The following is a 72,089-nucleotide window of genomic DNA, read 5'->3' on the forward strand; positions in this document are numbered from 1 at the left end:
ATAAAGGGAATGAGGAGTTAACTGCCAACAGAACAGGTGTGAAATCTAGTAATATGTGCTGAACGGTCAGTCCTCTGGGTTTGTTGTTTTGTTTTGGGACCACATCCAGAAATGCTCAGAGCTTACAGGCCAGGTTTTCAGATTAGGATTTTACTCCTATGGGTACGTGATTTTATCAAAGAAAAAGAGGATGAAAAATTATACTTGGATCCAGAGTGATAGTACAGTTGGCAGGGCGTATGTTCGGTCCCCGGCTTCACACTCAGTCCCGCAAGCAGTCCCAGGAGTGATTCCTGAGTGCCAAGCCAGAAATAACACCTGAGCATTACCGCTATGTCCCAAAAAGGAAAAAGAAAACAAAAGAAAAGAAAAATTAAATTTAGCCCAAACGAGATTTTAAAGTCCAAAATTTTGCTCAGAGCCTCCAACTCCTTCATTTTCCCCTAACAGCCATCTGTTGAAAGGGCTCAAGAAATTTCACGTGTATGAACTTTCCATTAAGGTATAAACAGGAGAGAGCACACCAGACTGAAGAAGATGTCAGCCACCTGGGAGCCCAGAGGGCCTTCCCTGGTATCCAGTGTCCACTAGTCCCCTGAGCACAGAGCAGGGCACAGACCTCAAGTACTACCAGATGTGGCCCCAAATCTCACCTCATCTGCTCCCCAAGTAGTGAGATACACCCAAGGAGAGGAGCTCAGAGGGCTGAGCACCTCATTTACCTTTGGGGAACCTGGCATGGCTCCCCCTGCATCTCAGACACACAGACACAAGAGGCGGAGAGTTTCTCAAAGAATGCTCATGTGTCAAGACAAATTCTGGAGTGGGAGGGTTGGAGTCATACCTAGTGATGCTCAGGGGACAATATCACCTAGAGATGTTGTGGCAGGGATAACTCTGATCACCGCAAGAAAGACAAACGCCCTCCTGGCTGTACTACTGCACCAGCCCCTAAGAGTGAGGCATTTAGAACCTATTGCAGCTGGTCCCTTGAAAACCCCTTTCTGCAATTACTCACTTCAACAGCAGGGCACACCCCTGGTCTTGGAGAGATGAACAGTGGGGATGCCTGGAATCTGGACAGGTGAGGCAGAAATTCTTTTTCCTGAGGAAATATAATCACATAGGGTTAGCAAAGCTAATATGTTGATAGGGTGCTTTTCTTTCAAGCAGCTAAGCCGGGGTCAATATGCAACAGGACATACGCTCACCCACTCCAGCACTGCTAAAAATGATACGTGAACTCAGAACCAAGAGTAACCCATGAGCACTGAGTGCTCTGTGGTCAATAAAAGTACAATAAATTAAGTAATGAAGACATTTCTGGGGCCGGAACGATGGTACAGCAGGTAGGGAGTTTGCCTTCCATGCGGCCAACCCGGATTCGATTCCCAAAATCCCATATGGTCCCCAAGCACTGCCAGGAGTGATTCTTGAATGCAAAGCCTGAGTAAACCCTGAGCATCACTGGGTGTGACCCTAAAAATCCAAGAAAAAGAATTTTATGTGTAAAGAGATTGGAGACACAGTATAGCAGGTGAGGTGCTTGTCTTGCACTCAGCCAAACCAAGTTTGAATCCTGGCATTATTAGAGGGGTTAGGGCACACTCTGGAAGTGATCAAGCTACTTCCTGCTAAGATTGCATATTTGGTTGCAAGACCCACTGTAGCACCACCCTGTTGCACTCCTCCAGACCGCAACCTGAGTTGGCTTAAAGCTCCACACCTTGGGGCCTGAGTGACAACATAGACAAATGAGCATTTCTTCTGAAGGTGGCCAACCTGGGTTTAATTCTGGGCATCACTCATGGTTCCTAGCACCACTAGGAGTGCTTGCTGGTTTTAGAGCCAGGAGTAACCACAATGCCTCGCTGGGTGTGACCCAAAATGCAAAATAAATAAATAAAAAGGAAAGAGAAGCTCCCCACCTCCCTGAACTCCCAGAACCCACTGAATGCACAAGAACCAGTGAAAATTAAAGGCTCTGCCAAATGCTTTTGACTCCCAAGCACATAAAGAATATACCGCACCCCTCCCCCATCCAGCCCGGCCACCCCCCAAGAACGACAGGACAGAGGGGAGGGTGTTTTTTCCTTCATGCTGCTGATCCAGATATGGGGTACCCTGAGCAACCCCAGGATTGACCCCTGAACACTTCCAGGTGCGGCTCAACACCCCCCACGAGGAAAAAGAATGCACCCCCAGGTCCCTTTGATGAGGGAATCCCATGCTTTAGCCCTACTCCACAATCAGCCTAAGGAATGACAGGGGGTCAGCAATGGGATGTCCTGGGGACACTTCTGGGATGACCCACCACCCCTGTGACTGACCAGGTGCTGGAGCCGCCCCGAAACCAAGATAACGCTGAAGTACCCTCACCCGCAAGCTCCGATCTGGGGGGAGACGGGGGCTCCCTCTAGCTCTGATGCTTTCTGCTTTGTGCGGGGCTGAGTGATGGGTCAGCAGGGGGGGCGCTGGCCTCGCATCTCGACACCCCAAAGGGTCCTCGGATCCCCAGGGAGGGGGTCCTGAGCGCCACCGGGTAAGGGTCTAAAACACATAAAAAATTTAAAAAAATTTTTTTCTCTTGTTCCTTCGGTTATTGTCCTTGTTTCTGGAACTTTCAGAACGACCTCCGCGCTTCCAATTCGTTTTTCTCCTCCACCGCGTGCTTCCTCTACCCACCCACTTTTCATTACTGGGGGGTCTGGGGCTTTGCTCAGGGGTTACTCCGGGCTCTGGGCTCACACCAGGCTGGTCCCGGGACACTGTGGCATGCCGGGATCGAACCCGGCCGGCCGCGTTCCCCCCTTATGCATCTTTCTAAGTAAGTTCTCCTCAGTAAAAACGAACATTTTTCCCTCAAAATCAATTTATAAAGAAGATAAAACTCTCGGCAGGAGCGCTCGGTGCGTCCCAGGTGAGGGGCCGCCACTCCGGGCCACCGCCACCAAGCGACCCCGCAGCCCCCAAGGCGGAGCCCGCGGAGGTTCAGGCGCTCAGAGCGACCACCCGGACGGGCAACGGTAAAACCGACCTCCCGGGACCCCCCTGCCTCCCTGGGTGCCCCCTCACCCGCTCCTCACCTTCCGCAACCAGGAGACCCGCCGCACTTCCGCCCTGAACGCCAAGGCCAGCGGATAAAGGTCGCGGATTTTGTGACGTCACCTGCACGTTCGCCCAGAGCCTTAAAGGGCCAGGCTTCAAGTATTCCTGACCAGGTACTTGCCTGGTCAAAAAGGTTTCTGGCATAGGATCAGGTGATCAGGACATCTGATGTGTGCCAGGTCTGGGATAGATGGAGAGTGACAGACTGGACAGATAGCACGTCCATCGGAAGGCTTTGTTTTGACGAAGGAACTAAAATTCATTTTCTTTGCAAACAGCCACCCAGACCTTCTCTCTGAGTCCCCAAGTTCATTTATATCGCACTGAAAGTCCAGGTCTTGAGTAGCTTCAACTGTTTATTTTCACAATGATAGGAGAAGGCCAGAAACTAAGTGAATCACGTGGCTCAGAAAGGGGTCGGGGTACCGCAGAAGGGGACTCAGGGATTGGTGATGACTGGGAAGATATTTGTGTAAGCAAAAATTCCTTTGTATGTATTTGTGTGTGTTCAGAGGAAAGGGTGCTTTCCAGTTGTTCCTTGAGAGCTGTGCGTAGCAACTCTTCAAACAGTGCTCAAGGTCTACATAGCTGTGAATTCTACATGGATCAGACAAATGAACGGAAAGTCCCTTAACTGCTGTGCAGCTAAATAGTCTTTTAATATTTTAGTACTAGATGATTTATTAAGCTATAATTCTTCCAAATTTGAACCAGTGGGAAAGAATAACTGTAGAGTAGTTGTAACGGAGAAAGCCTCTTTTTCAGACATGTTGATCTCTTGATCTATTGTTTGGCTATGATGATTTGGTGCTTGTTACAGTAAGAATATGAAATTTATTTAGTTTTCAAGTTTACAAAACCAAAGCAAACACACTGAAGTGAAGGGTAGTATAAGAAGTTAATTTAGCAATGGAAGGAACTTTTTGCAGGAGCCTGAGCGACAGTACAATGTGGAGGATGCTTCATTTGCATGTGGTTGATCTGGTTCAATGCCCTGCATCTCAGATGGACCTCAAGGCCCACCTAAAGTGATCCCTGAGTAAAGGGCCGTGGTAATCCCTGAGTATCATGAGTTGTGGCCCAATAACAAAAACAGAGAAAAGGAAAGGATGTAGAGAAACAGCGAAATGCAGAGATGTCAACCATCCTGGCCTGTCAGAGTAATGGCCACAGACCCAGCCCAGTCCCCAAGATGCCTTATGGGTCTCTCCTGGCACATGCTCCCACGCAGCTCTCACCAACAGTCCGCAGATGTTCATAGGTCTCCAGTATCACATCCCTATAGGGTTTCTCTCATATGCGGCCAGGCACATCCACTCCTGGGGTGAAGGTGACGGCCACATGGGTAAAGGTCACTGTATCCTGAGTCAGGACACGTATAGGAGCAGGAATCAGGGTCTATCCCCAGCCCATTCCCTTGGCAGTGAGGAGGAGACCACCAGGAATGTAGAAGGGTTCAGCTCAGGGTGTCTCCCCTCAGGATGAACGAGCCTCCACTCAAAATTCCTGCTGACAGGCCCCAGAAATCATTCTAAGGAAGCCGGATCTGATAAAATGTGAGAAATCGATAGTACAAAGTTCCTGTTAGGTGTCAGCCTTACACACAGATACCCCATGGCCAAACCCACTGATCCAGTGAGCCCTACAGAATAACAACTGTGCACAGACCCAAAGAGACCAATAAAGTGATCCTAGATGTGGCCCCAAACACTAAGCATTCCCCCATACACACAACTCTTGTCCTAGGAATGAAAAGGGAAACTCAATGTTCAGCGAGGTACTCAAAGCTCTGTGTAACATATGTGCCTGTAGAACTCAGAAATCCTGGTTCAGGGTTGCCAGAAATCTGTCTTGGAAAGTAGTGACTCAGTCCCAAAGGTCCTTTGCTCCATCTCCCTGGGACCATCCCTGGAATTGTGCACAGCATCGTGTGAATGTGACTGTGTGACAGAGCAGGCAAGGCTCTCCAGAGCAGAAAAGAAAAAAGAGGGGAAACACATGTCCTTGAACTGAGTCACTGTAGCTTCCAGGGTACTTATGGGGCCCACACACCCTGGGAGTCCTGATTCTATCAGTTGTGAACCCAGAGGACAGAGCCAAGATGAAGCCCTGTGCGCCTCCACTGTGGCACAAAAATAAATACGGAAGAAAACAAGGCAGCATGATGGAGGAACAGGAAGGACATCAGGCCAGGGACAATGGGTAGGGCTGGTGGCTGCAGCCATTTTATAGGTCCCCCAAGCAATACCAGGTGCCATGCTGGAGTGCAGAGCTAGGAGTAACCCTTGAGAATCACTAAGTATGGCTCATTCTCTTCAAAATCACCCAAAACAAAACAAAAAACAAGATCAGCAGTGGGCCCCTGGCACCCCATAGGGTCATTACCCACTGTACTACTGCTCCCGCCCCATAATAGTTATTTTGAAACAATTTTCCAGTTTCAATCAAATGAAATATCAAGTTTTTGATTCAGGAAAAAAATAAAATTTCTTTAGGTTTTGAGCAGTGATTTCACCACCCAGTGAAGCTAAAAGCCTCAACCCCAAGCATTAGGCTCTAGATTTCCTCTCTGTAGTACCCAGCCCTCCACTTTAAAAAATCACATGCTTGGTCCACCGAGTATCCTGTCGGCATAATATCTATTCCAAATTTTACCAGCTCACTCATACTCAATGACACCATTCCCATATCAAATTGCTGCAGTGTCAAATCCTGAATCTGCGGTTTGAGTTCTGAAATCAAATGCAATACGCAGTATAAGAATTCATTGAAAGAAATGTAGTTGAATGAGGCAGTGTGGGTGGAGGACATCTCCTTGGTTCTCACAATCCAAACAGGCACATAGCAAACAGAAGATCTGATTAGACGATGGGTGTGAGCAGCATGGCAATCCACACAAGATGTTCAGGTTTTGCTTTTTGACCAGACCCTGTGATGTTGGGGACACATAATGGATGCAGGTTATTGAACAAGGTCGGCGGAGTACATGGTAAGCACAGTCCCCACTATACTATTACTCAGGGCCAAACTAGCTTTGTTACGGGATCACTCATTCACTATTTACAGAAAAAGGCGAAAGATATTTTGCAGGCACCCGACCAATGTAGGCTGTGCAGCCAGGCTGCTAATGTACAGACTGAGGGGGGGGGGCGGGACACCAAGGGCTGTGAATTGTATGCACTAACACATCAGGATAAATAATAACAACGCCAAGAAACTAAAGTGCAGGATCATAATTGAGGGAGAGTCCAGATGAGTGAAGAGCAGTGTGAGCACAGCACAGAGGCCTGGATCCAGGAGTTCAAGGCTCCTGGGGTCAGCAGCGTTTTTCACTTGCACTCAGGGCACCCCCACACTGCCCAGAGCTCCACCAGGGAGGGTCCTCAGACACTCACCTGCACACATGCCTCTCCTCCCTGGTCTCAGACCTCCTCCTTCCAGCCAGGAGGTCACTGAAGCCTTCACCAAGGGAATGCCCTACCCCCACAGAGCTCGAATCACAAATTAGTGACAAAGCATCCGTTGCCATAATTCCTAACACTCAACAAAGGTGGGTCCCATCAACGGTCTTAAATGGACCTGGGGAGAGCGGCAAAGCTACCCAGCATCAAAACGGGACAGTCTAGAAAGCATAAAAGCACAGTCTTCATGAAAGTCTTGTAACTTAAGGAAACGGACCTCCAAGGGGTAGGAAAACCTGAACCAGCCTGAAAACTTACAGTAGTACCCTTGCTTGCCCTCAGGGCTGAGGTTGTAACTAATACAAATAACTGCAAGTGTTCATAAATAAACTTATTTGTTGAATATGTACAACTACAGGGAAAAAATAAAACCCACAGAGATGCCAGACAAAATGTCTTCTTGAGTTAATCCCAAAAGAATTACCCCCATTGCAACATTTTATGTCTGCAAATGACCCTCACAGCTAATTGCAGTCCTGTATCCCACCCCCCTCAGTTGTTCTGTAAGTATGCTTTCAACTCTTCATGAAATGGGCCATTTTGATCATCAATCTGTGGTTCCCATTTCTTTGTTTCTCCACTTTCAGGGAACAAGTGAAAAAAAGTGTGAAAGTTCTCCCCAAGCTGGTGCAGACACCCCCCTTATAGTGCAAAGACAGGGAAGTGTGGGGTGCTCACACGAGGCCTTGTCTCCTGCCGCAAAATGGCCTTCACAGTCAGCTTTCCAAGAAGAGACCCTACTATGTCTTTTACCCACAAGAACAATGACAGCTGGGCTCTGTGTCCAGGATACCAGCAACTGGAGGCCCTGACTTCACTCTCACTGAGTGCAGAGTCAGGAGTAAACCCAAGCATCCAAGCAAAGACAAGGATGGAAAGCCCCCCAAATTTATCACTTAACTTCCCGTTAGTCGTCGATTTGCTCGAGCGGGCGCGTAACATCTCCATTTGTCCCTGTCGCGTGCTAGTGTAGCCCAATGGCATCTGTTCGCTCCAGGAACATGAAGGGCCTCAAACCGATCGTTCATGATCTTGACGAAGAAGTCTGACCATCTGGAAGGTGGGCGGCCACGCGGTCTTTTGACATCCCGTGGAATCCAGTTGGTAACAGCTCTAGTCCAGTGGTCGTCTTTAAATCTCATTACATGACCAGCCCATCTGATTTTCGACACCTTGGCAAATGAGACAGCATCCCTGATTCTTGATCGTCGACGGATGTCAGAACTCCGGATTCTTTCTCTCATTTGAGTGAAACGTGATATTCCAAGCATAGCTCTTTCTATTCTTCTTTGGGAGACCTGAATAGCGTTCTCATCTTGTTTGCGTAGGGCCCAGGTCTCTGAGGCATATGTTAATGGAGGAAGAACAGTGGAATCAAAGAGATGTGCCCAGAGCCGGAGGTTCTTTGTCCTCTTAGCTATTTCTTCGACGTTCTTGAAGGCATTCCAAGCCGCTCTCTTCCTCCTGCGCAGCTCGGGTGCCAGGTCATTTGTCATGTTGACCTCTCGACCTAGGTACACATAGCTGTTGCATTCGGAGATGGTCGTTCAATTGAGAGCGAATGGGGCGTCAGGAACGAGGCTATTTCTCATAAACATTGTCTTCGTAAGATTCAGCTGTAGTCCTACCTTTCCACACTCACGGTCAAAGTCGGCCAGCATTTGTGCCGCTTGGCTGATGTTTGGTGTTATTAAAACAGTGTCATCAGCAAAGCGGAGGTGGTGTAGTTGCCGACCATCTATCTTCACTCCCATTCCTTCCCATTCCAGCCGTCGCATGATGCTCTCGAGGGTGGCACTGAAGAGTTTCGGTGAAATGGTATCACCCTGCCGCACCCCTCTCTTGACATCAACGATCACTTCTTTGTAGAATGCTGAGATCCTGGTAGTGAATCCGCAATACAGCTCACGGAGGATCCTGATGTATTGGGCTTGAATGCCCTGATTGGCTAGGGCTTCAATGACCACTTCCATCTCAACAGAATCAAAGGCCTTCTTTAAATCAATGAACATTAAACAGAGCGGCATCTTGAACTCCCGAGAAACCTCAATGAGCTTGGTTATTGTGTGGACATGGTTGATGGTGCTGAATCCTTTGCGGAACCCGGCTTGCTCGCATGGTTGTCCTTCATCTAGTGTTCTGCCAATCCTATTTAGGATGACTCGAGTGAACAACTTGTAGATGACAGACAATAGGCAGATCGGGCGATAGTTGCCAATGTCATGGATGTCTCCCTTCTTGAACAGTAGTACGGTCCTGCTGGTTTTCCATTGGGACGGAACCTTGCATTCAGACAGGTAGCGAGTGAAGAGCTGAGCCAGTGTATTGATGAGTACTGACGGCAGGTTCTTCAGGTGTTCAGGTCTGACCTTGTCTGGGACGGGTGCTGTTTGTTTCTTTACCGACGAAATGGCATGTTGGATTTCGGAAGGGAGAACGTTGGGAACGACATATCCATCCTGTGGAATTTGGTATGTCGGCAAGTGGACATGGTTATCGAAGAGATTTGAGTAGAAGCCATGGATAATCTTTTCCATTGCCGTTCTGGAGGATGTGATGGATCCATCAGGACGTCGCAGTGCAGTCATCTTGGTCTTGTAGTTGGCGAAGAACAGGCGGGCGTTACGAATACTTTTCCCGGCTTCTGCTGCATCTACCAGTACTTCTGCTCTTCTCTCTTTGAGATCTTCCTTGATCGCATCTCTGCACTGCTTTGCGAGCTCGGACATTAGCTTGCGGTTGCCTGAGGCATGCGCCTAACCACGCTCGCGAATTAGCTTAAGAGTTTTCGAAGATAGGCGGTTTTTTGTGGCTATCTCTCTCTTGGCGTTCCTCGCACATTCATGGAGGTGCTGAACCAGTCGATCGTATTCCTCGTCAATGTTGTCAACAATGGCATCTTCCCATGTTGCCGCAATAGTACCAAAGAGTTCCCAGTTGGTGGTCATTCTGGGAGTTCTCTTTTTGAACTTTGCAGCCCTTTCTCCCCGCTCTGTGAAGTAGAATTTTGCACAAAGGAGACGATGGTCCGATCCCGTTCGAAATTTTGGGACACTACTTCCACTACTTCCACTACCCAGCTGTCGCCACACTCCAGGACGCTTTCCGGACCCCCGCGCGACACATCATAAGACACTAAATACCCATCTTCCGGAAATGTCGTACCATATTTGATAGGGTTCAAATATGGTAACACCTACAAGGGTGATTAGAGGTCGCCCCAAAAGCCTCTATCCCTCTCGGAAAGACTGGCAAGCTACCGAGAGTATTCCGCCCGCACGGAAGATCCTGGCAAGCTATCCGCTGTGTATTCGATATGCCAAAACCAGTAACTACAACTGGTCTCATTCACCTGACCCTGAAGGCTTCACCGACATAACAGCACTGAGAAGGATGAGAAAGGAGAGGCCGACAAAATCTCAAGGCCGACGTAGGCTGCCACAACGAAGGAAGACAAAAATGATCGTCTGTACTTTCAATGCACGTACGCTAGCATCAGATGCATCCATCAAGGAACTGATGGTACAAGCGCGAATGATCAAGTATGACATCATTGGTCTGACCGAGACAAGAAGGCACGAATCTCACCATGCCGTTTTCGACACTGGAGAAGAATTGTTCCTCGGAACATGCGATAAAAGAGGTGTTGGAGGCGTCGGTGTCCTTGTCAACACAAACTTGGCCAAGAGCATTGATTCATTCGAATGCCTAACAACCCGAATCGGACGTTTACATTTGAATAGATGTGACTCACTGCCTGCAGTTTCTATCTTCGTTGTCTATGCACCAACATCTCATTATGATGAAAGAGAAATCGAGAAGTTCTACATGGAGCTAGAGAAGTTCTATAAAGAAGACCACACCTTCTACAAGATCATTGTGGGTGATTTTAATGCCAAGATAGGACCGAGAAGATCAGCTGAAGAACTTCACATCGGGACCCATGGCCTAGAATGGAACGAACAGGGTGAGAGACTGTCTGAGTTCATCATGTCGACCAAGACCATTCATGGTAACTCACAGTTCCAGAAGGCAGAATCTAAACGATGGACATGGGAGTCTCCCGGTGGACGATTCCACAACGAAATAGACCACATCATATTCAATCGACGGTTTTGCCTGACTGATGTCGCTTTGTCCCAAATTTATATTAAGCTAAAGACAAAGGGGAGGGCAGCAGAGGGTAGCTGGTATTACAGCAAGTGGGGCAATGGTTTTGCCAATGGTCAGACCAGGTTTGAACCCCGACAACCCCATACTGTCCATCACCAGCCAGGCATGATCCCTGAGTGCAGAGACCAGGAGCAAACCCTGAGTCCTGCTGGTTTGGCCCAAAACAAATTTTTAAAAACCTAAAAGAGTCCAATGAAGGCAGGGCGACAATGCACAGGATTCGGAAACATGCTTTGCATGCAGGAACTTCTGATTTGATGCTGGGCACCACCTGATCTCCCAAGATCACGTGAAGTGACCCCCACCACTGATGGGATGCTGGGATGAGGGTGTGAGACTCTAAGAAATAAATGATGTTAGGGGCTGTAATGACAGCATAGCGGGCAGGGCTTGCATCCAAAACACCGGAGTTCGAATCTTAGCATCCCATATCGTCCCTGAGCACTGCCACGAGTAAATATTGAGGGAAGAGCCAGGAGTAACCCCTGATCACCACTGAGTGTGGCCCAATAGCCAAAATATAAATGAATGGAATTTAAAAGTTTCAAATGAGAGAAAATAAAAATTCCAAGTGTGTCCTTGAAACAATACCAAGAGCAAAAGCAAAACAAATTGGTTTGTTTTGAGTCACACACAGCAAATGTATAGGGTTTATTCATGGCTCTGGGCTGAGGAAATAGACCCGGTCATGCCTGGGGACCATATTGGATGTCGAGGATCAAACCAGCAGTGATTCCTGAGTGCAGAACATGGAGTCACCATGTGCATCACCAGCTGGCCCCCAAGATGAAACAAAGAAAGCAAAAAAATTAAGTTGGACTCATAATAACCTCACAGTTGTGAGTATCTCACAACTGGGGAGATATTCCAACAAGTCGGGGATCACCTGTAACCTGCACACACTTTGCCATCCCACTCCATACGATGGTGACCACAGCTGACCACAGCTCCCTCAGGCATAAGACAGGAAGGCGGGAAAAATCAAGATTTGCCTGATTTTTGATTTACAATGATTCTCGGCAATATTATGATTGATCTCTGCCATAAAATCCTTCAAAACAGGGCCTCTGGGCCAAGGCAGAATCAGAGCAAAGACTGAGACAATGGTGAACCTTGGCAGTCCAAAGTGAGGGTGGTTATGTATGTATGTATTTAATTTACTAATGAGAAAAATCCCCAACCGCTAATAAAATTTTAGGATTAAAATTGGTGAGAATTTGTACAGTGCTTTGGGAAGTATTGCCATTTTGACAATATTAATTCTCCCGATCCATGAACAGGGGATACTTTTCCATTTCCTCACATCCTCTTTTATTTCCAGAAGCAGCGTTTTGTAGTTTTCTTTGTACAAGTCCTTTACTTCCTTAGTTAAGCTAATTCCTAGGTAGTTGATTTTCTGGCGTACAATTGTGAACGGCATTGTTTTCTTCATGTCATTTTCTTCTCTCTGACTATTTGAGTATAGGAAAGTCATGGACTTTCGGGTATTGATTTTATAGCCTGCAACTTTACTATACAAGTCTATCGTTTCTAGGAATTTCTTGGTAGAGGTGTTAGGGTTCTCTAAGTATAGTATCATATCATCTGCGAATAATGAGAGCTTGATTTCTTCCGTTCCTATTTGGATGCCCTTAATATCTTTTTCTTGCCTAATCATGACTGCAAGTAGTTCCAGTACTATATTGAACAGTAGCGGAGACAGTGGGCATCCTTGTCTCGTTCCTGATCTTAGGCGGAAGGCTCTAAGTTTTTCCCCATTGAGGATGATGCTTACTGTAGGCTTGTGGTAGATGGCTTTAACTATATTGAGGAAAGTCCCCTCTATCCCCAGTTTGTCGAGGGTTTTCATTACAAACCGGTGCTGGATCTTGTCAAATGCTCCCTCTGCATCTATTGATAAGATCATATGATTTTTATCTTTTCTTTTGTTGATATGATGGATTATGTTGATTGATTTCCAAATGTTAAACCATCCTCACATCCCCGGGATGAATCCCACTTGGTCATGGTGGTCATGATGAAAAAATGGTGGTCATGGTGAAAAAATAGAGTCACTAAATTTACATACTTCGAGGCCAGCCGCACACTCTAGGGGTAAAGGCAGCTCAGATAGAGAAGAGAGTACCAAATAAAGGGTGTTCCGAAGATCCGCCCAGGATGGGAGATGCATGCTGAAAGTAGACTATAGACCAAACATGATTGCCACCCAATGCCTCTTCTGAAACCACAGCACACAAAAGGAAAGAGAAAACAAAAGGGAACGCCCTGCCACAGAGGCTGGTGGGGGATGGGGGACTGAGGTGATTGGGGGGTGGGAGGGATACTGGGATTAGTGGTGGTAGATAGCTCTGCAACAGAGGCGGGTGGGGAATGGGGGGACTGAGGGGATTGGCTGGTGGGAGGGATACTGGGATTAGTGGTGGTGGATAATGGGCACTGATGGAGGAATGGGTACTGGATCATTGTATAACTGAAACCCAAGCACAAACATTTGTAAGTCTACAACTGTACCTCATGGTGTTTCACTAATAATTTTTTTTAAAAAATCACAAGCAAAAGCTTATGAAGATTACTAAGAGAAGAAAGATGTTTGAAAGGATGTAATGGGCCCCTTGATTCAAATGACTGACAAATGTTGGGAATATGGGTCAGTTCCCCATATCCCAGCAACCCCCAGGCTCCTCACATCCAAGCAGGACCTTCCATTTACCTGTGATTACTCACAAGGTTGGTCAAGTTCCTGGATCCCACCCGTCAGTTCAATAATATCAGAGAAAAAAAATAAGCATTGTATTTGGAATGAGCAAAGTTCCATCAATCTCGTAGTCACCAAAATGATAAAAAGGATTCAGATCTGTTTAAAGGCCAAAAAAGGCTCCAAAGTGACTGGAATGGTTTGCTGCCTATTATCCTCCATTCTTAGGGTCGGAATATACTCTAGGTTTTTATGTATACATACATGTACATAGATATCACGATCATGATCACGACCATCCTGTTCGTCGATTGCCTCGAGCAGGCCCCAGTAATGTCTCCTTCGTCCTAGCCCTGAGATTTTTCAAAAAGTGCAATATTAAAGGATTTTTCAGGGTTAGAAGAATGAGACCCATCATTGTTACCGGTATTTGGCATATTGGGTACACCATGGGGAGTTTGCCAGACTCTGCCGTGTGAGCAGGTTACATTCGGTAGGCTACCATTTTGTCCAGGGGGCCAGTTGGTGGGTGTGACCCCTACCTACTGGAATATGGAGGATCTGGGTGGAGGATACTCAGCCCTGATCCGATCAGGCTTGGAGATCTCAGCCCTGGGACCCGCATGCCTTTGTTCCTCTGCCAGTATCTTCATGCGTGTGGAGAGTGGTCTCAGCGTGGTGGTGACTGCTTCTGGAGGTCTTCAGCTGCCGGAGCCCTGGTCAGGCGGGGAGGGAAACTCAACTCGCTCCCCTCCAAGGGGCCCCAGCGGGGACAGCCAGGCACGGGGGCAGGACACTCTGCCGTACATATGTATAAATTTGATATATATGTATTTTATATGTTATATATTATGTATAATACAAATACTCCATATTATATATATGTCAAAAAAAAACTGTCCTCCCGTTGTTCATCTATTTTGCTCGAGCGGGCCTAAAAACGTCTCCATTTTGAGACTCCTTGTTACTGTGTTTAGCATATTGAATATGCCATGGGTGGCTTGCCAGGCTTTGCTGTGCAGGTGAGATACACTCGGTAGCTTGCCGGGCTCTCTGAGAGGGGCGGAGGAATCGAACTAGGGTACGCTATGTTGGCTGCTTGCAAGGCAAACGCACTACCCACTGTGCTATCGCTCCATATATGTGTTATATATATATATATGTGTGCGTATATATATATTATATATATATGTATGTATGTTTGTTGGTGGTACACACCTGGCAGTGAGCAGAGCTTACTCCTTGATTTTCACTTTGATGGTGCTCAGGGGACCATTTGGAATTATGAGGATTGAACCTAGATTGACCACATGCAAGGCAAGCGCCTACCCCACTGTACCATTCCTCTTGTCCATACTCTGGACTTGAAAGTGTGTTTCTGAAACTGCCTCCTGTGGTTTTCTTGTAGGCAAGAGTCCACTGGTCTGGCATTTTCAAGAGGTAGCATGTTGGCTGGACAGTGCTCTCTTATGGTCTTAACAGGCTTTTCCCCTTTCCAGTGTCTGTCCAGCTCTCTGGGCTGGTGCTAGACCTGTTCTTCTCTGCATCTCCAGGGCTGGCTTCAGAGTCACTGCTTTCACCCAATCTTGATTACTTCCTCACGAAACTCAATGTCAGGTGCCTTGTACCAACTTGCCTGTTTGACCTTGAATCAACCCACATGTTTTTTATTTTCCTGATGGACTGTTTGTGAGAGCATTGTTTCAATGTTTGACTAACTGGTACAGGATCAGGGCTCGTGTCCTTACCCCAGGCCCCCACTGTGTGAACCACCACTCTAGCAGCTGCCTCTCCACTACTTTATCCAGCCCAGCCCCCTTAAAGCACCAATTGACCTGGAAGGGGACCAAGGGCCTCTCTGCATCTGGACCATGGCCCTTTAAGGATCCTGTATGGTGCGGAAGTGATGTCACAGAACCGGTACTTTCAACATCCTTTCTATTCTAGTTGTGGTTGCCTGGCTCAGGCTGCCATTGGTCTCGTGGGTAGAGGAGGAATTGGCAGCTCGTTTGACAGGGGGACTGTGGAGGCTGATTTTGTGGCAGGACACTAGCAGCCTCCCAGTCTCCTGCACTGTGAGTGCAGAGGTGGGCCAGCATGGGGGGTGCTTTTGCCCTTGTTTTTCACTCGTTTCTAATATCCTGGAGGTTCCTGCGGTATGGCAAAGGATTTAGTGGGACCCAGAGGCTTTGGGCAGTGGAGTGGGGGCTGTGCTGGGGTTCAAGGTTTGCAAGTGTGAGCAATTGATCGTGGGAGGGTCCCCTTAGCCAGGATCGCCTCCAGCTCCGGGAAGGCTCAGAGGTGGGTGAGAGTGGGGCTGAGGGAACTGCACAGGTCGGAGCTTAGCCCTCTCAAACCTGCCAGCACTGGGCCGAGCTGGGCTGTTTCCAGAGCCTTTGGCCCTGGCATCACTAGTGTAGAACCTTCAGATTCACTTCCAAGGGCAGGGCCCCAACCCCCTTGCAGCAGGAAACCCAGTTCTCCTCTGTCCTTTGATTGGCTGTTGTGATGGGAAAAGGCCACCCAGTGGCTCATTCCCTGTGGGTGGGTGAGGTTTGGAAGTAAAACTTTTTTTCTTTGTTCGTTCTTTATTTTTCTTTTTTTCTTTCTTTTTTTTTTCTTTTTGGGTCACACCCAGCGGATGCACAGGGTTTCCTCCTGGCTTTACACTTAGGAATTACTCCTGGCGATGCTCAAGGTACCAGATGGGATGCTGAGAATTAAATCTGGGTCGGGCACTTGCAAGGCAAATGTTGTGCCGGCTCTGCTATTGCTCCAGCCCCTTCATTAATTTTTTTGGTTTGGCTTGTGTACCATATCTGGAGATGCTCAGGGTTTACTTTTGGCTCTGCAGTTGGGAATTCCTGTTGATGGTTCTCGGGGATCATATGGGATGCCTCGGATTGATCTCGGTTGGCAACGTGCAAGGCGAAGTCCCTTACCCGCTTTACTGTCTCTCGTCCCAACTTTTATGTCTTTTTTTCTAGGTCAAGAATTTCTGCTTCCTAAGGGCCAGTTGCAAAGCACTATGAGCACTGTTCTGTGTGACACTGTCCCAACATATAAACATAAACAAAAAACCCCAAAATCCTCATTGATCCTGACATTGATTCAACTCGGTTAGAAGATTTCAATGGCCCCTGCATTCTCAGCTTTGTGGGGACGCAGCCTTGCCTTCATACATTCATCCTGAGCTCCATACTGAGCTACAACCAAACCCAGACTCGGGTGTATTTTTATTTTCTTAAAACTGGTGCTTCCTTTTTCAGTATAGAAATTATTTCCACTTAATGTGATCTTCATTGAGTTAAGAAAAAAATGTACACACGTTTAATTACAACACTTTTGTCAATTTTGCATGTCCTTCTTACAAAACTATTTGGTCATTCCAGGAAAAGCCATATATGTGTCAATAATTGTATTTCCATGGTGGAAATGTTAGACATCAATCCTGCAGGGTTTGACATTTTTTTTTACATGAAGACTCTCAAGAAATCAAGAAAAATTCGGAATCCTCCTCTGCTCTTCTCCAGGGAAGCAACCAGCCTCAGTGGAATGTCTCTGATCCTGGGCACTGTGACAGTCTCGAGTGAGCAGTGGTGTCTGCATCACTGTGGGGATTTTGAGACAGGCAGGAAGTCTTCAGATGGGAAAAATCCCAGAGCTGTTAGCAGCATGAACACAATTTAAATCAGCCACTACACAAGTGTGATCATCTGAATATCCACACAGGAGAGAAACTGTAGACATGTAAAGAATGTGAGAAGACTTAGATGGATCCTCATACCTGATTATACATAGGAGAATTCATACAAGAGAGAAACGCTATTCATCCAAGGAATATGGGAAGACCTCAAGACTTGGTATGCATAGGAAAATTCATTTAGAGAAAACTTATTCATGTGAGGATAAAGAATGTATGATAACCTTTATTTCCTTCTCAGGAGTTTCTGTGCATAGGAAAATTCATGCAGGAGAGAAACCTTACTCGTGTAAGGACTGTGGGAAGACCTTTACTTTGTACTCAGAACTCACTAAGCACAGGAAAACGCACACTGCGGAGAATCCTTATATATGTAAGGACTGTTGGAAGGCATTCACTTACCTCTCACTCCTTATTACATATAAGAACATTCATACTGGAAAGAAACCTTATGTATATAAGGCAAGCAGGAAGGCCTACATTATGTCCTCAAGCCTTAGTGATCACAGAAAATTTCATATGGTAGACAGCTTACATATGGAAGGACTGTGGGAAGGCCTTCATTCAAAGTTGATGTCTTCCTAAACAGAAAATTTCATACCAGAGAGAAACCCCATACATGTTAAAAAGGCCTTTGCTCTACATTCAAGCCTTAGTATGCATAGGAAAATTCATAGTGGAGAGAAGTCTTACATATGTCAGGAATGTGCGATGGCCGTCACTCAACCCTCAACTCTTACGATCCATAGGAAAATACATACTGGAGGGAAAACTCATGTTTGTAAATGTAGAAAGGCCTTTGTGTGCCTCTCTAGCCTTTGTAGTCATTGTAAAATGCACATGGGGTGAGTTGACCCCGAAGTACTATCCCCAAGTTCAGAACAATCCCCCAGGGAAGACACATTTTATTTAGACCAGGATGTTTGGGGGGCTCCAAAAGTGCAGACAAGAAGCTGAGAATCCAGCATGACAAGCTTCCCGTGACATCAACCTATAAGGGAAAAGTACTCGGTGATTATCACCAGGGCAGGGTTATAGTTATGCCAGTGTCCTGGCATTTGAACTTCACATGTATGTTAACTTGTAAATAACAGTCTTGGTGATGGAAGCCAGGTGGAAAGTGACTATATAAGTACCAAAAATAAATAGGAAAAACCTCTTGAAGCTACAAAAGCTTTTAAAAATGAATGAGACAATCTTACCAGCCCTACAACCAGATATAACAATGTTCACATAAATTTGTTTTCTCCATCTATTGATATTAATATTGCAAATTTGTTATCTCCTAAATATTATTTATTGTTTTGGCCTTTTGGGTCACATCTGGCAATGCACAGAGGTTACTCCTGGCTATGGACTGAGGAATTATTCCTACTGGTGTTTGGGGGACCATATGGTATGCTGGGAATCGAACTCGGGTCGGCCGCATGCAAGGCAATTGCCCTGCCCATTGAACTATCGTTCCAGCCCTGTCTCATCAATTTTAATATACAATTGTATCAACAACTGGTGTTTTAATTTTCTTTAGTAAAGTAAATAAATAACCACCCCTCACTCTGGACTGTCAAGGTTCACCGCTGGACCATTCTTTGCTCTGATCCTGGCATGACCCAAAACACTGTTTTCTGGGGGGGGGGGGGGGGTTGGAAGAGACCAACTGCAGTGCTGCAGGGAATCGTCTTCAATCAAAAATCAGCCAAACCTTCATTCTTCAGGCCTTTCTGTGATATATTGTAGGGCGCTGTGCTCAGGCCCCACACCTGGCTCTCAGCTAAGAGATACATACCTGGGAGAATTCTCATATGTTGTGGAGCACTGAGGTTGGAATACAGGATATCTGGCATGCGCATTTTCCACTGTTGCATCTTTGCATATCTTGTATTCTGGGATTTTTATTTTTTGAAGACTCAAATCAGTATTGAGAATGTTATTTCCAAAAACTGTCATCTTAAGAAAATGTTCCTGGAAATCTTTCATAGGGAGGATGGAAGACAGTTTAAATTCATTTTATTGTGCATAGAAGAACTTGTGCAAGTTTTTTAAAGGGTTAAGGGGGTCCCTGGAGTGAAATATTTTACAAATGGTGGGGCTATGGGAGAGACCTCAAGCTTTCTCCATCTCAGCAGGTAATTTCATTCAGCTGTGCTTACTGATATACAGGGTGGTCACATTCCTGGGTAACACTCCTTTCTCATTTCAGTACTATTAGAGATAAGGAAACCAGAAACATTTAGTTTTGCTTTTTTGGGGGGGTTACACCTGGCGATGCACAGGGGTTACTCCTGGCTCTGCACTCAGGAATTACCGCTGGCGGTGCTCAGGCGACCATATGGGATGCTGGGAATCGAACCCGGGTTGCCCGCGTGCAAGACAAATGCACTACTTCCTGTGCTATCACTCCAGCCCCAGAAACATCTAATTTTGGAAGCACTAAAATCCCAATAATCTAGTGGCCACTCAAATGCTAAAAGCCACTTAGATAGCAAAGCTATAAAATGATCAGTAAGATTTGCTAACTCTGAACTCTGTGTATAACTCCATTCTCGAATTGGTCCTTATGCTAGGTTTTATGTTTTTAGATAATATTTTTACTTGGGGACCACACCTGGCACTCATTAGGGGTCACTCTTTGACTCTTAGTCAACATTTGGGATGCCAGGGATGGAGATTGAGTTGACCAAGTCCAGTGCAATAAACTGTTCCCACCTGATCCATACTTTGCGTTTGAAAATGTGTGTTTCTGAAGCCTCCTCGTGGAACATTCCTTGTAGGTAGGTGTCCACTGCTGGCGTGTTGTCAGAGGGTAGAGCGTTGAATCTATAGTGTTCTAGATACTCTTAGCAGCCTTTTTCTCCAGTTCCAGTTTCTCTCCAACTCTCTGGTGGCTGCTCTCAGGTTTATTCTATTCCTCTCCAAGACTGGCTTTGGAGTCACTGTTTTCACTCCTATCTGGATTATTACTTCCCTGAGAAACTCGCTGTCCCCACCTGTTACCTACCTGCCAGTTAGTGAAACAACCTGCTTCATTTTTCTTGATGGACACGTGCATGAGTGCATTGGTTCGATGTTTGACTGACCAGTGCAGGATCAGGGCACTTCTTACTCCCCAGAGACCCATGGTGTGACTGGCCTCCCCAGCAGTTGCATCCCCCTCCTTTTTGTGACCCTGCCCCTTGCAGCATAGGATCCCCTGGGTGTGCCAAAAGTAACTCTCTGCACCTGGAGCCTGGCCCTCTAAGGCTGCGGGTGGAAACGGAAGTGACGTCACAGACAGGGCCTTCCTGGTACCTGTGTTCTTGCTGACAGATGGTTCAGTCAGTCCCACTATTGTTACGTGGGTGAAGGGCGGCCTGGGACTTGCTGGAGGCAGTTCTTGGAGGCCAATTTTGGGGTAGGACGGGGTCAACTCTCCCTCTCTGCACTTTGAGCGACACGCTGGCGTGGGGGACACTTTCACCCTGGTTTCTCACTTGTTCCCCAACATCCAGGTTTTCCTGAGGTGTGGTGGAGGCTTTAGGGGGACGCGGAGATTTGGGGGTGCTGTGGAGGAGGCAATACTGAGGTGCAATGTTGCAGGTGTGAGTGCGTGGTCTTGGGGGGCCACTGAGGCCACGATGGCCTCTAGCTCTGTGATTGGGCAGTGGGGGGAGCTGTATGAGCTTGGGTTTGAGCACGGGGGTGCGGGACCTGCACAGGGCGGGGGGCTTGACTGTCCCTACCCTCCCGGCAGTCCCATATTGAAGTTTTGGCCCTAATCTCATAGCTGAAGTACCTCCAGACTTGAAGGGCAGAGCCTCAGGCCACCCTCACCTTTCTCCCCCGATGGCAAGGGTCACCTTGCTGTTCATCATTTTCATTGCCGCCGCGTTGGTCCGTGACATTCGGGGGCAGTGGACCTGCAGGTGGCTGGGGTTTACCAGTGAACATGTTCTCTTGGGGCTATTTTTGGTTTGGGGGTTCTTTCGGGGGGGTGTTGGGGGAGGGGGCATTTCCAGAGTGCTCAGGGCTACCTCTGGCTCTGGGCTCAGGTATGATTCCTGCTGGTTTTGCTGCGGGACATCGGTATGCGGAGAATTTACCGGGTCAAGGCAAGTACCATACAGACTTCATTGTCTGTCCAACCACAATATTAGTGTTTTTTTTTTCAGATCACGATTTTCATCTCCCTCATGTCAAGTTGCAAAGCATCCTCCACTCTTCATCTCTTCCTGAGCGGGTGACCCGAGACTATTGGGATAAATACAAGGGTAAAGATTTTTGTTCTTGTTTTTTAAATTTTTTCCTTTTTTTGTTTGAAGGAAGATACTTGTTTATTTGTGTGTGTGTGTGTTGGGGGGTGGGGAGCTTTGTACAGGACTCCTGGTATTTTTGGTAGAGATTTATATAGGAAGGCGCGGAGCAAAAGTACAGCAAATACTTGCCTTGCACACAGTCAACATGGGTTCTGTTCCCTGCATCCTAGTGATCCCCAAAGCTTCCAGAAGTGAAACCCTGAGTGCAGAGTTAGAAATACCCCCTGAGCAATGCTTGTTCTGGCTCAAAGTAAACATGCACACACACACTTGTACACACAGGAAACTTGTGATTGCAAGAAAAGAGAATAATAAGGATTCTGGGAAAGTATGGAAATACCATAAACAGAGTTTTCAGAACCCACTCTTTTCCTATTTAAATGTTCCTCGCTAGTTTGTCTTTGCACATGATTTTTGTTTGTTTGTTTGCTTTGCTTCGTAAGAGTTGTCCTGTTGTTGCTGTAGTTTTGGCCACTCCCTGTAGGGATCTGCCCTTACTTCTGACTCAGCTCATAGATCACTGCAGCCAGGGCCCAGCGTGGCCAAGTATCGCACTTGGGTCAGCTGAGTGTAAGACCACTCCGCCCCAAAATGGAATATTTACAGTATAAGTAGTCTCGAGAATTTCGACATGTCAGGCACAGTTCCTATTATGGTCCTTAGTAAAGAAATGCCTTGGTTATTTGGATTTATTTTCTATAAACCTGGGTGATTGCACCATTTTCAAATATATTCCTGCACAACAGGAGCGAGCAGAGGATGAGACTCACGCAGTTGTGCTGATGCAGATTAGAGTAAATCAGGACTCAGATGGGCCCAGGTCCAGCGGGACAGAGCACGGCTGTGCCTCAGGCTCATCTGGACCCAGAAGTGACCTTGTTCCCCTGAACAGAGTACACAGGCGCATGTCTTTGTCCACCCTGCAAGAGAGTGGCTGAAGGTTTGTCCACCCTACTTCCCAGAGGCTTTCCCAATGGCAGAGCCACATTCCAGGCTGTAGTTCCCAGGGGCAGCACTGCTGCCTGCCTGCAGGGGTGCTGGTACTCAGGAACTCCTGAGGTCCCTAGCTGGACCTCTAGGGAATTTTTTGTGCTCCATGGAGGAATCTGAGGATCATAGAAGGCTGCCATTTCCACTGCTTTCACCCCATCTTGATGACTTCCTCACACAACTCAATGTCAGGTGCCTTGTAGCAACCTGCCTTTTTGACCTTGAATCAACCCACATGTGTTTTTCCTGATGGACTGTGTGTGAGAGCATTGTTTCAATGGTTGACTAACCAGTACATGATCAGGGTTTTTGTCCTTACCCCCAGCGCCCCACTGGGTGACCCACCACTCCAGCAGCTGCCTCTCCACTACTATATCCAGTCCATCCCCCTTGAGGCACGGATTCACCTGGTGGGCACAGAGTGTCTCTGCATCTGGACCATGGCCCTTTAAGGCTGCTGGCGGAAGAAGAAATGATGTCACAGATGGGCCCTTCAGAAATTCTACTCTAGTGGTGGTTGCCTGGCTCTGGCCGCCATTGGTCTCGTGGGTAGAGGAGGAACTTGCGCCCGGCTTGACAGGGCAACTGCGAAGCTCATTTTGTGGCAGAACGCAAGTGGCCTCAGGTGAGCGCCCCACATCTTGGCACTGTGAGTGGTGGGGCTGCGCCAGCTTGGGGAGCACTTTCGCGCTTGTTTTCCACTGTTCAGGATTTCCAGGCTGTTCCTGAGGTGAGGTAACGTGAAAACTTTCAGGGGACCCAGAGGCTTTGGGTGATGGGTGCTGTGTCAGGCGCAGGGGTCGCAGGTGTGAACAAGTGATCCTGGTTTGTCCCCTTGGCCAGGATCTCTTCCAGCTCCTGAAAGGTTCAGAGTTCAGTGGGCCTGGGGCTGCAGGACCTACAGAGGGCGGGGCTTGGCCCTCCCGAACCTGCCAGCACCAGGCTGCACTTGACCCTGTCTGGAGCCTTTGGCCCTGGCATCGTTAGTGTGGCACCTTCTGATTCACTTAGAAGGGCAGCGCCCCAGCCGCACTGCAGCAGGAGACCCAGATGTCCTCTGTCTTTTGATTGACTACCCTGATGGGGCGGTGCCACCCAGTGATAGAGAGGGGTCACCCAGTGTCTCTGTCCTTGCAGGTGGGTGGGGTTTGCAAATGGAACTTTTTCATAAATATCATTTTGGTTTGGCTCTTGTACCACATGTGGAGGTTGTCAGGGTTTACTTTCGGCTATGCAGTCGGGAATTCCTGCTTGTGGTACTCAGGGAACATAAGTGATGCTGGGAATTGATCTCGGTTGGCTGCATGCAAGGCAAGTTCCCTACCCACTTTACTGTCTCTAGTCCCAGCTTTTGTATATTTTTTCCTAGGTCCAGAATTGGCTCCATCCTAAGGTCCAGTTGCAAAGCACCCCACACATGTGATCTCTCCCTGAACAGATGACCCCCAGCTGTTGTGAGTACTGGGGGTAAAGTTTTGTTTTTCTTTTTTAAGAGAAATAGTTGATTTCCAGGGAGGGTGGTGGTGTTGGGGAAGCTTTTCTCAGGGTCACTCCTGATGTGGTGGAAATAATTCATTTAGAAAGGGCCAGAGCAATAGTACAGCAAGTAGGGTACTTTCCTCGCAAGCAGCCAACCCAGGTCTTTCTATGTCTAGTAATCCATATATTCCCTGAGCCCCATAGGACTGAACCCTGATCCCAGAGCTGCAATAATCCCTGAGCACTGCCAGATGTGGTCTAAAAGTGAAATGTATGTGCATGCACACATACACATACACACACAGAGGATGTGAGAGCAATGAGAGAGAGGAGTAGTATTCACACAAAAAAAATGAATTTCTGCAGTACATAAAAATACAGAAAAAGGGGACGGGGATGCGCAGCTAGCTTGATCCCCTAGAACAGCCGGTTTTCCCCCTGGATCTGCGCGGAACGGGGAACTGAGGCACATCTCGCGGAAACAAAGCTGAACGGCTCTGGGAAATCTCTCCTCATTTGAACAGGTACTGCCCAGTTCCCAGCGCCTGGGACCCTTTCCGGAGCCGTGGCCGCTAATGTGGCCGCGATTTATTCTCCCACTACATACTCCATAGGAACCATAAGTTACCCTCTTAGAAGAAACCTTCTCTAGGTTAGCTCAACCACTAGAAACACATTAGCCAATAACTTGTTAAGCCTATCTCAACTCACTCTGCACATCAAGCAGAATAGTAACAGTGAACGAGAAGGACTAAACCACACTGGTCACAATGGTAAAGCAACGCAAAAGCCCGCCAAACTTTCTTATTGAAGAGGCTAGCCCAGAAGACACCAAAAGTACTGTAGTGTTAGACAACCTCTCTGACAAGGAATTCAGAAGGGAGCTACTTAGGCTGCTTAGGGCACTACAAGAAACAATGGAAAGCAATGCCAATAAAAAACAAGAGGATTTGAAGGCATAAATGAGGAAAATGCAAACGGAAATGTCAGACCTGAAAAACCTGGTAGGCGAATTGAAAAACTCAGTGGAAGGCCTCAGCAACAGAGTAACAGCTGCTGAGAACAGAATCAGTGACCCTGAAGATGAAGTTCAGAGACTCTCCAGAAAAGAGCAGAAAATGGAAAAGAGACTCACAATTCGGGAACAGATGGCAAGAGAAGATCGTGATGAAGCCAAGAGGGGTAACATAACTCCACATATTGGAGTTCCAGAGGGACAGGAAGAAAACCTTGATGAAGAAGAAACTGTCAAAGACATCATTGCTACAACGTTTCCAGAGCTGAAGAAAACTTGTGACCACATTCAGGAGGCTCCAAGGGTACCAGCTAGAACAAATCCTAATAACAATACCCCAAGATACATCCTGATCAAAATGACCAAAACCTTAGATAGAAACAAAATTCTGAAAGCAGCAAGATCAAAGAAAGAAATCTCCTACAAAGGAGCATCCTTAAAATTCACAGCTCATTTTTCTGATGAAACCCTCATGGCCTGATGGGAGGGGTGGGATATAGTGAAAAAAACTCAATGAAATAAATGCCTCTCCAAAAATACTTTACCCAGCGAGACTCTCATTCATGACAGAAGGAACAACACACAGTTTCACAGACAAACAACAGCTCAGGAACTTCATAGACTCAAAACCATGGTTACAAAAACAACTAAATGGGCTACTTTAAGGCAAGACGGGCCCCTCAAATACACCAAATTTCAAAAGAACAATGGGACAAAACCCCATAATAATAATCTCTCTCAATGTCAGTAGGCTAAACGCACCAATTAAAAGACACACAGTGGCAGGATGGATTAGAAAATTGAACCCAACATTCTGCTGCCTGCAAGAAACACATCTCAATAGTCAAAGCGAACACAGACTCAGAGTCAAAGGCTGGAAAACAATCCTACAGGCAAACAGCTCCCATAAAAAAAGTTGGGGTAGCCATTCTAATGTCAGACAACATTGATTTCAGAGTGAAGAAGTTCACAAAAGACAGTGAAGGCCATTTCTTACTAATCAAAGGTTCTGTACAACAGGAAGAACTTACAATACTAAATGTATATGCACCTAATGAGGGACCAGCAAAGTACTTAAAACAACTACTCATAGATTTGGAGAAAGACATCAATATAAACACAATACTATTGGGACATTTCAACACCGCTTTATCACCTCTTGATACATCAACCAGACTCAAGCTTAATAAGGACATACTTCATCTGAGGTAAACAATGGAAGAAAGGGACTTAGTAGATATATACAGGACACTTCATCCTCAAAAAGCTGAATACACATTCTTCTCAAGCGTACATGGAACATTTTCGAAGATAGACCACATGCTGAGCCACAAAACATACCTCCATAAAATTAAGAAGATAGAGATTTTATCAACAATCTTCTCAGACCATAATGCGCTGAAATTAGAAGTAAATCACACACAAAAACATAAAACTAAATCAAACTCCTGGAAATTAAACAGTGCACTATTGAACAACGAGTGGCTTAGAAAGGTAATCAAAGAGGAAATCAAAAGATTCCTAAAAACGAATGAAAATGAGGACACGAGTTACCAAAACTTATGGGACACAGCAAAAGCTGTCTTAAGAGGAACGTTTATAGCCCTACAAGCATTCCTCAGAAAGAAGGAGCGAGCCCACATAAATAACCTAACCTCACAGCTTAAGAGGTTGGAGAAGGACCAACAAAAGGAGCACAACCCGAACAGGAGGAAGGAAATAATAAAAATCAGAGCAGAGATTAACGAGATGGAAACACAAAAAACAATTTGAAAGATCAATGAAACAAAGAGATGGTTCTTCAAGAAAATTAACAAGATTGATAAGCCTCTAGCAAAACTCAAAAAGAAAGGGATAGAGAAAACCTTTTTACTAAACAAAATCAAAAATGAAAAGGGTGTCATTACAACAGAAACTACAGAAATTCAAACGATCCTCAGGGAGTACTTTGAGAAGCTTTATGCCATGAAACATCAAAACCTTGAGGAAATGGATAAATTTCTAGACTCCTACAGACTCCCAAGGCTGAACCAAGAAGACCTGGAGTACCTGAACAGACCTATCCCCATCAAGGAAATTGAGATGGTAATAAAAAGTCTCCCCAAGCACAAAAGTCCTGGCCCGGATGGATTCACTAGAGAATTCTTTCAAATACTTAAAGAGGACTTACTCCCAATCCTCTTTAAGCTTTTCCACGAAACTGAAATATCAAAAACACTTCCAAAGAGTTTCTACGAAGCAAATATTACCCTGATACCAAAAGCAGACAGCGATACCACAAAGAAAGAGAATTATAGGCCACTATCCCTGATGAAAACAGATGCAAAGATCCTCAACAAACTACTAGCAAATAGAATCCAACTACTCATCAAAAAGATCATACACCATGACCAAGTAGGATTCATCCCAGGGATGCAAGGACGGTTTAACGTTCAGAAATCAACCAACATAATCCACCTTATCAACAAAAGAAGAGAAAAATCATATGATCATATCAATAGATGCAGAGAAAGCATTTGACAAGATCCAGCACCCGTTTATGATGAAAACCCTAGCCAAAATGCGTATAGAGGGGAATTTCCTCAACATAGTTAAAGCCATCTACCACAAGCCTACAGCAAGCATCATCCTCAATAGGGAAAAACTGAGAGCCTTCCCTCTAAGATCAGGGATGAGACAAGGATGTCCACTCTCTTCACTGCTGTTCAATATAGTACTGGAAGTACTTGCAATAGCAATTAGGCAAGAAAAAGATATTAAAGGCATTCAAGTAGGAAAGGAAGAAATCAAGCTCTCACTATTCGCAGATGATATGATACTATACTTAGAGAACCCTATAACCTCCACCAAGAAACTCCTAGAAACAATAGACTTGTATAGTAATGTTGCTGGCTATAAAATCAATACCCAAAAGTCCATGGCTTTCATATGCAAACAGTGAGAGAGAAGAAAAAGATATGAAAAAAAAACAATCCCATTCATAATTGTTCCCCAGAAAATCAAGTACCTAGAAATCAGCTTAACTAAGGAAGTAAAGGACCTGTACAAAGAAAACTACAAAACGCTACTTCAGGAAATAAAAGAGGACACAAGGAAATGGAAAGATATCCCCTGCTCATGGGTCGAGAGAGTTAACATTGTCAAAATGGCAATACTTCCCAAAGCATTGTACAAATTCAATGCAATCCCTATAAGGATACCTATGCCATTCTTCAAAGAAATGGGGCAAACACTCCTGAAATTCATATGGAACAATAAGCCCCCACGAATAGCTAAAGTAATTCTTGGGAAAAAAGACAATGGGAGGAATCAACCTCCCTAACTTCAAACTCTACTACAAAGCAGTAATAATTAAAACAGCATGGTACTGGAACAAAGGCAGAGTTGCAGACCAATGGAACAGGGTTGAATACACTGACATCTCCCCTCAATCATATGATCATCTAATCTTTATTAAAGGTGCAAGAAATGTGAAGTGTAGTAAGGAAAGCCTCTTTAACAAATGGTGCTGGCAAAACTGAATGGCTACATGTAAAAAAATGGGCTCAGAACTCTGCCTAACACCATGTACAAAAGTAAGATCAAAATGGATTAAAGACCTCAACATCAGACCGGAAACCATAAGGTACATTGAAGACAAAGCTGGCAAAACCCTCCATGACGTTGAAGCTAATGATATCTTCAAAGATGTCACACCACTAGCCAAGCAAGTGAAAACAGAGATAGATAAATAGGACTATCTTAAACTAAGAAGCTTCTGCACCTCCAAAGAAACAGTGACCAAAATACAAAGACAGTCTACAGAATGGGAAAGGATATTCGCTGAATACACATCTGACAAGGGGTTGATATCAAGGATATATAAAGTTCTGGTCGAACTCCACAAGAACAAAATATCTAACCCCATAAAAAATGGGGCAATGAAATGAACAGAAACTATCTCAAAGAAGAAATCCGAATGGCAAAAAATCATATGATAAAATGCTCTACATCATTAATCATCAGGGAAATGCAGATCAAAACCACAATGAGATACCATCTCACACCTCAGAGACTGGCCCACATCCAAAAGAACAAAAGCAACTGGTGCTGGCGCCAATGTGGCGAGAAAGGGACATTCCTTCACTGTTGGTGGGAATGCCGACTGATTCAGCCCTTTTGGAAAACAGTATGGACCATTCTCAAGAAATTAGAAATTGAGCTCCCATTTGACCCAGCAATACCACTCCTGGGAATATATCCCAGAGAGGCAAAAATGTATAGTCGAAGTGACATCTGCATTTGTTTGTTCATTGCAGCTCTCTTTACAATAGCTAGAATCTGGAAAAAACCCGAGTGCCCAAGAACAGATGACTGGTTAAAGAAGCTTTGGGACATCTACACAATGGCGTACTATGTAGCTGTTAGAAAAGATGAAGTCATGAATTTTACATACAAGTGGTACCATGTGCAAAGTATCATGCTAAGCAAAATGAGTCAGAAAGAGAGGGATAGACATAAAAAGATTGCATTCATCTGGGGAACATAAAGTAACAAAATAGGAGATTAATACCCAAGAATAGCCAAGATCAGTACCAGGAGGATTACTCCATGTCTTAGAGGCCAGCCGGGCACTCTAGGAAAAAGGGCAGCTCAGATAGAAAAGGGAGCACCAAATAAAGGGTGTTTGGAGGATCCTCCCAGGAGGGGAGATACACGTTGAAAGTAGACTATGGACTGAACATGATTGACACTCAATGCCTCTTTTGCAGACCACAACACCCAAAAGGAGAGAGAGAACAAAAGGGAGTGCCCTGCCACAGAGGCAGGGTGGGATGTGGGGAATGGGGGGTGAGAGGGATACTGGGATTTGTCGGGGTGGAGAATGGGCACTGGTGGTGGGATGGGTACTCGATCATTGTATAACTGAAACCCAAGCACAACAACTTGTAAGTCTACAACTGTACCTCATGGTGTTTCACTAATAAAACAAAGACAAAAATTGATGAGAAAACAAACTGGCAATAACAATAGATATAGAAAATAAATTTATGTGAACATTATTATATTTGATTGCAGCATTTTTTTTCCCTTTATTTTATTTTATTTTTTTTAAAGTTGTAGATTTACAATTTTTTGTGCTTTGGTTTCAATTATACAATGATCAGATACCCATCCCTCCACCAGTGCCCATTTTCCACCACCATGGATAATATCCCTCCCACCCCCATCCCCCCATCCCCCCGTCTCTGTGGCAGGGCAATCCCCTGTGTTCTCTCTCTCCTTTTGGGTGCTTTTTTTTTTTTTTAACAACCCCCTTTGGAAGATCAACTTTATTTTTCTTCTCAGAAAATATAATCAGGGAGCTTGGGCTATCATACAGTGGGTAAGGCACTTGCCCTGCACAAGGCCCACCCAAGTTCTGTCCCTGATATCACCTTTGTTTTGCATTTTATTTTCCCCCTTTATTTTATTTTATTTTTTTTAAAGTTGTAGATTTACAATTTTTTGTGCTTTGGTTTCAATTATACAATGATCAGATACCCATCCCTCCACCAGTGCCCATTTTCCACCACCATGGATAATATCCCTCCCACCCCCATCCCCCCATCCCCCCGTCTCTGTGGCAGGGCAATCCCCTGTGTTCTCTCTCTCCTTTTGGGTGCTTTGGTCTGCAAAAGAGGCATTGAGTGGCAAACATGTTCAGTCCATAGTCTACTTTCGACATGCATCTCCCCTCCTGGGAGGATCCTCCAAACATCCTTTATTTGGTGCTCCCTTCTCTATCTGAATAGCCCTTTCCTCTAGGATACCCGGCTGGCCTCTAAGTTATGGAGTAATCCTCCTGGTGCTGATCTCAGCTATTCTTGGGTATTAATCTCATACTTTGTTACTTTATATCCCCCAGATGAATGCAATCTTTCTATGTCTATCCCTCTCTTTCTGACTCATTTCGCTTAGCATGATACTTTCCATATTGTACCACTTGTATGTAAATTTCATGACTTCATCTTTTCTAAGAGCTACATAGTACTCCATTGTGTAGATGTACCAAAGTTTCTTTAACCAGTCATCTGTTCTTGGGCATTCAGGTTTCTTCCAGTTTCTGGCTATTGTAAAGAGGGCTGCAATGAACAAACAAGTGCAGATGTCACTTCGACTATACATTTTTGCCTCTCTGGGATATATTCCCAGGAGTGGTATTGCTGGGTCAAATGGGAGCTCAATTTCTAATTTTTTGAGAATCGTCCATACTGTTTTCCAGAAGGGCTGAACCAGTGGACATTCCCACCAACAGTGAAGGAGTGTCCCTTTCTCGCCACATCCACGCCAGCATCGGTTGCTTTTGTTCTTTTTGATGTGGGCCAGTCTCTGAGGTGTGAGATGGTATCTCATTGTGGTTTTGATCTGCATCTCCCTGATGATTAATGATGTAGAGCATTTTCTCATGTGCTTTTTTGCCATTCGGATTTCTTCTTTGAGAAAGTTTCTGTTCATTTCATTGCCCCATTTTTGGATGGGGTTGGATGTTTTCTTCTTGTGGAGTTTAACCAGTATTTTGTATATCCTGGATATCAACCCCTTGTCAGATGTGTATTCGGTGAATATCCTTTCCCATTCTGTAGACTGTCTTTGTATTTTGGTCACTGTTTCTTTGGAGGTGCAGAAGCTTCTTAGTTTAAGATAGTCCCATTTATCTATCTCTGTTTTCACTTGCTCGGCCAGTGGCGTGGCATCTTTGAAGATACCATTAGCTTCAATGTCATGGAGGGTTTTGCCAACTTTATCTTCAATGTACCTTATGGTTTCTGGTCTGATGTTGAGGTCTTTAATCCATTTTGATCTTACTTTTGTACATGGTGTTAGGCAGAGTTCTGAGCCTATTTTTTTGCATGTAGCCGTCCAGTGATGCCAACACAATTTATTAAAGAGGCTTTCCTTACTCCACTTCACATTACTTGCACCTTTATCAAAGATTAGATGAGCATATGATTGAGGAGAGATGTCAGTGTATTCAACCCTGTTCCATTGGTCTGCAGTTCTGCCTTTGTTCCAGTACCATGCTGTTTTAATTATTACTGCTTTGTAGTACAGTTTGAAGTTCGGGAGGTTGATTCCTCCCATTTTCTTTTTCCCAAGAATTGCTTTAGCTATTCGTGGGGGCTTATTGTTCCATATAAATTTCAAGAGTGTTTGCTCCATTTCTTTGAAGAATGTCATGGGTATCCTTATAGGGATTGCATTGAATTTATACAATGCTTTCGGTAGTATTGCCATTTTGACAATGTTAAGTCTCCCGACCCATGAGCAGGGGATATCTTTCCATTTCCTCATGTCCTCTTTTATTTCCTGAAGTAGCGTTTTGTAGTTTTCTTTGTACAGGTCCTTTACTTCCTTAGTTAAGCTGATTCCTAGGTACTTGATTTTCTGGGGCACAATTGTGAATGGGATTGTTTTTTTCATGTTGCTTTCTTCTCTCTCACTGTTTGCGTATAGGAAAGCCATGGACTTTTGGGTATTGATTTTATAACCTGCAACTTTACTATACGAGTCTATTGTTTCTAAGAGTTTTTTGGTGGAAGTTATTGGGTTCTCTAAGTGGAGTATCATATCATCTGCGAATAGTGAGAGCTTGATTTCTTCCTTTCCTACCTGAATGCCCTTAATATCTTTTTCCTGCCGAATCGCTATTGCAAGTACTTCCAGTACTATATTGAACAGCAGTGGAGAGAGTGGGCATCCCTGTCTCGTCCCTGATCTTAGAGGGAAGGCTCTCAGTTTTTCCCCATTGAGGATGATGCTTGCTGTAGGCTTGTGGTAGATGGCTTTAATTATGTTGAGGAAGGTCCCCTCTATACCCATTTTGGCTAGGGTTTTCATCATAAAGGGGTGCTGGATCTTATCAAATGCTTTCTCTGCATCTATTGATATGATCATATGCTTTTTATCTTTTCTTTTGTTGATATGGTGGATTATGTTGATTGATTTCCGAATGTTGAACCATCCTTGCATCCCTGGGATGAATCCTACTTGGTCATGGTGTATGATCTTTTTGATGAGTAGTTGGATTCTATTTGCTAGTAGTTTGTTGAGGATCTTTGCATCTGTGTTCATCAGGGATATCGGCCTGTAATTCTCTTTCTTTGTGGTATCTCTGTCTGCTTTTGGTATCAGTGTGATATTTGCTTCGTAGAAACTGTTTGGAAGTGTTTTTGATATTTCAATTTCGTGGAAAAGCTTAAAGAGCATTGGGAGTAAGTCCTCTTTAAAGATTTGGAAGAATTCACTAGTGAATCCATCCGGGCCAGGACTTTTGTGCTTGGGGAGACTTTTTATTACCATTTCAATTTCCTTGATGGTGATAGGTCTGTTCAGGTATTCCAGGTCTTCTTGGTTCAGCCTTGGGAGTCTGTAGGAGTCTAGGAATTTATCCATTTCCTCGAGGTTTTGATGTTCCGTGGCATAAAGCTTCTCAAAGTACTCCCTGAGGATCCTCTGAATTTCTGTGGTTTCTGTTGTAATGACCCCCTTTTCATTTCTGATTCGGTTGATTAGGGTTTTCTCTCTCCCTTTCTTTGTGAGTTTTGCTAGAGGCTTATCGATCTTGTTAATTTTCTCAAAGAACCAGCTCTTGGTTTCATTGATCTTTCGGATTGTTTTTTGGGTTTCCATCTCGTTAATCTCTGCTCTGAGTTTTATTATTTCCTTTCTCCTGTTCGGGTTGTGCTCCTTTTTTTGGTCCTTCTCCAAGCTCTTAAGCTGTGAGGTTAGGTTACTTATGTGTGCTCGCTCCTCCTTCCTGAGGAATGCTTGTAGAGCTATAAACTTTCCTCTTAACACAGCCTTTGCTGTGTCCCATAAGTTTTGGTAACTCGTGTTCTCATTTTCATTCGTTTCTAGGAATCTTTTGATTTCCTCTTTGATTTCCTGTCTAATCCACTCGTTGTTCAATAGTGCACTGTTTAATTTCCAGGTGTTTGATTTAGTTTTCTGTTTTTGTGTGTGATTTACTTCTAATTTCAGCGCATTATGGTCTGAGAAGATTGTTGATACAATCTCTACCTTCTTAATTTTATGGAGGCATGTTTTGTGGCTCAGCATGTGGTCTATCTTGGAGAATGTTCCATGGACGCTTGAGAAGAATGTGTATTCAGCTTTTTGTGGATGAAGTGTCCTGTATATATCTACTAAGTCCCTTTCTTCCATTGTTTCCCTCAAATGAAGTATGTCCTTGCTAAGCTTGAGTCTGGTTGATCTATCAAGAGGTGACAAAGCAGTGTTGAAGTCTCCCACTAGTATTGTGTTGCTATTGATGTCTTTTTCCAAATCTATGAGTAGTTGTTTTAAGTACTTTGCTGGTCTCTCATTAGGTGCATATACATTTATTATTGTAAGTTCTTCCTGTTGTACAGATCCTCTGATCAATAAGTAATGGCCTTCACTGTCTCTTATGACCTTCCTCACTCTGAAATCAATGTGGTCTGATATAAGGATGGCTACCCCAGCTTTTTTATGGGAGCTGTTTGCCTGTAGGATTGTTTTCCAGCCTTTGACTCTGAGTCTGTGTTTGCTTTGACTATTGAGATGCGTTTCTTGCAGGCAGCAGAATGTTGGGTTCAATTTTCTAATCCATCCTGCCACTCTATGTCTTTTAATTGGTGCGTTTAGCCCATTGACATTGAGAGAGATTATTGTTATGGGATTTTGTCCCATTGTTCTGTTAAAATTGGGTGTATTTGAGGGGCCTTTCTTGCCTTAAAGTAGCCCATTTAGTTGTTCTTGTAACCATGGTTTTGAGTCTATGAAGTTCCTGAGCTGTTGTTTGTCTGTGAAACTGTGTGTTGTTCCTTCTATTATGAATGAGAGTCTTGCTGGGAAAAGTATTTTGGGGGAGGCATTTATTTCATTGAGTTTTTTTACTATGTCCCACCACTGTTTTCGGGCCATGAGGGTTTCATCAGAAAAATCAGCTGTGAATTTTAAGGATGCTCCTTTGTAAGAGATTTCTTTCTTCGATCTTGCTGCTTTCAGAATTTTGTCTCTGTCTAAGGTTTTGGTCATTTTGATCAGAATGTGTCTTGGGGTATTTTTATTCGGATTTCTTCTAGCTGGTACCCTTCGGGCCTCCTGAATGTGGTCACAAGTTTTCTTCAGCTCTGGAAATGTTGTAGCAATGATGTCTTTGACAGTTTCTTCTTCATCGAGGTTTTCTTCCTGTCCCTCTGGGACTCCAATAATTCTTATGTTACCCCTCTTGGCTTCATCACGATCTTCTCTTGCCATCTGTTCCCGAATTGTGAGTCTCTTTTCCATTTTCTGCTCTTTTCTGGAGAGTCTCTGAACTTCATCTTCGAGCTCACTGATTCTGTTCTCAGCCGCTGTTACTCTGCTGCTGAGGCCTTCCACTGAGCTTTTCAATTCGCCTACGAGATTTTTCAGGTCTGACATTTCTGATTGCATTTTCCTCATTTCTGCCTTCAGATCCTCTTGTCTTCTATTGGCATTGCTTTCCATTGTTTCTTTTAATTCCCTAAGCATCCTAAGTAGCTCCCTTCTGAATTCCTTGTCAGAGAGGTTGTCTAACACTACAGTACTGTTGGTGTCATCTGGGCTAGACTCTTCAATATGAATGTTTGGTGGGCTTTTGCGTTGCTTTACCATTGTGAGAGGTGTGGTTTAGTCCTTCACGTTCAGTGTTACTATTCTGCTTGATATGCAGTGTGAGTTAAGATAGGCTTATGAGTTATTGGCAACTGTATTTCTAGTGGCTGAGCTAAAATAGAGAAGTTTCCATCTAAGAAGTTAGCTTATGGTTCCTATGGCATATGCAGTGGGAAAATATTTCGCGGCCGACGCGGCCGCGGCTCCGGAAAGAATCCCTGGCACTGGGCGAGGAGTTGGGAATGTCTCCTGTTTGGAATTGGAGCCGTTCAGCTTTGTTGCCCAGAGCTGGGCCTCTGTGCCCGTCCCACGCGGCTCAGGGGTTGAAAACCGGCTGTCTCGGGGCTGTTTCTAGCTGCGCGTGCCCAGAGAGGAACCCAGGCCCTTGGGGGCGGGCTGTACCTGTTGGAATTGGAGCCGTTCAGCTTTGTTGCCCAGAGCTGGGCCTCTGTGCCCGTCCCACGCAGCTCAGGGGTTGAAAACCGGCTGTCTCGGGGCTGTTTCTAGCTGCGCGTGCCCAGAGAGGAACCCAGGCCCTTGGAGGCGGGCTGTACCTGTTGGAATTGGAGCCGTTCAGCTTTGTTGCCCAGAGCTGGGCCTCTGTGCCCGTCCCACGCGGCTCAGGGGTTGAAAACCGGCTGTCTCGGGGCTGTTTCTAGCTGCGCGTGCCCAGAGAGGAACCCAGGCCCTTGGAGGCGGGCTGTACCCGTTGGAATTGGAGCCGTTCAGCTTTGTTGCCCAGAGCTGGGCCTCTGTGCCCGTCCCACGCGGCTCAGGGGTTGAAAACCGGCTGTCTCGGGGCTGTTTCTAGCTGCGCGTGCCCAGAGAGGAACCCAGGCCCTTGGGGGCGGGCTGTACCTGTTGGAATTGGAGCCGTTCAGCTTTGTTGCCCAGAGCTGGGCCTCTGTGCCCGTCCCACGCAGCTCAGGGGTTGAAAACCGGCTGTCTCGGGGCTGTTTCTAGCTGCGCGTGCCCAGAGAGGAACCCAGGCCCTTGGAGGCGGGCTGTACCTTGATTGCAGCATTTTTAAGACTCTAAGAATCTTTGAAGCTTTTTGTTGCTTCAAGAGGTGTTTACGTATTTTTAATTTTTATTTAGTCACGTTCTTCTTAACCTTCATCACCAAAACCCATTATATACAAGTTAACATACACGTGAGTCCAAATGCTGTGACACTGCTAAAGCTGGAGCTCAGGTGATAATCAGCAAGTACCTTTACTTATAGTAATGAAATCACCGGAAGCTTGTCACACGCTACCTGGATTACTTCCTTCTTGGCTGCACTCCTGCAGCCCCCTAACACTCCCAGTCCAAACAAAACTTATCTTCCCTAGGGGCATTCTTCTGAATGTGGGGATAGTTATTAGGGATTGACTCATCCAGTGTGCATTTTATGCTGTCTAAAAGGCTTGAGAGGTTTGCAAAGGCCTTCCCACATTAACGAACTTAAGATTTCTCTCCAGTATATGTTTTCATATGGCTAGTAAGCATTATGGGTTGAGTGAAGATCTTGCGTTTTTCTTAGATATTTAAGACTTCTCTCCACTATGACTTTTAAAATGCATAGTAAGGCTACAGTGTAGAGTGAAGACCTTCCCACATGTCATTTATGTGGCTTCTTTCCAATGTGATTTTTCTTCTGTGTTTAGTAAAACAACAAGTTTGAGTGAAAGACTTCTCACGTTCCTTCTATATATAGAGAGAGTCTGTCTCCAAGATCAATTTTCCTATGATTCTAAGGCTTGAGAGGTTAATGTAGGCCTTTCTGCATTGCTGATACATGTAAGTACTCTTTCCATTATGAATATTAATGGGCTGGAGCGATAGCACAGCGGTAGGGCGTTTGCCTTGCACGCAACCAACATGGCCGACCCAAGTTCGATTCATCCGCCCCTCTCGGAGAGCCCGGCAAGCTGCCGAGAGTATCTCGCCCACACGGCAGAGCCTGGCAAGCCACCTGTGATGTATTCGATATGCCAAACACAGTAACAACAAAATCTCCAATGGAGACGTTACTGGGCCCGCTGAGCAAATAGATGAACAACGGGAGGGCCTTTACTTTACTTTACTTTATGAATATTAATGTGTGTAATGAGGAGGAGTAAATGAACGCATTCCCACAGTCCTTACATATATAAGTGATGCCCCGAATTCATCTCAAAGATGGTAAAAGTGATTCGATCCTAACGTTCTCTGCTCCAAATCCCTGGGACAGGCACATGCCCAGAACTGCAAACAGAGCATTGTTGGAACATGAGACTGTGTGACTGAGCAGGCGAGGCTCTAAGAGCAGGAAGGACCAAATAGGAAAAACACATGTCCTGGGGCCTGAGACATTTGTAGCCATCAATACATAAGTAGCACATCCTGGTTCCCCTGATGCCTGTCAGGGGTGAATTCAGAGCACAGAGCCAAGAGGAATCCCTGAGTACCTCCATTGTAGCACGAAAATAAACATGAAAGAAAACAAAGCAGCAGGATGGAGTAACAGGACTCTGGGTCTGTGGACAGCGGTTAGGGCTGGCAATACCGCCATCCCTTATAGTTCCTCAAGAACTGGCAGATGGAAATCCTTCGTACAGATTCAGAAATAACCTGACAATAACTGGGTTTGACCCCTCCCCTTCAACATCTTTCAAAAAAAATCAAACAAATAAGTCTAATCAGCATTGGACCCCTGGCACCCTATATGGCCGGTTCCCCAGTCCTGAGAGGAATGATCCTTGAGCACCACTAATAAGGCCCATTCAAATCAACAAAAAAATAAAACAGTGGCCTCAAACAGAGAGCAGATCAATCAGGCTAGGAACCGGATCCTCCGTCTCCTTCCTGAAACAATCAGAGACTATCGGCCTTGGAAGCCTGTGCTACATGTCACTGCACTGCGTCATCTTCTCACTCTCCTGCCTGAAGATGGTGTGGCAGAGGCCATCTCACCATCTCCTGCCTGTTTTTCCTGTGGACCCACAGGAGGCTCCGTGTAAGGACCTGAGCTGTGGGCACCAGAGGAGCACAACCAGCCCTGGCCCCCACCTGACCAGAAGTCCCTGCATTGGAGCCAGAAAGGTAGTGACCAGCCGGATGTTTGGACACTGGCTCACAGAACCATCCACGGGGAGACACTGCCAGATGTTCCTGTCTCTCAGGGGACAGAGAAGTGTGTTGTGACCCAGCTTCTGTCAGGACAGGAGCGGTTGACACCTACAGGGGAGGAAAACGCTGCGCTGCCCAAGCCCGGGACTCTACCCTGGGAACCACACAGTAATGTCCCTAAGACCAGAGACTAACTCTGAGGCCAGGAGCTCCCACGCAGCTGCAACCCCTGCAGGCCCCAGTGACCACAGCACCATTATTCACTCTGCCGTGGGGCCAGCAACAGGGACAAACCTTCAGCTGCCCTCTTGCAAAGTGGAAGGGACACAGGTCTGGGCGCTCTCTTCCAGGGACAAAGGTCACCTTCCAGGGACAAAGGTTGCCTCAGGCAACCGCAAGCGAATGTTCAAGCTCGCAAAGCAGTGCAGAGATGCGATCAAGGAAGACCTCACAGAGAGAAGAGCAGAAGTACTGGTAGATACAGCAGAAGTCGGGAAAAGTTTGTAATGCCCGCCTGTCCTTCGCCAACTACAAGACCAAGATGACTGCCCTCCGACGTCCTGATGGATCCATCACATCCTCCAGAACGGCAATGGAGAAGATTATCCATGACTTCTACTCAAATCTCTTTGATTGACATGTCCACCTGCTGACATACCAAATTCCACAGGATGTCATTCCCAATGTTCTCCCTTCTGAAATCCGACACGCCATTTCGTCAGTAAAGAAACAAACAGCATCCGGCCCAGACAAGGTCAGACCTGAACACCTGAAGAACCTGCCATCAGTACTCATCAATACACTGGCTCGGCTCTTCACACGCTACCTGTCTGAATGCAAGGTTCCATCCCAGTGGAAAACCAGCAGGACTGTACTACTGTACAAGAAGGGAGACATCCATGACATTGGCAACTAATCACCTGATCTGCCTATTGTCTGTCATCTACAAGTTGTTCACTCAAGTCATCCTGAATAGGATTGGCAGAACACTAGATGAAGGACAACCATGCGAGCAAGCCGTATTCCGAAAAGGATTCAGCACCATCGACCATATCCACATGATAACCAAGCTTATTGAGGTTTCTCAGGAGTTCAAGATGTCATACTGTCTAACATTCATTAATTAAAAGAAGGCCTTTGATTCTGTTGAGACAGAAGTGGTCACTGAAGCTCTAGCCAATCAGGGCAGTCAAACTCAATACATCAAGATCCCTGTAAGTTGTATTACGGATTCACTACCAGGATCTCACCATTCCACAAATAAATAATCATTGATGTCAAGAAAGGGGTTCGGCGGGGTGATACCATTTCACCGAAACTCTTCAGTGCCACCCTCGAGAACATCATGCGACGACTGGAATGGGAAGGAATGGGAGTGAAGATAGATGGTCGACAACTACACCACCTCCGCTTTACTGATGATATTGTTCTAATAACAACCAACATTAGCCAAGTAGCACAAATGCTGGTCGACTGCGACCGTGAGTGTGGAAAGGTCAGACTACAGCTGAATCTTACGAAGACAATGTTTATGAGAAACAGCCTCGTTCCTGATGCCCCATTCACTCTCAACGGAACGACCATCTCCGAATGCAACAGCTATGTGTACCTAGGTTGAGAAGTCAACATGACAAATGACCTGGCACCCAAGCTGAGCAGGAGGAAGAGAGTAGCTTGGAACACCTTCAAGAGCCTCGAAGAAATAGCTGAGAGGACAAAGAACCTCCGGCTCCAGGCACATCTCTTTGATTCCACTGTTCTTCCTGCATTAACATACGCCTCAGAGACCTGGGCTCTACGCAAACAGGATGAGAATGCTATTCGGGTCTCCCAAAGAGGAATTGAAAGAGCTATGCTTGGAATGTCATGTTTCACTCAAATGAGAGAAAGAATCCGGAATTCTGACATCCGTCGACAATCAAGAATCAGGGACGCTGTCTCATTTGCCAAGGCATCAAAAATCAGATGGGCTGGTCACGTAATGAGATTTAGAGACGACTGCTGGACTAGAGCTGTTACTGACTGGATTCCACGGGATGTCAAAAGACCGAGTGGCCGCCCAACTACCAGATGATCAGACTTCTTCATCAAGATCATGAACGATCGATTTGAGGCTCTTTGTGTTCCTAGAGTGAACAGACGCCATTGGGCTACACTAGCACGCGACAGGGACAAATGGAGACCTTACTGGCGCCCACTCGAGAAAATGACGATTAACGGGAAGTCAAGTGATCAAGTGAGCTCTGAGAACCATGTAAACAGTGTGTTGTATCACAAATCTATCCAAATAATCAGGGTGTTTACTACGAACCATGATGTTACGTGTATCTAACAACTGGAATTTCTGGAGTGAGTCTACTTTGAAACCATGAATACTTTATCTTGGGGCCTGAAGTGGTAATATAGTGGGTAAGACATTCACCTTACACTTGGCTGACCTAGATTCAGTATATTAGAACATATATACTCTTCCAGGAGCTGGAGGAGATCCTGGCCAAGGGGACTCCCCATGATCACTTGTTCAAACCTGTGACCCCTGCGCCTGGCACATCCCCCGCTGAACCGCCAAAATCCTCTTGGTCCCCTGAAAGCTTTCGCCATACCTCACCTCAGCAACCGTCTGGAAATCCTGAACAGTGGAAAACAACCGCGAAAGTCCCCGCCCCCAGCTGGCGCAGCGCCACCAAAGTGCCAAGATGCGGGGCGCTCACCTGAGGCCACTTGCGTTCTGCCACAAAATCAGCCTCGCAGCTGCCCTCTCAAGCCGGGCGCAAGTTCCTCCTTTACCCATGAGACCAATGGCATTCAGAGCCAGTCAACCACCACTAGAATGGAAAGAATTTCTGAAGGGCCTGTCTATGCCATCATTTCTGCTTCTGCCAGGAGCCTTAAAGGGCCATGGTCCAGATGCAGATACCCTCTGTGTCCACCAGGTGAATCCGTGCTGCAAGGGGGATGGACTGGATAAAGGAGTGGAGAGGCAGCTGCTAGAGTGTTTGCTCATACAGTGGGGGCCTGGGGATAAGCAGAAGACCCCTGATCCTGTACTGGTAGACAAACCTTCAGCACTCTCTTGCAGGGTGGACAAAGACATGCGCCTGTGCACTCTGTTCAGGGGAACAAGGTCACTTCTGGGTCCAGATGAGCCTGAGGCAGAGCCGTGCTCTGTCCCGCTGGATCTGGGCCCATCTGAGTCCTGATTTACTCTAATCCCACATCAGCACATCTGCGTGAGTCTCATCCTCTGCTCGCTCCTGTTGTGCAGGAATATATTTGAAAATGGTGCAATCTCCCACGTTTATAGAAAATAAATCCAAATAACCAAGGCATTTATTTACTAAGGACTATAATATGAACTGTGCCTGACATTTGGAACTTCTCAAGACTACTTATACTGTAAATATTCCATTTTGGGGGCGGAGTGGTCTTACACTCAGCTGACCCAAGTACGATACTTGGCCACGCTGGGCCCTGGCTGTAGTGATCCCTGAGCTGAGTCAGAAGTAAGGGCAGATCCCTACAGGGAGTGGTCAAAACTACAGCAACAACAGGACAATTCTAAGGAAGCAAAGCAAACAAACAAAAAATCATGTGCAACGACAAACTAGCGAGGAACATTTAAATAGTAAAAGAGTGGGTTCTGAAAACTCTGTTTTCTGGCATTTCCATAGTTTCCCAGAATCCTTATTATTCTCTTTTCTTGCTATCACACATTTCCTGTGTGTACAAGTGTGTACGTGTGTGTGTGTGTATGTTTTCCTTGAGCAAGAACAAGCATTACTGAGGGGGTATTCCTAACTCTGCAGTCAGGGTTTCACTTCTGGAAGTTTTGGGGATCACTAGGATGCAGGGGACAGAACCCAAGTTGACTGTGTGCAAGGCAAGTATTTGCTGTACTTATGCTCCACCCCTTCCTACATAAATTTCTTCCAAAAATACCAGGAGTCCTGTACAAAGTCCCCCCCACACACACACACATATAAACAAGTATCTTCCTTCAAAAAAAAAGAAAAAATTAAAAAACAACAAAAATCTTTACCTTCAGTATTTATCCCAATAGCTAAACGTCACCCGCTCAGGAAGAGATGAAGAGTGGAGGATGCTTTGCAACTTGACATGAGGGAGATGAAACTCGTGATCTAAAAAAAAACCCACCAATATGATGGTTGGACAGACAGCGAAGGCTTTAGGGCACTTGCCTTGACCCGGTAAATTCTCCGCATACCTATGTCCCGCAGCAACACCAGCAGGAATCATACCAGAGCTCAGAGCCAGGGAAAGCCCTGAGCATCTCCAGGGATGCCCTCCCCCCCCAAAGAACACCCAAACCAAAAATAGCCCCAAGAGAACATGTTCACTGGCAAACCCCAGCCACCTGCAGGTTCACTGCCCCCGAATGACCCGGACCAACAAGGCAGTCAATGAAAATGATGAACAGCAAGGGGACCCTTGCCATGGGGGGGGGGGGGGGAATGGGGGGGCTGTGGTTCTTCCCTTTAAATCTGGAGGTTCTACAGCTACGAGATTAGGGCCAAAACTTCAACATGGGACTGCCGGGAGGGTCGGACAACCAAGCCCCCGGCCCTGTGCGGGTCCCGCACCCCCATGCTTGGCCCCAAGCTCAGCCCCTCCCCCTGCCCACCCACCGCTGCCCCATCATGGAGCTAGAGGCCATCGTGGCTTCAGCGGTGCCCCCCCAGGGACCACGCACTCGGACCCGCAACATTGGAACCCAGTACGGCCCCCACCGCGCCCCTAAAAGCTCTGCGTCCCCCTAAAGCCTCCACCATGCCTCAGGAAGCCTGGATGTTAGGGAACAAGTGAGAAAACAGCGTGAAGGCATCCCCCACGCTAGCACGTCGCTCACAGTGCAGAGACGGAGAGTCGCCCGTGTCCTGCCCCAAAATTGGCCTTCAAGAACCGCTTCCAGCCAGTTCCAGGCTGTCCTTCACCCACGTAACAATAGTGGGACTGACTGAACGATCTGTCAGCAAGAACACAGGTACCCAGAAGGCCCTGTCTGTGACATCACTTCAGTTCCCACCCGCAGCCTTAAAGGGCCAGGCTACTGGTGCGGAGAGATCCTTTCAGGACACCCAGGGGATACTGTGCTGCAAGGGGCAGGGCTCACAAAAAGGATGGGGAGGCAACTGCTGGGGAGGCCAGTCACACCATGGGACCCTGGGGAGTAAGAAGTGACCTGAGCCTGCACTGATCAGTCAAACATCGACCAATGCACTCACGCACGTGTCCATCAAGAAAAATGAAGCAGGTTGTTTCACTAACTGGCAGGTAGATAGCAAGAGGGGACAGTGAGTTTCTCAGGGAAGTAATAATCCAGATGGGAGTGAAAACAGTGACTCTGAAGCCATCCATGGAGAGGAACAGAACAACACTGAGAGCAGGCACCAGAGATTTGGAGAGAAACTGGAACAGGAGAAAAAGGTGGCTAAGAGTGTCTAGAACACTATAGGTTCAATGCTCTAACCTCTGACACATGGAAGTAGTTGACACCTACCTACAAGAAATGTTCCATGGGGAGGCTTCAGAAACACATTTTCAAACACAAAGTATGGATCAGGTGGAAACAGTACATTGCACTGGACTAGGTCAACTTGATCTCCATACCTGGCATCCCAAATGTTGACTAAGAGTAACCACTAATGAGTGCCAGGTGTGGCCCCCAAATAAAACATATTACCTAAAAATAAAACCTAGCATAAGAACCAATCCCAGAATGGAGGTATACACAGAGTTCAGAGTTAGCAAATCTTACTGATCATTTTATAGCCTTGCTATCTAAGTGGCTTTTAGTATTCGAGTGGCCACTAAATTGTTGGGATTTTAGTGCTTCCAAAAGTAAATGTTTCTGGGGCTGGAGTGATAGTACAGTGGGTAGTGCATTTGTCTTGCACGCGGCCAACCCGGGTTCGATTCCCAGCATCCCATATGGTCGCCTGAGTACCACCAGCGGTAATTCCTGAGTGCAGAGCCAGGAGTAACCCCTGTGCAACGCCAGGCGTGACCCTCCCCCCCAAAAAAGAAAAGTACATGTTTCTGGTTTCCTTATCTCTAATAGTACTAAAATGAGAAAGGAGTGTGATCCAGGAATGTGACCACCCAGTACTGTCAGTAAGCACAGCTTTATAGAATTGCCTGCTGAGATAGGGGAAAGCTTGAGTTCCCTCCCATGACTCCACCATTTGTAAAATATTTCACTCCAGGGACCCCTTTTACCCTTTCAAAAAACTGGCACAAGTTCTTCTATGCACAATAAAATGTATTTAAACTGTCTCCCATCCACCCTAATAAAGAAGATTTCCAGGAACATTTTCTTAAGATGATAGTTTTTGGAAATACACATCCTCAATACTGAGTTGAGTCTTCAAAAAATAAAAATCCCAGAATACGAGATATGCAAAGATGCAACATTGGAAAAGGTGCTTATCAGATACGCTGACCTGTATTCCAACCTCAGTGCTCCACAACATATGAGAATTCCCCCAGGTATGTAGCTCTGAGCTTAATGCCAGGTGCAGGGCCTGAGCACAGCGCCCTACAATAAAACACCAAAAGGCCTGAAGAGTGAAGCTTTGGCTGATTTTTTATTGAAGACGATTCCGTGTAGCACTGTGGTTGGTCTCTGCCAAAACCCCCCAGAAAACAGGGTTTTTGGTCCATGCCAGGATCAGAGCAAACAATGGTCCAGCAGTGAACCTTGACGTCCAGAGTGAGGGGTGGTTATTTATTTAACTTACTAAAGAAAAAGAAAACACCAATTGTTGATACAATTGTATATTAAAATCGATGAGACAGGGCTGGAACGATAGTTCAGTGGGTAGGGTAATTGATTTTCATGCGACCTATGAAGGTTCGAATCCCAGCATCCCATATGGTCGCCCAAGCACCTCTAGGAATAATTCCTCGGTACATAGCCAGAAGTACCCGCTGTGCATCACCGGATGTCACCCAAAAGGCAAAAAAAATGAATAAAGTAAAATTTGAGATAACAAGTTTGCAATATTAATATCAATAGGTGGAGAAAACAAATTCATGTGAACAGTTATATCTGGTTGTAGGGTTGGTAAGATTGTCTCATTAATTTTAAAAAGCTTTTGTTGCTTCAAGAGGTTTTTCCTTTTATATTTGGTACTTATTTAGTCACATTTCTCCTGGCTTCCATAACCAAGACTGTTATTTACAAGTTAACACACTGTGAAGTTTAAATGCCGGGACACTGGCATAACTATAGCCCTGGTGATAATCACCGAGTACCTTTCCCTTATAGGATGATGTCACGGGAAGCTTGTCATGCTGGATTCTTAGCTTGTGGGCTGCACTTTTGTAGCCCCCTCCTAACCTTCCTGGTCTAAATAAAACTGGTCTTCCCTAGGGGGATTGTTCTGAACATGGGAACAGTTCTTCGGGGTCAACTCACCCCAGGCGCATTTTACAATGACTACAAAGGCTAGAGAGGTACACAGAGGCCTTCCTACATTTACAAACATGAGCTTTCCCTCCAATTTGTATTTTCCTATGGATCATAAGAGTTGAGGGTTGGGTGAAGGCCTTCGCACGTTCCTGACATATGTAAGACTTCTCTCCACTATGAATTTTCCTATGCATACTAAGGCTTGAATGTAGAACAAAGGCCTTTTTAACATGTATGGAGTTTCTCTCTGGTATGAAATTTTCTGTTTAGTAAGACATCAATTTTGAATGAAGGCCTTCCCACAGTCCTTCCATATGTAAGCTGTCTGCCATATGAATTTTTCTGTGATCACTAAGGCTTGAGGACATAATGTAGACCTTCCTGTTGCCTTACATACATAATGTTTCTTTACAGTATGAATGTTCTTATATGTAATAAGGAGTGAGAAGTAAGTGAATGCCTTCCAACAGTCCTTATATATATAAGGATTCTCTTCAGTGTGCGTTTTCCTGTGCTTAGTAAGTTCTGAGTACAAAGTAAAGGTCTTCCCACAGTCCTTATATGAGTAAGGTTTATCTACTGCATGAATTTTCCTATGCACAGAAACCCCTGAGAAGGAAGTAAAGGTCTTCAAACATTCCTTATCCTTACATGAATAAGGTTTCTCTAACTGAATTTTCCTACGCATACCAAGTCTTGAGGTCTTCCCATATTCCTTGGATGAATAGCGTTTCTCTCCTGTATGTATTCTCCTATGTATAATCATGTATGAGGATCGATCTAAGCCTTCACACATTCTTTACATGTCTACAGTTTCTCTCCTGTGTGGATATTCAGATGATCAGACTTGTGTGGCGGCTGACTCAAATTGTGTCCGTGCTGCTAACAGCCCTGGTACTTTTCCCATCTGAAGACTTCCTGCCTGTCTCAGAATCCCCACAGTGATGCAGGCACCACTGCTCACTCGAGACTGTCACAGTGCCCAGGATCAGAGACATTCCACTGAGGCTGGTTGCTTCCCTGGAGAACAGCAGAGGAGCTTTACAATTATTTCTTGATTTCTTGAGGCTCTCCATGTCAAAAAAAAAAGTCAAACCCTGCAGGTTTGTTGTCTAACATTTCCACCATGGAAATACAATTATTGACACATATATGGCTTTTCCTAGAATGACCAAATAGTTTTGCAAGAAGTTCATGCAAAATTGACAGAAGTGTTGTTATTAACATGTGTCCATTTTTTTCTCAACTCAACAAAGAACACATTACGTGCAAATTATTTCTATACAGAAAAAGGAAGCACCACTTTCAAAAAAATAAAAATACACCCGAGACTGGGTTCAGTTGTAGCTTAGTATGGAGCTCAGGATACATGTACAAAGGCAAGGCTGAGTCCTCACAAAGCTGAGAATGCAGGGGCCATTGAAATCATCTAGCCTAATTGAATCAATGTCAGGATCAATGAGGATTTTGGGTTTTTTTGTTTATGTTTATATGTTGGGACAGTGTCACACGAAACAGTGCTCATAGTGCTTTGCAACTGGCACTTAGAAAGCAGAAATTCTTGACCTAGAGAAAAAGGCATAAAAGTTGGGACGAGAGACAGTAAAGCGGGTAAGGGAATTTGCCTTGCATGTTGCCAACCCAGATCAATCCCTGGCATCCCATATGATCCCTGAGTACCATCAACAGGAATTCCCAACTGCAGAGCCAAAAGTAAATCCTGAGCATCTCCAGATATGGTACACAAGCCAAACCAAAAAAAAAAAATGAAGGGGCTGGAGGAAAAGCAGAGGCGGCACAGCATTTCCTTGCATGTGGCCGACCCAGATTTAATTCCCAGCATCCCATCTGCTCCCCTGAGCATCACCAGGAGTAATTCCTGAGTGCAGAGACAGGAGTAACACCTGTGCATCGCTGAGTGTGACCCAAAACGAAAAAAATAATAAATAAATTGGGCTGGAGCGATAGCACAGCGGTTGGGCATTTGCCTTGCATGCAGCCAACAAGGCCAACCCGAGTTCGATTCCTCCGCCTCTCTCGGAGAGCCTGGCAAGCTACCTGTGATATATTCGATATGCCAAACACAGTAACAACAAAGTCTCCAATGGAGACATTACTGGGCCCGCTCGATCAAATTGATGAACAACGGGGGAACAGCAAATAAATAAATAAAGATAGAAAGAAAGAAAAGAAAAGAAAAAGTTTCAACTTGCAAACCTCACCCATTCACAGGGAATGAGCCACTGGGTGGCCTTTTCCCACCCCAACAGCCAATCACAGCACAGAGGAGAACTGGGTTTCCTGCTGCAGGGGGTCTGGGGTCCTGCCCTTTGAAGTGAATCTGAAGGTTCTACACTAGTGAAGACAGGGCCAAAGTCTCTGGAAAGAGGCAAACTCAGCCCAGTGCTGGCAGGTTTGAGAGTGCTAAGCCCCGCCCTGTGCAGGTCCCTTAGCCCAGCACCCACCCAGCTCTGAGCCTTTCCCTAGCAGGAGGTGATCCTGGCTAAGGGGACCCTCCCACGATCACTTGCTCACACGTGCGAACCCTGCACTCCGGCACAGCCCCCCTCCACTGCCCAAAGCCTCTGGGTCCCCCTAAAGACTTTTCCATACCTCAGGAACCACCTGAATGTCAGGAACGAGTGAAAAACAAGGGAGAAAGCGCCCCAAAGCTGGCCCAGCTCTGCCACTCACAGTGCAGGCGACTGGGAGGCCGCTAGTATCCTTCCACAAAATGGCGTCGACATTCCCCGTCAAAGGAACCGCCAATTCCTCCTCTACCCACGAGACCAATGGCAGCCTGAGACAGGCAACCACAACTAGAAAAGAAAGGATGCTGAAAGTACCAGTTCTGTGACATCACTTCCGCATGCGCCAGGATCCTTAAAGGGCCATGGTCTAGATGCAGAGACCCTCTGTCCCCATCTAGGTGAATCGGTGCTTTAAGGGGGCTTGACTGGATAAAGTAGTGGAGAGGCAGCTGCTGGAGTGGTGGTTCACACAGTGGGGCGCTGGGGTAAGGACAAGAGCCCAGATCCTGTACCTGTTAGTCAAACATTGAAACAATGCTCTCACAAACAGTCCATCAGGGGAAAAATTAACATGTGGGTTGATTCAAAGTCAAACAGGCAGGTTGGTACAAGGCACCTGACACTGAGTTTCGTGAGAAAGTAATCAAGATGGGGTGAAAGCAGTGAACCTGAAGCCAACCCTGGAGATGCAGAGAAGAACTGGCCTAGCACCAGCCCAAACAACTGGACAGACACTGGAAAGGGGGAAAGCCTGTTAAGACCATAAGAGAGCACTGTCCAGCCAACATGCTACCTCTTGGAAACGCCTGACCAGTGGAATCTTGCCTACAAGAAAAAACAGAGGAGGCAGTTTCAGAAACACACTTTCAAATCCAGAGTATGGACAAGAGAAGTAGTACAGTGGGCTGGGTGCTTGCCTTGTATGTGGTCAATCTGGGTTCAATCATCATAATTCCAAATGGTCCCCTGAGCACCATCAAAGTGAAAATCAAGGACAAAGCTCTGCGCACTGCCAGATATGTACCACCAAAAAACATAGCGATAGCACAGTGGGCAGAGCGTTTCCCTTGCAAGCGGCCAACATAGCGTACCCAAGTTTGATTCCTCCGCCCCTCTCGGAGAGCTAGGCAAGCTACCGAGAGTATCTCGCCTGCACAGCAAAGCCTAGCAAGCTACCTGTGGCGTATTCGATATGCAAAACACAGTAACAAGAAGTCTCAAAATGTGACGTTACTGGCCTGCTAGAGCAAAATACATGAACAACGGGATGACAGGTTTTTTTTGACATACATAATATATATATGGAGTAATTGTATAATACATAATGTACGGTAAAGGTCCTCCTGTTGATCATCGATTTGCTCGAGCGGGCCCAGTAACGTCTCCATTGGAGACTTTTGTTGATACTGTGTTTGGCATATCGAATACTCTCGGTAGCTTGCCGGGCTCTCCGAGAGGGGGAGGAATCAAACTCGGGTCGGCCATGTTGGCCGCTTGTAAGGCGAACACCCTACCGCTGTGCTAGGGCTGGAGTGATAGCACAGCGGTAGGGCGTTTGCCTTGCACGCAGCCAACATGGCCGACCCGAGTTCGATTCCCCCGCCCCTCTCAGAGAGCCCGGCAAGCTACCAGGAGTATCTCGCCCGCACGACAGAATCTGGCAAGCTCCCCGTGACGTATTCGATATGCCAAACACAGTAACAACAAAGTCTCCAATGGAGACATTACTGGGCCCGCTCGAGCAAATACATAATGTATATCATAGAAATTAAATATATATCAAATTTATATCTATGTACATGTATGTACACATAAAAACCTAGAGTATATTCCGACCATAAGAATGGAGGATAATAGGCAGCAAACCATTCCGGTCACTTTGGAGCCTTTTATGGCCTTTAAACAGAACTGAATCCTTTTTATCATTGGGGTGACTACGAGATTGATGGAACTTTCCTAATTCCAAATAAAATGCTTATTTTATTTCTCTGATATTATTGAACTGACGAGTAGGATCCAGGAACCGACCAACCTTGTGAGTAATCACAGGAAAATGGAAGGGCCTGCTGGGATGTGGGGAGCCTGGGGGTGCTGGGATGTGGGGAACTGACCCATATTCCCAACATTTGTCAGACATTTGAATCAAGGAGGCCCTTCCATCCTTTCAAACATCTTTCTACACACAGTAAAGTTCATTTAAACTGTTTCGAGTAGGGGTCAAAGAGACAGGACAGCAGGGCGGACATTTCTCTTGCATTACCTTTAACAGGGTCCCAGAGCAACACCAGGAGTAATCCATGAGTATTTCTAAGTGTGACTCAAAAAGACGGCGCATGCCCAGAACTGCAAACAGAGAAGCGAGTGAATGCGGGACTGTGTGACCGAGCAGACAAGGCTCTCCAAAGCAAAAAGGACAAAATAGGGGAAACACATGTCCTGGGATTTGAGCCACCATAGTTGCTAGGGTGAAAACAAGGCCAGCACACCCTAGGGGACCCATGAGTGCATCAGGTGGGAATCCAGAGCACAGAGCCAAGAAGGCCTGGGCACCTCCACTGTTGCGCAAAAATAAACAGGAAAGAAAATAAAGCAGCAGTATGGAGTAATAGAACAGAAGGTGGGGCTGTGAACCCAATCTTCCCATATGGTCCCCCAAGCACTGCCAGGTATAACGCCAGAGTGCAGGGCCAAGAATAATTCCCAGAATCACTGGCTGTAGCCCGCCAAATAAAACAAAATACCCAGATGCAAGCGTTTGACCTCCAGCACCCCATATGGTTCCTGAGACATTTCAGGAGTCATCCTTAAGCACTAAGGTATGAGTACTCTTTAATCCGGGTGTGGTTCAAAAGCCAAAAACAACAAAACTGAAACAAACATGGCCACATATAGAAAGAGTTGGGCCCTCCGACAAGGAGGCACAATGCAGGATCCTTCCTGAAACAACTCAGAGACATTTGGCCCATGAAGACTGATCGCTCCTGTCACTGCATCACCTTCTCTTGTCACTCTCCTCCCACCTAGAGATGGGGTGTCTGATGGCATGTCACCATCTTCTCCTGCCTCTGATTTTCCCAAGAATCAGAGACCTGAAGGAGGAGTCAGAGCAGTGAGCACTGGAGAGGAGCACAACCCCCAGCCCTGACCATTCACACCCTCAGGCACTGGCTCACAGACCCGCCTGGGGGATACTGCCTAATGCTTCTGTCTCCCCAGGAGAATCAAAATGGGTTGGCCTCTGTGTTGCCTTTCATGACACAAGCTCTGGGCTTGGTTACAAAGGAGAAAACTCAGTCCTGTCTTGGCTTGAGGACTCCTCCCTGGGTCCCACAGAAGGCTTTCACATGCACAGCCAGAGGCTGACTCAGAGGCCAGATCACATGACTCAGCACACCCAGCAGGCTGGCAGCAGGGCTGCCCCCCACAACCATAGCCCAGAATGTGGCTCGATCATGGGGACAGCCCTTCTCCTCTTAAAATAACCCAATTTCTACACACACACATACACACTCACACACACCCTTTACCCCCAGAACTCACCTCGATAAACAGGGCTCTAGATAGGGCTTTGCAACTTGATGTGAAGGAGAAATTCCTGTTCTGGCAGACAGTAAAACTAGCAAGATACTTTCCTTCTTGACACCACTCAATCCTCTGCATCCCTACGCATCCCTATGGCCCCTAGAGCACTCCAGGAAGAATACTTGAGCCAGGAGCCAGAGTAAGCCCCCAGAGCATCTTTGGACATGCAGAGCCCTCCATTCCCTACACCAAAAATAGCCCCCAAAGGAAACTAAAACCCCTGTCACCTGCGGATCCACTGCTCCGGATGGCCCCATAATACCAGGGAAGCCATTGAAAAAGCCGGGCAGTAACAGGGTCTCTTGGCATTGCGGGAGCTGCGACTCTGCCCAAAGTGAATCTGGAGAGTTTACAGCAGCGAGTCTGGGGCCAAGGTCCCAACGTAGGTCAGCTGGAGGTCAGAATGGCCAAGCCCCTGCCCTCGGCAGGTCCCTAACCACCAAGGCCCACAGCCCCCTTGCTCAGCCCCGTACCCACACGCCGGTGCTCCATCACAGAGCTGGAGGCGATTGTGGCCGCAGGAGTCCCCCAGGATCACTCACTCACATCCTCCTCCCCTGACCCCGTAAAAGATCCACCGCACCTCAGGAACCACCTGGTATCAGGGAACAAGTGAAAAACAAGTGCAAAAGTGCCCCCAAGCTGGCGAGGACCCGCAGCTCAGTGTGGACACGGGGAACTGCCAAGCGCTCACGGGAAATTGTCCCCATTCTGCCACAATGTTGGCCTTCAGAGTCCCACTTTCTCCCAGGGGCCCTACTCTGTCCTTTACCCACGTGAACAATGGCAGTGACCCAGTTTCCAGGAATAGAATCACCAGGAAGGGTCCCCTGTGATGTCACTTCTGCTTCCACAAGCAGCCTTAAAGAGCCAGACTCCAGATGTGGAGAGAACCTTTATGCCCATCCAGGTGGATCTGTGGCGCAAGGGGGATGGGCTCACATAAAGCGATGGGGGCAGCTGCTGTACTGGCCGGTCACACAGTGAAGGGCTAGTGACAGGTAATAAGTCCTACTGGGCAAATATGAGCCAATGCTCTCACACTCAGTCCATCAGGAAAAAAACAGAGGGGGCTCATTCAAAACAAAAGAGGCAGATAGGGAGCAGGTGGGGCACGGGTCAATGAGCTTCTCCAGGAAATCATCCATCAAGGTAGGGTGAAAGCAGTGACTCGAACCCAGCACAAGAGCAGAGAGAAACTGGCCTAGAAACAGCCCAGAGAGCTGGAGAGACGCTGGATCAGGAGCAAAGGCTCGTAAGAACATCAGAGAACACTGTCCAGTCAAAGGTCTATGATTGACAACACGCGAGCAGTGAACACTCATCCACAAGGAAAACCCAGGAGGAAGTTCCCGAACCCTGAGTGGGGCTGGAGAGATAACACAGCAGGTAGGATGTTTGCCTTGCATGCGGCCTGCCTAGGTTTGATTCCCAGCAACCCATAGGGTCCCGTGAGCACTGCCCGGAGGAACTCCTGACTGTAGAGACAGAAGTAATCCCTTTTTATTGCCAGGTGTGACCCAAAAAGCAAAAAAAAAAAAAAAAATTAGTAGACCCTGAGAAACTCTGGATGTGGTACACAAGCCAAATCAAAACAATGATACTGAAAAAGTGTCATTTGCAAAACCCAGCCTCCAGCAGGGATCAAGCCATCATGTTGTCCTGCCATTTCACGACAGTCAAAGGACACACAACAACAGGGGGGCTGGGGCCCCGCCATTTGAAGTGAATCTGAAGGTTCTACACGAGTGAGTGATGCCAAGGCCAAGTGCTCTGAAACAGGGCAGAGCAAAGTCCCATGCTGGGAGGGTCGGGACAACCAAGCCCTGCCCTCTGCAGGTCCCGCAGGCCCCAAGCTCAGCCCCTGCGCTCAGCCCTACGCCCACCTGCTGCTGACCATTCATGGAGCTGGAGGTGATGCTGGCCAAAGGGGACCACCATGATCACTCACACACACCACTACCCCTGCCCCCCTAAAGCCTCTGGTTTCCCCTAAAACATCACTCATGCCTCAGGAAATGGCTGATATCAGAAATGAGAGAAACACAAGCACAAAAGGGCCCCCCAAGATGGAGTGGCCCTGGCACTCACAGTGCGAAGAACAGGAGGCACTGGGCTCTCACAGACCCCCACTCACATCCTGACAAAAAATAGGTGTTCACAGTCCCCCTTCCAGAAAGGGCCACCATTTCCTCCTCTATCACCAGACCAATGGCGGCCTGATCAGGCAACCACAATGGGGAGAGAAAAATTATCTGAAGGTCCCTGGCCTGGAACGCCAGTTCCACTGCTGCCAGAACCTGAGCCTTAAAGGGCCCTGTTCCAGATGCACAGACCCTTTTTGCCCACCCAGATGAATCTGTGATCAAGGGGGATGGACTGAATAAAGGTGTGCAGAGGTGGCTGTGGAGAGTGGTGGGTCACACAGTGGGAGGGTGGGGATAAGAAGACCCCTGATTCTGTACTGCTCAGTCAAACAATGACCTAATGCTCTCACACACAGTCCATCAGGAAAAATGCAGCTGGGATGATCCAAGGTAAAACAGGACGGTTGGTACAATTCACCAGATGCTGAGTTTCTTGGGGGAGTAATTAAGATGGGGTGAAAGCAGTGACTGCAAAACCAGCCCTGGAGATGCAGAGAGGAACTGGCCTAGAAACATCCCAGAGAGCTGGAGAGACACTGGAAAAGGAGGAGAGGCTGGTAAGAACATCAGAGAGCACTGTCTGGTAAATACACTACCCCTTGAAAACACCAAACCAGTGGACTCTTGCCTAAGAGAAACACCGTTTCAGAAGCACAATTTTAAATCTAGACTATGGGGCAAGAGGTTAGTACAGTGGCTTGGGCGCTTACCTTGCATGTGGTCAATTTGGGTTCTACCCTCATAATTCCAAATGGTCCCCTGAGCACCACTGAATTGCAAAGCCAGGAGTAGGCCCTGAGCACTGCCAGGCTGCACCAACAACATCATATATTCCGACCCTAAAAATGGAGGCTAATGGGCAGCAAGCCATTTTGGGCACCTTGGAGCCTTTTTTGTCCTTTAAGCAGATCTGAATCCATTTTATCATTCTGGTGTCTACTACACTGAGGGGACTTCGCTAATTCTAAATACAACACTTAATTTTTTCTGTAATATTATTAAACTTGGTGGAGGGGATCCAGGAATGTGACCAACCTTGTGAGTAATCATAGATAAATGGAACAGCCTGCTGGGATGTGGGGAGCTGACCCATATTCCCGGCATTTGTCAGACATTTGATGCAAGGGGCCTCTTTAATCCTTTCATATGTCTTTCTAAAAACAGTATTCTCTGAGTATTTCAAGATATGACCCAAAAATACGGGAAAAAAAGTTCAAAATTTAAAAACGAACTGTTTTCACGGCACTTCATTAAAGAAACTTGCCAGGGCCATTTAACTAAGATAACACTTTCTGAAACATTTATCGTTTATACTTACACAATGCTAAGTATTGTGTTTTGCCTAACCGATGTTGCTGTTGTTCCAAAATTCCAAACGGGTTCAGATCACCGTCTTCTTCGTGCAAAATTCTACCTCACAGAAAGAGGAGAAAAGAATGCAAGGTTTAAGAAGAGGACTCCCATAACGACCACCAACTGGGAGCTCTTTGGCTCTGTTGCGGCAACATGGGAAGATGCCGTCATTGACAACATTGATGAGGAATACGATCGAATGATTCAGCACCTCCATGATTGTACGAGGAATGCCAAGAGAGAGATAACCACAAAAAAATCCGCCTTTCTTCGAACATTCTTGAACTTATTTGCCAATGTGGCTTGGCACATGCCTCAGGCAACCACAAACGAACATACGAACTGGCAAAACAGTGCAGAGAAGCCATCAAGGATGACCTGAAAAACAGGAGAGCAGCAGTACTGGTAGATGCGGCAGAAGCTGGGAAAAGCATTCGTAATGCCCGCCTGTCCTTCACTAACTACAAAACCAAGATGACTGCCCTCCGACATCATGATGGATCTATCATATCTTCCAGAAGGGCAATGGAGAAGATTATTCATGACTTCTACTCAGATCTCTTTAATAGCCATGTCCACTTGCCCACATACCACATACCACATGATGGATATGTCGTTCCCAATGTTCTCCCTTCCGAAATCCAACATGCCATCTCGTTGGTAAAGAAACAAAGAGCACCTGGCCCAGACAAGATCAGACCTGAACACCTGAAGAACTTACCATCAGTACTCATCAATACATTGGCTCGGCTCTTCACACGCTACCTGTCTGTATGCAAGGTTCCATCCCAATGGAAAACCAGCAGGACTGTACTACTATACAAGAAGGGAGACATCCACGACATTGGCAACTATCGTCCAATCTGCCTATTGTCTGTCGTCTACAAACTGTTCACTCGAGTCATCCTGAATAGGATTAGCAGAACACTAGATGAAGGACAACCATGTGAACAAGCCAGATTCCGAAAAGGATTCAGTACCATTGACCATATCCACACGATTACTAAGCTCATTGAGGATTCTCGGGAGTTCAAAATGCCGCTCTGTCTAACGTTCATTGATTTAAAGAAGGCCTTTGATTCTGTTGAGACGGAAGTGGTCATGGAAGCCCTAGCCAATCAGGGCATACAAACTCAATACATCAGGTTCCTTCGTGAGCTCTATTGCGGATTCACAACCAAGATCTCACCATTCTACAACGAAGTAATCATCCATATCAAGAGAGGGGTTCGGCAGGGTGATACCATTTCACCAAAACTCTTCAGTGCCACCCTCGAGAACATCATGCGACGACTAGAATGGGAAAGCATGGGAGTGAAGATAGATGGTTGGCAACTACACCACCTCCGCTTTGGTGATGACATCATTCTAATAACACCAAACATCAGTCAAGCGGCACAAATGCTGAACAACTTTGACCGAGAATGTGGAAAGGTCGGACTACAGCTGAATCTTATGAAGACAAAGTTTATGAGAAACAGCCTTGTTCCTGATGCTCCATTCGCTTTCAACGGAACCACCATCTCCGAATGCAACAGTTATATATACCTAGGTCGAGAAATCAACATCATGAATGACCTGGCACCTGAGTTGCGCAGGAGGAAAAGAGCGGCTTGGAATGCCTTCAGGAGCGTTGAAGAAATAACTAAGAGGACAAAGAACCTCCAGCTATGAGCACATCTCTTTGATTCCACTGTTCTTCCTGCATTAACATTTGCCTCAGAGACCTGGACCCTACGAAAACAGGATGAGAATATTATTCGGGTCTCTCAAAGAGGAATCGAAAGAGCTATGCTTGGAATATCACGATTCACTCAAATGAGAGATAGAATCCGGAGTTCTGATCTTCATCAACGCTCAAGAATCAGGGACGCTGTCTCATTTGCCAAGGCATCAAAAATCAGATGGGCTGGACACGTAATGAGGTTTAGAGACACCGCTGGACTAGAGCCATTACTGATTGGATTCCACGGGACATCAAAAGATCACGTGGACGCCCACCTACAAGATGGTCAGACTTCTTCGTCAAGAACCTGAATGATCGGTTTGAGGCTCTGCATGTTCCTAGAACAAACAGATACCATTGGGCTACGCTAGCACGCAACCAGGATGAATGGAGACGTTACTGGCACCCACTCGAGTAAATCAATGAATAATGGGGATTAAGTGATTAAGTGAAGTGATTAAGACTTACACAATGCTAGCCAGTATCTGAACACATGGGAGGCAGAGATGGCATGGCGGAAGGAATTTGAACACAGCCCACCTGAATTCCAACCACAGTACCCCATAATGATCTTCAGTCCCCCAGGTAGGGATGACTGAGCTGAGAGCGAGCAGTAGGACTCAGCTGGGTGTGGCTCCAAAGAACATGAATCAGGAGGCCCTGAAGAATGAAGATGTGTCTGTTTCTCTGCTATAATCCCCCAAATCAAGGGCCTCAAAGCCAAGTCACAGGGGCTAGAGCAATAGTCCAGGGGGAGGGCTTTTTCCTTGCATGGGGCCAGCCCAGTTTCAATCCCTGCCATCCCACATGGTACCAAGAAACCACCAGGAGTAATTACTGACTGTAGAGGCAGGAGTAACCCCTGAGCTTCGCTGGGTGTGAACCACAAAGCAAAAAGAGAGTCAAGCCGGAGTCACTATAAAGAATGAGACAGTGGTGAGTCTTGACAGCCCTGAGGACAGGGGATTTTTTGCCTTTTAATTCACATTGCTCCTGGCTTTCACCAGAAAATCCACAAAGTACATGTTAACATACACATAGAGTTTAAATGCCGGAACCTTTGCATAGACTTTCCCTTATAAGCTGACATCCCAAAACGTTTGTTAAACACTAAAGGATTAGTTCTTTCCTAGCTGCACTTTTGTAGCACAGAATCCCACAGTACAAAGAAAACAGACTTTATCAAAGGGGGGCTATTTTGACATTAAAAATTGTTATTAGGGCATTGACTTACGTAATATGAATTTTCTGATGTTTCCTAAGACCAGAAATAAACAGAAAGGCCTTCCCACATTCTTGACATATATAAGATTTCACACCAGTGTGAACTGCCCTATGTACATTTAGGCCGGAGGCCTTATGGAAGGCCTTCCCACATTCCTTACAAACAAAAGGTTTCTCTCCAGTGTGAATTCTCACATGACCAGTAAGGGTTGAGGAAGAAACAAAGGCCTTCCCACACTCCTTACAAACATAAGGTCTCTCTCCAGTGTGCTTTTTCATATGTCGAGTAAGACTTGAGGATTCAACAAAGGCCTTCCCACATACCTTGCATCCATAAGGCTTCTCTCCAGTGTGAATTCTCATATGATGAGTAAGACTTGTGGGATAAAGAAAGGCCTTCCCACATTCCTTACAAACATAAGGTCTCTGTCCAGTGTGAATTCTCATATGTCGGATAAGTCTTGAGGATACAAAAAAGGCCTTCCCACACACCTTACAAACATAAGGTCTCTCTCCAGTGTGCCTTCTCATATGCCTATTAAGGCTTGTGGATGCAACAAAGGCCTTTCCACATACCTTACAGCCATAAGGCTTCTCTCCAGTGTGTTTTCTCATATGACAAGTAAGTTGTGAGGGATAACAAAAGGCTTTCCCACATACCTTACATCCATAAGGCTTCTCTTCTTTGTGAATTTTTATATGCCGACTAAGGTTTGAGGAATAAATAAAGGCCTTCCCGCATTCCTTACATCCATAAGGCTTCTCTCCATTGTGAATTCTCATATGCCGAGTAAGGAATGAGGAATAACTAAAGGCCTTCCCACATTCCTTACATATATAAGGCCTCTCTTCAGTATGAGTTTTCATAAGCCCAGTAAGGGTTGAGGATTGAGTGAAGCCCTTTTCACGTGCCTTATCTTTATGAGGTTTCTCTCCAGTATGAATTTTCCTGTGTCTAGAAAAGTGTGACGAGTAAGCAAAGACCTTCCCACATTGCTCACACAAATATGCATTCTCTCCAGTATAAATTCTACAATGTTTTAAGAGGTCTGAGGGTCTATTGGAGGCCTTTGCACAGTCCTTACATGTATGTGGTTTCCCTCCTGTGTGGATGTTCATGTCATCACAAAGGGGTGACGCTGGATTCAAACCATGCCCATGCCGCCGACTCTCCTGGGGATTCTCTCCACTGTTTGTTTCAAAGGGAACATCACGGTCCTGGGAACACGGGGAAGCTCCCCCACATTCCTTACTCTTGGACAGCATTAATCCATGGTGACTTTGCTTGTGGGCCTTTCGGTGTGAAGGACTCACTATAAACAGTGCTCCTCTCCCACATTCTAGGGACTGCCCCAATGTTGGGGTTTGTGTCTGTGGAGCGAGAACAACAGACTGTGTGAACCTTTTCCCAGGGGAGGGATTCTTCAGAGTGAGGTTGCTCTCTCCATTCTGATCACCCTCAGAGGCCATCCTGCCTGCCTTGGCATCCCCGTGTGGCTCAGGGCACAAATGCACACTCGAGACTTTTTCACAGTGTGAAGGGTCAGAGACATTCCATTCTGGCTGGCTGCTTCCCTGTAGAACAGCAAACGATTCCAATTATCATTCTATGCCTTAAGACTCTCCATGTTACATGAAACTGGTACCTGCAGATTGGTTTCTAACATTTGCACGACACCAATGCAACTCCCGACAGGTGGATGGCATTAACATGGACTAACCTAATGTTTCTGTAAGACACACGTGGAAAATTGATGAATGAGAGGCCATTAATTTGTTAAATATTTTTTTCAACTCAATGAACAGGCAGGAATAACTCTCTCCACAGAAAACTGATGCAACAGATTCAAAAGAAAAATAAAACACACTAAACTCTGGGTTCAGTTCTATCTCGCTGTGGAGCAGAGCCCAGAAAGCATTTGTGAAAAAATGCTGCATCCCACACTGCTGAGACTGACCACAGGGGCCATTGAAAATATCTCACCACAGGCAGATTCTTTTCAGGATCAATGACTTTTTCTGTTCTGTATTTTGTTTTCATTTGGGTGAGGGAGTACACCATGCAGTGTCAGGGATTATTCCCGGTAGGTCTCTGTGAAACACATGGAGCAATGTGGATGGACCAGTTTAAAAGACCAGCTCCTTTCACGATTACCATTTGTAGATACTTTCAATCAAATGAAAAAGCACGGCATTTACATGAAAGATATTACAATTTTCCTTAGGTTTTGAGCAGAGATGTCAGCACCCAGTGAAGATAAGGGTCCTCGACCTCAAGGATCATACTCTGAATTTCCTTCTGGCCATTCCCGGCCCTGCACTTTAAAAATAACATGCTGGTCCACTGACATTTTCCATTCGTACTATAATATTGGTTCCAAACTTGCAAATCTTACCAGCTCACTCATACTCGCTGACTGAGTTCCCAAATCCTGAAGCCATGCTTTGAGTTCTGAAACAAAACACAATATACAATGTAAGAATTATTGAATGAAACATCCTTAACCAGGCAGTACAGCTGGAGGACATCTCTATGGTACTCACAGTCCAAAGGATCCCACAGAAAAGGGAAGGTCCCTGAGGAACATTGCTGTGAAAAGCTTGGCAATCCTACAAAACATTTTTTTTCTTTTTTGTTTGCTGAACATACGCAGTAATGCTCAGGGAACTATATGGGATGCTGGTTATTGAACCAGGTGGACAGTATGCAGGACAAGCGCATTTCCTGCATTACTATCACTCAGAGCCAAAATAGCTTTATTATGGCCTCACTTATTAACTAAACAAAAGAGGCAAAATTTTTTTTGAAAGTGTAGCAACATTATAGGCTCTACAAATTGGTTGGTAAGGAAAAGACAGGGGGACCAAGAAGTGAAAATTTCATGGAAATTCTGGAAGAAGAGGAAAAATAATGTCAAAGCCAAGAAATTAAAGCGCAAGATTATATCATGACAGACAATCCGTGGGAGCGAAGAGCAGCATGAATAGAACACAGACGCCGAGATCCAAGAACCCAAGGATATCAGGGTCAGCAGCTCGTTTCACATGTGCTCAGGGCACCCACACACTTCCCAGGGCCTGAGCCACGGAGGGTTCTCAGACACTCACCTGCACGCATGACTCTCCTCCCCGGCCTCAGGGTTCCTCCTTCCAGCCAGGAGATCACCGCAGGCTTCACCCCAGAATGCCCTGAACCTCTCAGAGATGGAGCATGGATTAGTGACAAGGAAAACGTGACAAGTAAACCCCATGTCTCCCTACAAAAATGGAGTCAATTATGGGAAAGGCATGAACAGAATCTGTACTTCTAAAATGCTCCAGATTTGGAGTTATCCCAGAGCTAAGATTCAGGTCTGAATTTAAGAGAATATGGGGCCCCAGAAAACATCACAAATAGTATAGCCCTGGCATTGCAAAGGGCCAACAGGTTTTTCCCCCCAACGGGGGTTTGATCACAACACAGCACATAGTATTTTTTTCTCTAGTTTGGGATCTTCACCTGGGGATGCTCAAGGCTTCTCCCTGACTGTGTATTCAGGAATCACCTTTCGTGGTAATTGAGCATCACATGGGATGGTAAGGATATAATGCATGTCCAGATCTTGCAAGACAAGCACCGTGCCCACTGTACTGTCACTCAAGGCTCAGCATCACATGCAATGTACTGAGCCTGCGTGAACTGATGCCTGGGTGCAGTAAACCCCAAAGCTTAACAAATCCAAAGATGGCCAAAGACGACCAAAGCCCCAAATTGGTTATAAAAAATAAACATAAAAGGATGCAGACAGACAGGACAGAACGTCAGGCACTGGCCTTGCTCAAGGTCAATAAAAGTTCGATCCTGATATTCAGTAGGGTCTCTTGAGTCATTTGCTTGATCCCTGACTGTATATTTCAGAGGCAAACCCTTAGTCCTGAGGAACAGAGAACTACTGGAAGTGACAACGAGCCCTGAAATAGAGCAGCATCTTATGGATTGAGGCCCTAAGAAATAAATGAACTGTGTTGGGTGCAATATGACAGCAGGCAGGACACAGACAATGCACACACGTACAGAATTGATCCCCAGCAGCACACAATGCCCCGGTCCAGAACCAGGATAAATAACTGAATACTCAGCCAGAAATAATCCCTAAGTGTTTGTAAGTACAACTCCAAACCAAAGCAAAACAAAAATAAAAGGGAATGCCCTGCCATAGAGGCAGGGTGGACTGGGGGGATGGGTGTGGAAGGGATACTGGGATTAGTGGTGGTGGAGAATGGGCACTGGTGGAGGGAAGTGTAATTTATCACTGTATTACTGAAACCCAAACACAAAAATTTGTAAGTATACAACAGTACCTCAGGGTGTTTCACTAATAAAAATGAAAAAAAAAACTAAAATAAAATAAATAAAAATAAATTAACTGAAGTTGTGGGCCAGGTGCAATAGTACTAGGATTAAGACAGCAACCTTTTTGGCTGCCAAGCGTGTTCAATCCCCAGCACCCCATGACCCCTGAGCACCCTCAGGAGTGATCCCTCAGCACAGAGACAAGAATATTCAAGTTGTGCCCCAAATAAAAGCAAAACCAAAATACATAGAAATTATGTGTAGTACAAGAAATAATCAGAGAACTCAGCATTGGCAGGAACCAGGAACATTTTAGAGAGACCTGAGCGATGGTACAACATGTGGGGAGCTTGCCATGCATGGGGCTAACCTGGGTCGATCCCCAACACTCCAGATTCATTAAAACCCACAAAGAGTGATTCCTATGGACAGAGCTTAGAGTAAGCCCCGAGCATCGCCAGGTGAGCACCAACAAAAAAAACAGGGAAGGAACTAGAGGAACAGCTACTGCATGGCTGTCCTCACCAGGACATTCACAGCTACTGTTGGACACACAGTCACGGCCCAGCACAGGGAGTCCACACCGGTCTGTCCAGACAAGGTCGGCCCCGCACTGCTCTCACCAATGGCCGACAGGTGCTCGTAGGTCTCCAGCATCACGTCCCTGTAGAGCTTTCTCTGAGAGGTATCCAGGCATGTCCACTCCTCTGGGGTGAATCTCACAGCCACGTCGGAGAAGGTCACCGTGTCCTGAGCCGACATACAAAGAGGGGCAGGAGTCAGGGTCTATCCCCACCATGTACCCTGGGCTGTGAAGCCAGGACCCCCAGGCCCTAGAGGGGCCCGGGGTCTGTCTCCTCGGGAGGAACCAGTCTCCACCTGAACTCCTGGCAGACGGGTCCCAACTTCTCTCTAAGACAGCTACGTCTGTAAACATGAGAAAATGCTCTACTAGAAGGTTCCTGAAGGTGGCAGACTTGCACATGAACCCAGGAATTCAACCACTGCTCCTATGAGCACTCCAGAGAGTACAAACTGAGCATACAATCATTGTGACCCAAGTGAGTAACCCTGCTTTCAGCTCAAAACACAAAACATATGCCCCCTGCATCCCACAGCCCATGCTCTAGGGAGAAGGGGACACTCAATGTCCAGCCACCGACTGAAAGCTGTGCATGCACGTATGTGCCTGTTGAACTCTGATCATGGTTCAGGGACACCCCAAATGCCTCTCAAAGTGTCTTAAGCCCAAAAGCTCTGATGGCCCCAGAGATCCTTTGCTCTGTCTCCCTGGGACCAGCACATGTCCAGAACCGCAAACCGAGCAGCCAATGAATGCTGAACTGTGTGATAGACCAGGAGAAGCTCTCCAGAGAGAGAAGGACAAAATAGTGGAAACAGGTATCCTGGGGCCCGAGTTCCTTTAGCTGCCAGGGCACAAACAGGGCCAGCGCACCCGGGGACCCATGATGCACATCAGGTGGAAATCCGGAGCACAGAGCCAAGAGGAAGCCCTGAGCATCTCCCCCGTGGCACAAAAATAAATAAGAAAAGAAACAAAGCAGCATGACTGTGTAACAGGACAGTGGGATGGGGATAGTGGGTAGGGCTGGTGATCCCCGCCATCTCATAGGGTCCCCTAAGCAGCCAGGTACAATGCCACAGTGCAGAACCTAGAGTATAATCCCCAGAATCACTGCGTGTGGCTCCGAAAACAAAACAAAATACCCAGACACCAGCCTTTGATGCCCAGCACCCCATATGGTCCCTGAGAGATGTCAGGAGTCATCCGTGAGCACCAGTAATCTTTGAGATGCTGTGGTCCTAAAGCCAAATGCAACAAAACTGACACAAACGTGGTTTCATACTGCAGAGAGCCAAGTGCTCCGACAAGGTGGCAGGATCCTTCCTGAAGCAACTGAGACAGACAGCCCGGGAAGCCTGATGCTCCTGTCACTGCATCACCTCATTTTGTCACTCCTACCTGGCGTCGGTGTGTCCGATGGCATCTCACCATCTTCTCCTGCCTCTGTTTTTCCTGAGGATGAGAGACCTGGAGGAGAAGTCTGAATTGTGAGCACTGGACAGGAGCAAAATCACCAAGTTCTGACCAGTCACACCCTCGGGCACTGGTTCAGAGACCTGCCTGGGGGACACTACAAAATGCTTCTCTCTCCCCAGGAGAAGCAAAATGGGTTGGCATCTGTGCTGCCTTTCGCAACACAAGTTCTGGGCTGGGCTACAAGAGAGAAAAGTTGGCCCTGCCTTGGTCTGGGGACTCCTCCCGGATCCCACAGAAGGTTCTCACAGGCCCAGCCAGGGACGGACTCTGAGGCCAGGAAATCCCGTGCATCCACGCCCCCTTCTGGCCCCGTGAGAGAGCTACCATTTGAGTTATGATTGCATGGGGGAGCCCCTGTCTTCTTAAAAAAAAAAAAAAAAACGGGCTGGAGTGGTCAAACAGTGGGTAGGGCGGTTTGCTTTGCAAGTAGTCGACTTGGGATCATTTCTCAGCATCCCATATGGTACCGAGGACCACCGGAGTAATTCTTGAGAGCAGAACCAGGAGGAACCCCTTGCATCACCGGGTGTGAACCAAAAAGCAAATAAATAAATTTTTTTTAAAACTTTCTACAGGGACTGGAGCGATTGCACAGTGGGTAGTGTGTTTTCCTTGCACACGGCCAACCCGGATTCAATTCCCAGCATCCCACATGGTCCCCCAAGCACCGCCAGGAGTGCTTCCTGAGTACAGAGCCAGTAGTAACCCCTGAGCATCGGCTGGGTGAGACCCAAAAAGCAAAAATGAATAAATAAATTAAAAAATTTCTACAGACATACACTTTTAGCAGCAGTACACGAACACACACAAGCGCGCGCGCACACACACACCCTTTACCTCCCGTACTCACCTCGATAGCCAGCGTTCTGGGTAGGACCTTGCAACTTGATGTGAGGAGGCAGATATTCCTATTCCAACACACAGAAAACCTGTTAGGATGCTTGCGTTGCTGACACTAATCAATCCTCTGCATCCCCATGGCCCCCAGAGCACTCCCAGGAATAACATCTGAGGCCAGAGCCAGAGCACGCCCTCAGGGTATCTCCGGGAAAGCAGAGCCCCCCATTCCCCATGCCAAAAATAGCCCCAATAGGAAATTCTCATTGGCAAACCCAGACACCTGCAGATCCACCACCCCAGCCTGACCCAGGAGGGCAGCCAGTGAAAAAGCTGGACGGCAAAAGGGTCTCAAGCCTTTGGGGGGGGGGAGCGGCTCTGCTCCTCAAAGTGAATCTGGAGATTCTACAGCAGCAAACTGGGGCAAGGTCCCAACATGGGTCAGCTGGAAGGTTCGGGAAGTCTAAGGCCCCGCCCTCGGCAGCTTCTGCACCCCAAGGCCCGCAGCCCCCACGCTCAGCCCCGCACCCACCCGCGGCTGCCCCAAACGCGGAGCTGAATGTGACCATGGCAACAGCATCCCCCCAGGATCATGCACTCACACCCGCAACCCCTGCATCCCACTATAGCTCCCTACGAACCTCCCAAAGCTCCGCGCTGCCCCAAAGACCCCATCATACTTCAGCAACGGCCTGGATATCGGGGAACACAAGAAAAACAAGCGCGAGAGGCTGGCGTGGTCCCGTGGCTCACAGGGCGAAGACGGGGAGGCTCGGAGCGCTCACGGGAGGACACCCCAGACCTGCAGAAAGAGAAAATCGGCCTTCAGAGTCCCGCTGCCTTACTGGGGCCCTACTTGTTCCTTCACCCACGTGACCAAGGACTCTCTGACCCGTTACCAGGAAGAGAAGCACCAGGAAGACCCCGCTGTGATGTCACTTCCGGTCCTGCAAGCAGCCTTAAAGGGCCAGGCACCAGATGTGTAGAGAACCATTATCTCCACCCAGGTGAATCAGTGGTGGGAGGGGGGTGGATTTGAATAAGGGAGTGGAGAGGCAGCTGCTGGAGTAGCTGGTCAGCGTGGGAGCTCGGATAAGAAGTCCCCTGATGCTTTACTGGCCAGTCAAATGTGGAGTCAATGCTCTCACACACAAGGCCATCAGGAAAACTGCAACAGGGTTGATCTGGGTAAAACAAGCAGTTAGGGAGTGAGTGGGGCACAGGACAGTGAGTTTCTCAGGATTGTTAATTTTTTAGGGGGGTTTGATGTGGGCTCGCAAGGTTCTGGGGAACATTAGAAATGGCTAGGATTGAAGCTCATTTGCCACAAGGAAGGCAAGTTTCCATTTTTAAAAAAAATTAAATAAAGGGCTGGAGAGATAGCACAGCAGGCAGGGCGGTGTTTCTGTACTGGATTATTCAGTAAACTTCCTCCTTATTTTCATCACCAGGACCCATTATTTACAAGTTAACACACAAGCAATTCCAAGCACTAGAATATTGGCATAGGTGCAGCCAGGGTGAAAATCAGCAGGTACCTTTCAATAACATGAGGAGAAGCCTGTCCTAAGCAGGCAGGCTTACTTCCCTCTTAACTGCACTTTTTTTTAACACACTTGACCATCGTGTCCAAAGGAAACTTGCTTGACTGACTTGTACTGTTCTGTCCTTAGAGACTGTCCTTAGAGACTTAGAAAGGCAAGTGGGGACCCTATACAATGCTGGAGATAAATACCAAACCCATCAGGAGCAAGGCAAATTCCCATGCACTGGACTATCTCCCCTTTTATTGCTTTTAATCTGCATTTTCATTTAAAGTATATTTAGAACTTTTTGGTGGCATAACCAGTTCTTATAGTAACACAAACAACAAGTCACTTAGAATGTTTACATCCTCACTCATTCACTGACACAGAAGCTCTGTTCACCTTTCCACTCTGATTAAACTTTGTTTTCTGAGTTCACTTTTCTTTTATTAATCTTCCCCCATCTCTTTATGCATTTCTTATTGATTTTTAACTTTTCTCCCAAATGTCCTTTTTCATGTATTTTTCTTAGCTCCTATGATTTAATAACCAAAGTATTAGAACTATTGGGGGAGGCAGCCACAGTGCAGTGGGGGAGGGCTCTTCCTGTGCATGCAGCTGATGCAGGTTTGAACCCTGACAGCCCATAGGGTCCCTGAGCCACCACAACTGATTCTTGAGTGCAGAGCCAGGAGTAAGCCCTGAGCAATGCTGAGTGTGGCCCAAAAATAAACAAAATGAAATTAGAACTATCTTATCTAGTTCAGATTATTTAAATGATTCTAGGGTTGTTTAGGGATTTGTTTAATTTTAGACTTTTTAATTTTGGTAAGAATTTTCTATCACAATACCAGATGTTCTGATTCATAAATATTTTATGTACTCAAATGTCTTTTTCTGTCTTCCAAAAATGGGGCTGGAGCGGTAGCACAGCGTGTAGGGCATTTGCCTTGCACGCGTTTGACCCTGGTTCAATTCCCAGCATCCCATATAGTCCCCTAAGCACAGCCAGGAGTAATTTCTGAGTGCAGAGCCAGGAGTAACATCTGTGCATTGACAATGTGACCCAAAAAGCAAAATCATATCAAAAATATTTTTCTACCATTTTAAATGTTATGACCAAGAATTTTTGAACCAATTAGAATTATTTTATATGAGTAAGATTGCTGAAAATTCTTTAACTTTGCAACACTTTTATGACTTGTGTTATCAGAATGATAGTTTTCTTTGGAGATTTCAATTATTAACCAATGTAGATCCTTCATTAACAGTGAATCAAGACATCTAATTATTTATATTTTTCAACGTTTAACTTCTTTCTTGGTTTATCATACTATTGAAGATACAATGAAATAAAGTGATCTTTAGTGTATTTTTAGTATAGATCATATGTTCATACTTATGTCCATACTCAGGGATCACTCCTGCTGGGGCTCTGGGAATATGTGGTAGCAGGGATCGAACCCAGGACAGCTGCGCACAAGGCAAATATCCTCCCCGCTGTGCAATTTCTCTAGGCCTTTTCCTATGCTATTTTGAAAACATTGTATATTACTTACATGCATATATTGTACTTCATTTAATAATTGACTGAAACAGATTCTTCTTTAAATAAGCCTGTGCTCCTTTCACTCATGACTGTGCCTACATTGGACATGTTGTGCAATATTTGCTTCTATCTAGCTGAAAAATAACATCAACCCAAATGGAAAAAAAATGAGTTAAATTCCTATTCCTAATGACAATATTTTTTCTTTCTTTGCCACACCTGGTGATGCTCAAAGTTTCTCCTGGCCCTGCACTCAGGAATTACTCCTTCCAGTGCCCAGGGAACCATCTGGGATGCCAGAGATTGTACCCGAGCTGGCTTCAAGCAAAGCAAATGTCTAGTTCTGCACTATGGCTTCAATCTGGATGGCAACTTTCTATATTGTGAGCAGAGTCAGAATGTGTGAGGAAGGCCACAACCAGAGTGAGATGTGAGGATAAACGAATGTCAGAGGGTGAGGGGGATGGGTACTGAAAATAGTTTTCCTCCAATTCCACCAAAATGAAGCAGGGGTTGGGATAGGCAGTGCCACAGAGATCAGAATCTATGAATCTGTGGAGGGAAGACAGTGATTTGGGCTCAAATAACTTTTCAGCCACAGAGGTTGTAGGTGGATGAATAATGTTTCAAAATGAGTTACTGAGAATCAACTGGAAATAGGCTTGTGATCAAAGGGAACATTCCAGTCCTTGGGGGTATATTTAAGGGGCAGAAAGGAGAGAGACTCACACATTCAACAAGGTTTTCTGTGTGTGTGTCTGTGTGTGTTTAATTGAATCACTGTGAGATAAAGATACAAGCACCTTTGCACTACATCAAGGCCATTCCTGGCAGTGCTTGGGGGACCCTGCACAATGGTGGGGATCGTGCTGTCACACTGGCCCCGGTCTCCTGAGACAAGCACTTCTACCTGAATAGCTGCAATTGGGTCCCGGGCCTGCTCTACAAAGATTGTTAGGGCACAATTTGGGATCTCCGATGCAGACAAGGACCATGCAGGAATGCAATCAGCAAGCAGGCAGTTTATTGAGCTGGCTAGCCAGGGTCAAGCCGTCCAACCGACATGCAGGTCCAGTAGGTTAGTCAAGACCCCGAGCTTCTTCAGAAGGGAGCATTTATAGGCCGGAACTGGCCGTTACAGCGGATTTGAAGGTCTCAACTTATGTAAGTGCCTGCTCCGGGCTTCACGTGATATCCGGGTCTGAGGGACAAGCCCGGACCTGTGGCAACTGTTTCATTAGTCAACCACAATGTCTTTTATGAAATTAGATTATACCTTTATATGGTCATAGGTCAGGGCCCCTTACATTCCTCCTGGGACAAGCAGAAAATAGAGGCCTGAGTGGAAACTATACTATCTTCATTGTCCTTGGCCCAGTCCATGGGTGTCCTGTCCTAACAAGATATGTGAGGCCAGAGAGATAATCCAGTGGGGAGGTGCTTGCCTTGCTAGTATGGCTCCATTCAACGAGGGAAGGTCAGTCATGTTGTTGGGCCACAGGTGGGCTGGGAGGAGAGAGGCTGGCTCGCAAGAGAGGGCAGGGGACCCACAGACATGGTGGCGGTTTGGGGGCCATGTGTTCTGGAAGGACCCACTGGCCTCCCGGGTACTAGTTTCAGCCTCATTGGGGCCTGAGCAATGATTGTGGTCAGTGACTGGGAGAACAGGGACAAGCGTGCCAGCCACAGGTACAGACACTCCTGAAGCTCAGAGTCAGAAGCTCTGATAGATTTTTAAAATTTGTGTGTGGGGGGTGTGTGGGGTGTGTGTGTGTGTGTGTGTGTGTGTGTGTGTGTGTGTGTGTGTGTGTATGTGAGAAGCAAGATAGTTTTATTTTTTCTTTTCCTTTTTGGGTTACACCAAATGATACTCAGGGATGACTGCTGGCTCTGTGTCCTGGAATTATTTTTGGATGTGTTCAGGGGAACACCCTGGGATGCCAGGAATCAAACCCGGGCCTGCTGTGTGCAAGTCTGTGTGGCCTACCCACTATATCATCACTTGGGCCCCAACAAGATAGTTTTATAGAATCTTACATAGAAAGGTTTAGAGAGAAGCACACGCTGGGGAGAGAGCACAGGCGTCTCCAGCGGGAAAGAGGCTCAGTCGGGCAGCAGCGATGTCCAGCGAGGACACACTGGGCTTGCACACGACGACCGGGGTTTGACCACGGGCACCCCATAGTACCCCCTGTGACCCGCCTGGAGTGATCCCTGAGCACCGCTGGGTGTGCAAAAGCAAAACTAAAACCAAGTGCAACCAGGAGGAAGAGCCGGGGCTGGCCAGCTTGTCCCTGGCAGCCCTCTGGCTCCCGACTCCTGCCCGGGCACCTGCAGTTCTCCTACAGGGATGCCGATGGCGCCCAGGTAAGCGGCAAGCAGCTGACCTTCCTGTGCCTGCTGAGCACCAGAACCTGGCAGTCCTTCACAGGTCTGTGCCAGAACAATGCTGCCAGGCTGGACTTGGCGGCAGGGAGCCAGGGCCTCACGCTGCACTCCCGGGAGGCCACGGGCCAGAAGCTGGGCCTCAACCAGATAGCTATTTGACGTTGGCCATGCTCCAGCCCCCCTAGGACAGCTGCTGGGTCAGCGGAATGGGCAGTGGGAATGCACAGGGGGGTCCCTGCACCCGGGGAGGGGCCAGGCCAAGACCCTGCTGGAATGCAGCGCCCCCAGGGAAGGGTTCTCCCGCTGCTGGATGTGGTGGCTGCCGGATTTGGACAGTCTGACCAGAAGTTCGGCTTCCAGCAGGGGCCCGTCTGCTTCAGTAGCTGAGAGTCTGGGGGTCGCAGAGGAGAGGGAGGGACAGATGGGACGCCCCCACAGGGGCATTAATGGTGATGAGGCCTCCAGCAGCCCTATTTATCTTCTCTGGCAACTGCCTCATGGTCAGACAAGAGGAATGTCCTTCCTTCTTCAGCCCGTAGGGGGAACTCATAGCCTCCCCCCTCCTCTCTTGGGGGAGCAGCAGAAGTTTAGCTGGAAGTTTAGCACCCCTACACTGTATACAAAGAACTTTCAGCTCGGAGCTGATACAGCCCTCCTAAACCTGCTTCTAAACCTGCCTCCCGTCCTGTTCCCCAAAATATCTGGTGCTTCCAGACCTCCTTGTTGACCATCGGATTCCCTACTGTTCG

Source organism: Sorex fumeus, unplaced genomic scaffold, assembly GCF_029834395.1.
Source record: "Sorex fumeus unplaced genomic scaffold, SorFum_2.1 ptg000019l, whole genome shotgun sequence".
Lineage (NCBI taxonomy): Eukaryota > Metazoa > Chordata > Mammalia > Eulipotyphla > Soricidae > Sorex > Sorex fumeus.